This window comes from Electrophorus electricus, chromosome 11 (assembly GCF_013358815.1).
Source record: "Electrophorus electricus isolate fEleEle1 chromosome 11, fEleEle1.pri, whole genome shotgun sequence".
Lineage (NCBI taxonomy): Eukaryota > Metazoa > Chordata > Actinopteri > Gymnotiformes > Gymnotidae > Electrophorus > Electrophorus electricus.
The window spans coordinates 10,029,549-10,097,500 of NC_049545.1; the positions used below are offsets into that span (position 1 = coordinate 10,029,549).

The following is a 67,952-nucleotide window of genomic DNA, read 5'->3' on the forward strand; positions in this document are numbered from 1 at the left end:
CTGCAGAAATGGTTAATTTAAAAATGCAGTCTTAGGCTACATCGTGTCTATTTAGCATACATCCTAATTCTTTTTTCTTTAAAGAATGACATTTAGTTCTTCTGGTTGCATTTAACTGCAAAAACCACCATCCATCATGCACAACAGTGCAGCTCATGGAAAATCCCAGTTTCAAAAAAGCAGAAGTAATGTGATAACTGGATATAAACACATTCTTTGACATCACTAGAACAAAAAATATTTCAAATAAATGCAATATTTCAAATAAATGTTGTCTTAAATGTCTAACAATCAATCAATGTAAATCTTTAAATATTCTATTTGTTTTGTTTATGAATGGAATGTGAAAAAGCAAATTTCACTCCTTATAAACGTCATAAAATATATTTTCTTCAGCTTACAAAAAATTCACATGCAACACAAAAAAACCCCCAAAAAAACCAAAACAACAACAACTTATAAAAACTTTCAAAAGACAGTGAGCTCTAATGTTGACAATTGTAAGAGGTGTATGGCACACAGTAATGTGAAAGAATGTAAATTAACCATACACATGAGAACATCAGAGGAATGTATCCCTTCACAAATAAGTCTGATTTTATAGGATGCACAATTGACAATCATGTTTAAAGTGCTATACTGAAAATTAAATAAAACAAACCATTATTAATCTAAATAGCATTTCATGGTAGCTCTATAATCTACTAATCAAAGATTAATTTCTAGAAGTTAAACTTGATAAAGAAAAAGCTTTTATAAGGACATTTTTCCAGAATTTATAAATTACCAATGAACATTGTTAATACAGTATCTTCTAGTTTCTGTAAGTATGATAAATTTCTATACATGATTACACAAATGGAGAATTTTATAGGCTTAGTTTCCACCAAACACATTAAGGGGATCATCAAAAATACTGTGGCCTGATTCCTCTGTAGAGCTGGGTTCCTGGGGAGGCTTCTTAGACTTAGAAGAGGGAATCACTGGTTTCATTATTCCAGATGAGAAAATATCATCTGTAAGGAACAGATACAGAAGTGAACATCTATAAAGAGTGATTAATATGCACTAGTCTGCCCTGTAATAACTTACCCATGTCATCATCAAATATCGATTTAGTCTCCACTTTCTTTTTCACTTTCTTCTCTTTTGGCTTTGTTGTGGGAGTCAAATCAGCAAAAATGTCAACATCATCATTAAACAAGCTTGCATCCAAGGACCTTCCTTTAGTTGTTTTAAGAGCTTTGGAGGGTGTTTCCTTTGCATCCTATAAAGATATTTTTAGATTTGGTCAGTGATGTAGTCTTGGGCTTAGGATAGCACAAACTGCTGGCTGCAACATCAGCCTTAATTAAAAACATATTTGATTGCTACTCTTCGTAACCGGTTCAGCTTCAGAAGGACCCACTCAGCTGGACCAATTCTAAACATCAGTATTAAACCTTACAGAAACAGGATTAAAAAAAAAAAAAAAAGATACCTGAAAAATGTCTGGTTTGGTTTCTTTGGCTGGAGTCTTGGAGTCCTTTCTCTTTTCTATTCTGAAAATGTCGGCATCACCTTCATCTTCTTCATCATCAAGGAAAGGCACAGCCTTGGCTTTCTTGACTGTTTTTGACTTGACTGTGGCATGGTCGTTAAAGATGGAGAGGGCCGGGTCTTTCTTTGCGGCATCGCTGACGTCTTTCTTGGACGTGTGTTCGGAAGCCACCTCAGAGGGCTTTACTTTGGGTTGCAGCAGGGGAGAATGTTTAGGGAGGGAAGTGGAAACAAATAGTTCCTCAGAGGCAAAGAGGTCTTCCTCAGCTGTAATGGGCCTCTTTGGCCGGACCGCCACACCAGAGTGTCTATATGCAGGTACTGTGGCGATGGTGGTAACAGGCAGGGTGAGGGCAGAGGATCTGGCTGATACAGGATTAAAGGGAGGCAGTGGTGAAGCTGCATCAGCACCAGGAGGGACCTGGGGAGCAGCATCTTCTTCCAGGCTGGCCCCGAGCACCTCCTCTGAGCACCGAGCTGCCAGGTGCCTTGCTGCCCGTGTTTGGGGTCGCCGTCGTGTTGCGCCTTTAATGCGATCCTGCACATAAAAGGTCAAGGGGAAAGTTAGTGCCTTTAAAAAACACCTTCAGGCTACAAAAAAACCCAGAGTATTCCTCTCCAAGTCAGGAAAAAAGTCATATGAGTTTTGGACAGTGAAGCAGCCTAACCCTTTCATCAATGCAATAATTAATTAGATTATGCTAAAGGGGCCGTTAGCATATTTTCCCCATAGTTCTGTACAAATCACATAACATCACCTTCCCATCTTCACCTTGACCCACCTTGTTGGCATTCTGCAGTGTGGTGACTTGAGCTGGGCAATCAAAGCTCACTCCTCCTTCACTGGGGGGGGCCAGAGGATCAGGGGTGCCTGCAGAAGCAGACACCAACCATGCAGCTTTAGACGATCCGGGGACTACGACGCCTGTCCCCGGGACACGTGCCGCTGCCCCTGGCAAGAGGGTCGTGGGGTTGATGGACAAGCTGGCCTGAGGGCACAGACGGGAATCGAAAGCTCAGATATGAAATTCACACAACAAACTGAACACAAAAGTGGCCCATCAGGGCTTTTTGGCATTAGTTTAAAAGCACTACAGGAAACTGAACAGATACTCTGATGCCAAACACAGACTGGAGAAAAGTGTTTAGAACTGCAGACTATTGTGTAATGTAGACTGGTTTCATTCTTGTGCCTTACTGTATCTGAATACATATCATAGATATGAAAGAAGAGATCAAGTTGAATAAAAGCATCAGCAAGAAACCACTGAAGCAAGAATGCATGCAGAATTCAGGCATAATCAAGTGTTCAGTGAGACAACATCTGAAGAAAATGGAAATAACTTTTAAAAAGAAGTTGACTTAGCCAGGTGTGTAAAGGATTCAGCAGAAAAAAGGTATGTTGGAAATTATTCTTAAAGAGCAACAGAAATAGAGAATCATTAATTAAACTTTACTTGAATTTTTCCAATCCTTGAGGATGTTTCTTTAGATTTTACAGGGCTTGCAGGTTTCTGTGCAATTAATGACAATGATTACACTTCAGTTTAAAAAAAAACAAAACAAAAACTGAACAAGTTTCTGATCACTATAGGTCTTGTTATACTTCTCAAAAAGGTCCTCAGAATATGTGTAACAATTTTAAAAAAAAATTCACCTTCTTAACAGAGAAGTTGTACAAGTCACATATGAACTTTTTTAAAGGACAATGTTTATACATGTTCAAAAGCTGTTTAAACATGATTCACAAAAGCAAATGAAAAATGACTTGAGCACATTTCTAAACAGAAGGTAACTTTCCATTAGCCATACCGCATTGTCAGCTGAGGGTGCTGTACTTGAATCTTTGTCAGGTTCATTTTTTTAGGCTTACTAGGGCTTCACTAGTACTTTCTACATGTGGAAATCACATTTATATTGTGAAAGTCACATGCACTCCCGTTTTCCTCTTCTCTCGCTCTCTCAGGAGTGCCCCTCACCCTATCCACCCGCATGACCTCACACATCAGTGCCCCTCACCCTGCCCACCTGCATGACTAGATTTCCTGTGAATGATGAATGAGAAAAGTACCGGAGGAACTTTTGGCTTTGTAGAGCTGAACAAGTTGTCGTCATTGTCATCATCCCCAAACAATGTAGGACCAACTGGCTTCACTGAGCTAGTCAAAGGTGCCTGGAACCATAAGAGATTAATTTCAAATGAACTCTCATACAAACACATCATCATCATCATCACCACCACTAACTGCAAAAGGAGGACTGTTGTGAAACTACATGCATAATGTAACTGGGGCATAACAATGTACTTATTGCTTAAGCTCACAGAGAGATTAGCAGAGGTAGCAAAGAGGTCGACATCTGGATCGTTGTCTCTCTGCTGCGTCTGGCTAAAGAGCAGTTCCTCATCCTGAAACACACCTGTACTCTTCACACGTGATTTCTGCTCCTGAGCCTGAAACACAACCAACATAATCAACATTGTGCACGCGCACGCGCACGCGCACGCACGCACACGCGCACGCACGCACCTCTAGGTAATTGAGAGCCAACCTTTAATGTGTTTCTGTCTATTGGCTGGGTTGCAAGGGAAACAGTAGATGTGCCTTCGGGTTCCTTTTCCTCTTTGTCCTCATCATCAAAGAGGCTGAGCGTGGTTTTCTTGGCCTTTTTTTCTTTGTTCTCTATGGATGGCAGGGGTTCCTTCTGCCAGTCAAGACCACCAAAGTCTTCCAAAGGACTCTTGGGATGTTTTTGTGGCACACCAGAGAGCAGGCATGGATATCACCCAAAAATGTAGTTACATTTTCAGCTATTATATTAATCTGTGGTTATTCAGTTTCTAATGAGAAAAGGCTCCCTGATGTAACTTTTTAAAGTGTTTGAAATGTTCTACACCATAAACACACCTACTGGCAAATTTTATTTGAGAAAGAACACGAGATTCTGTTCTCACCTTTGTGGTTTCTTCTACATCTCCTAGCACATTAATTTCTCCAAACAGACCAACAGCTCCAGTGGGCTTCTTAGCCTTGTTATCCTCCTCAGGGGAAGGCATAGCCGATACAGGCATCTCATTAGAACGCCTCTCCTCAGCTACATTCACTGGAGATGATACTACTTCCTCTGTCTTCTCAGGACCAAACAAAGATGGAGCCAGAGAAGAATCAGCAGGCCTCTGAAACACACATAGATGGGTGCTTCTCAGTTGACCACTCTGTTCACAGTCTACCACACTTCTCACTGTTCTTGGATTCTAACCAAAAGCTCCTATGCACATTCCACACAGACAGGCTCATTTTTATGCCATTTTGAACAACAACAACAACAAAAATCCCATCTCTGAGATCAGAACTGAAATTGTCAAAACTACTTGTTCAGCCTCCACATCTGGTCACCAATGCACCAAAATGACTGACAGAAACTAATGATTTTGCACTTCTTTTGCTTCATCATACTTAAAAATGATTACCGTTTCAAACACTGTGAAACAAACACGTTTTTAACATGTATGATTTGCAGGTATTTGACATGACCTGTGTTATTACGTTATTTTTGAGAAAGAATGGGAATTTCCTTATATCATACTGGTTGTAATACCTAGCATACCTGCTCTTATTATAGTTTACATGTACAGCAACAACTAAGAAAGAATAGAAAGTTACATGCAAGTAACACTAAGACTAATTTTTGAACAAGTCATAAATCATGAATCACTAAGCCAATGCACAACCAATAAAACCCCCAGCATTAAAAGTAATGCTGACTTTTTACTCCGAAAACGTACTTTGTCTCCAGTTGCTGTTTTGTTTGGAGATGACTGGAAACCAAAGAGTGACCCTTTGTCTTCATCAGCTTCATCCTCAAACATGAGGGACACTCTCTGAGGCTTCTTCTGACTGCAAGGACAAACGACCAGCCACTGTGAAGGTGCAGGTACTTTCAAGCATTCTTCTTCATCATCATTACCCCAATGCCATGTCTCCTGAGCAAGGCCCTTAACTGCTCAAACTGTATTGTCATAACTAAATTGTTTTGGATAAAAAGTGTCATCTTAAATGTAAGTGTCGCCTTAAATGTAAGCATAAAAATGTCCCAATGCTACTGGTGTAATTTGAGAATAGTTAAGTTTACTCTTTGAAATTAGTTTCATGCCATTTTATGTGAATTTTATGGTTCTTGTTAAAAGAAATACTTTTTTCAAAGAAACCTTGACTCCTTTGTGGCTGCAAATAGATCATCGTCATCATTGTCTTCAAACAGAATGGATTTCTGTGGTAATGTGGCACTGGGCAGCCTGGAGGGGGCACTGGTGCTGGTCTTCATCCCACCACTCCTCACGTCCAGCTTGCCTGTACTGGGCTTGGAGCTCATCCATTGGTCCTGATACAAAAACACAAACCAAAAAACCCACAAAGGAAATAATGTATATTGAGTTGGAGTAAATTAAGTTACTAATCCTAATCATCTTATTCTGCATATACACAGTCTAACACACAATTCAGAATAGGTACTTTGACAAGATAAATACATTTCATCAAGCCGTTAACAGGTTTTTGGTTTCTTCATACCTCATCATCACTAAAAAGAGAAGTTGGCACAGTTGTCTTGGGTTGAAGTGCTGCTGTTTTGACCTTAACTGATTTGGATTTTGGCACAGAGGAAAACAGATCCTGCATGATGAAGGAATTAGGGTTTTAAAAAGAAGCTTCTATAATAATCTATCTGGGTACCTTTTCTCCACTAGTCAGTTCAAAAGTTTTAACCTGTTTAAGCTCACCTCTTCATCATCATCATCATCACCATCATCATTAAATATAGAGAGCAGAGTCTTTCTCCCTTTGCTCCGGGTGGGGGCTTCAGGCTTTGAATGACTTTTTGGTATTGTGGGGAATATCTTTAAAATGAAAAAACAGAAATGCAAAACACTAATTCTATGTCAAGCAATTCAGCATGATGAAGCATGATTCTAGGCTCAGTGACAAAGGGATACAAGCATACTTGTGAGTCTTCATCATCAGAGAACAGACTCCTGCTCTGGGATTTCTCTGCTGGTTTCATAGCTGCTGAAGGTTTGTCCACATCAGGCTTGGGTATACTCTTAAAAAATAATAAAAATAAATAAATAAATAAATAAATAAATAAATAAATAAAATCAATAAAAATAAAATGGCACAACAGCATATGAGGGAGAGAGATAAGAAAAGGAAAGAAGGATAAATGGGTTCATACTTCCTCAGATTTCTCTGACTCCTCATTTGTTGAAGGTCTGCGTTTCTTCAGCCCTTCCACCAGAATGTTCTTCGTACCAAGCCCAAACACTGAGGTGGCACCAGGTAACTGCATGCAAGCACACATGACTAGACAGTGTCCATCATGTCATAGTTGTTGTTGAAGGTAGTAAGTCATTTTTGTACTGAATAAATGACAATCGTGTGACAACTAATCAAAACAAAGGGAAATACGGCTTTTCTGTCAATCTTAGAGAAGGAAAACTACCTTCTTCTCAAGAGGCTGTACAGCCTCCTCTGTCTCCACATTTTTCTTGCTTTGTTGAGAAACACCAGCAAGAGAAGTTGCACTGAAAATGTCTCCATCATCACCTCCAAACAGGTCCACACTTTTCTTCGGTTTGATTTTTTCCTGTCCACCTAAGTATACAAAGTTATACCCTTTATGACAGCATATACAGTTTACTGCCAAGTAAACAGACACATTATTCCTGTGACAAGACTCAGAAACTCACAGTGCTAGAAATAACTCACAGTTGCAGGACTCCAGACTCACCGGGAGTGGGTGTTTTAAGGGTCTTCCCACTGAAAATATCATTGTCTTCATCGTTATCATCAAAGAGACCCCCTACTAGGGATGCCTGTTTTGGAGCTGCCTGCACTTTGGGTTTGACTGGACTGTCATTCTTTTTGTTCTCCAATGAATCTAAAGTGTTTTCAGAACCAAAGAGAGTGTTTTCTGACAAAAGAAAACAAATACTCCTCCAATTAAAAGCTGAAAAAACAATGAAATTATATGAAATGCTCTAAAAGTGATAAATGCATTTACCTGGAAAAATGGATACTGCACCTATAGGTATTTTCTTAGATTTGCCATGCTCTACAAAACAAAACCATGAGGACAATGATTGTTAACAGGTTAAATGTCCACACGCACACATGCAGCGCACACACATGCGCGCACGCACGCACCAAAAAACAGTCACCACCTGGATTTAACTAAGCAAATAGGCAAGAGCCTCCCATTGGATAATTACTAAGTTATTTAACCCTAACTGATGCAATGAGTAGTTTCTCATTTGTTAAACAACCATGTCAAAAGACACATCCTGTGGTCGTGGAAAAGATGTTAATCTGTTTCAGAAGGCTCAAATTATTGGCATGAATCAAGCAGAGAAAATATCTAAGGAAATTGCTGAAACTACTAAAATCGGGTTAAGAACTGTCCAACGCATTATTAAAAAGTGGATGGACAGTGGGGAAGCATCATCTTCGAGGAAGGAATGTGGTCGGAAAAAAAAATCTTAAATTATCGTGATCACTTAAACGTGTGCTGAAATCAAATCGTAGAAAAACAACAGTAGAATTCAGGGATATGTTGAATAGTGACAGTAAGAGCATTTCTACATGCACAATGCGAAGAGAACGCAAGGGATTGGGACTAAACAGCTGTGTAGCCATAAGAAAACCACTTGTCAGTGAGGCCAACCGGCAAAAACAGCTTAAATTTGCTAGGGAGCATAAAGATTAGACTCTGGAGCAATGGAAGAAGGTCATGTGGTCTGATGAGTCCAGATTTACCCTCTTCCAGAGTGATAGGTGCATCAGGGTAAGAAGAGAGGTGGCTGAAGTGATGCACCCATCATGCCTAGTGCCGTACAAGCCTGTGGGGGCAGTGCTATGATCTGGGGTTGCTGCAGTTGATCAGGTCTAGGTTCAGCAAAGTTATGTGCCCAAAGAATGAGGTCAGCTGACTAACTAAATATACTGAACGACCAGGTTATTCCATCAATGGATTTTTTTCTTCTCTAATGGCACGGGCATATTCCAAGATGACAATGCCAGGATCCATTGGGCTTGAATTGTGAAAGAGTGGTTCAGGGAGCATGAAACATCATTTTCACACATGGATTGGCCACCAGAGTCCAGACCTGAACCCCATTGAGAATCTTTGGGATGTGCTGGAGAAGACTCTGCGCAGTGGTCCAAATCTCCCATCATCAATAAAAGATCTTGGTGGAAAATTAATGCAACTCTGGACAGAAATAAATGTTGTGACACTGCAGAAGCTTGTGGAAACGATACCACAGCGAATGTGTTCCGTAATCAAAGCTAAAGGCCGTCCAACAAAAATATTAGAGTGTGTGACCTTTTTTCTGGCCAGGCTGTGTGTGTGTGTCTCACACACACACACACACACACACACACACACACACACACACACACACACACACACACACACACACACACACACACACACACACACACACACACACACACACACACACACACACACACACACACACACATTCAGGCTGTATGTGGTACCTGTCTTTTGTGGTAGTGTTGATACCTTCTCAATTTGCTCATTTTTAGATGCCTCAGAAAACAGATCACCCTTTGGAATATAAAACAACACAAAATCTAAATGCCTGTTCTGTTTTCATTTTCTTGCTGGCATAACTTAATTTTATTTGTATTAAATACTTTTAGCATAACTTTCTGTAGTCAGACCATTTTAAGTAGTCATTGCAACCAATGAAACACATAACTTATGACCACTTACCTCATCATCATCAAACAACCCTTTACCTCCACTGAAAAGGCCTCCCTTTCCCCCAAATGGAGAATATTCATCTTCCTCCATTTTTGGAGGATTGAACATATCATCATCATCATCATCATCATCATCATCAACTTCCTCCACTGAAAGAAATGCAGCAGATGTAAAACTCTGAACCCACAATATCTGAACAAGATCTTGATTCATCCATGCAACTAACAAGTTTTGAAGAAAGGCAGCAAGTCATGCATAATACATGTTTCTTCTCAGAAGCTGGTACAACTTAGCCACAAATGACAGTCACTGGCATTCATGTGCTTGTTTATGAAATAAACAACAGTAAGCAGTTGGGTATGGAGCATGGTAATCTCCACCATGCTGGATAAAGGCAGTTATTCGTACCCCTAGCCTTTGTAGGCTTCTTTGCTTTAATCTTCTTCTTGCTGCCAGATGGGCCAGATGACAATGCTGGAACAACAAAAGCAAAACATTCAAATTCAAGCTAAAAAATAAATGAAACTGAATAATATGCATGACATAGGTTGATGCAAAGTGCACTTGGTCTTATAGACAGAATGACAGGGAAACACCCATCATTCCTAGGGTCTTTAACAGAGAAAACAAGAGTGAACCTACATGTGCTGTCTGCCTCTGGCTTGACTGTTGTATCTCCTTTGATTCTGGCAGCCAGTTCATCAGCAAATGATGCTGGACCTACCTCATCCTGAAACAAAGACAAAGAGATGACATACCTTTGCTAGCAATATCATCATGAGCTTTATGGTTCACATAATTTTAATATACTATTTAACATACTATTTTTTTTAAATAGTTAACCTTTGACGACGAAGGGCCAATTTATTAAGCAAAGTCTTTCTAGCCAACATATTTCTGTCAAAGACATCTATATGTCATCGTTCAGTCAGTTTATGTCAAAAAATGAAGTGAGATCTCTTAACAGTAATTGTTTGCTCTGCTTCTTAGCAAACAAATTCACTGATAAGCATCCTAAATGTAAAAAAATCTTAATTCATCCAACACTTGATAGATGATTTGATAGACGGGCAGACTGTTCCAATTAATCCAATTAATCATCCTGAAGTGCCTGATACCAGTCACCTTTTTAGATATTCCACGACTCAAAATGTATTGTAAGAATAGAAAAGTACAAATTATTAACCCTTCTGAGCTCATCTTCATCCTTGTCAGATTCTCCAAATATATCTGAATCTTCATCCTCTTCCTCATCATCATAACTGACAAGGGATGGCTTCTGCTGAAAAAAAAAAAAGAATAAAAATAAAAATAAAACAGCTAATTCAGCAATGTGCAGATGCAGTCATTACCACTTCTTCTTAAAAGAAAACCAATGCACACATTTTCTCCAATATTTTTTCTTAACAGCCTTGAAACAAGACTGTATTAGAAGTGATGCACTGAATACATAAACCTTTTCTGCAATTTGGTATAAACTAATATGTTATTTTCATGGGTACTTACTTTCTTCAAGCTTCCCTGCCCTTCTTTCTCGTGGTCAAAGTCCTCATCCGAGTGCTATTGATTTAAAACCCAAGTAAGGATTACAAATATCACATTACATAATACAACTTAATTTGTATTGGCAGATATACAAATGCAAAAATTAGCAAAAAGTAAATATACCATACCACACTTGGCCAAGCTATGTTCAGCTAGAAATCTAAACAATATAAAAATACAAAAATACAAAATGGCTATTATATGCAATTTACCTCCCCATCTTTCCCCTCTTCACTCTCAATGACACTCTCCCTATCACTGTCAATGGACATTTCTGCAATGAAGAAAAGATAAATTAGACCAAATTTCAAGTAAGGATCAATTTAGAGAGCACTGTGTAGATGTATATGCAGGCAAAAATGGGTACTCCACCATCGCTGGAGAGATCCCCCAGGCCAACATCATCCTGCTCCATGAAAGCTTGGGACCCAATCAAGTATGGCAATGGTCTGTCTACATACAGATCCTATTAACAAAGTGGAAAAAAATACTAAAAGCCAACTCTAAAAGTATGAACAGCCAATCAATGTAATAAAATGTGCACCATCATACCACACCTTTGGTTCTAGGATGGGCTCCACTCTATCTGCTGCCTCTTCATCCTCAGAGTCAGAGTTCCCTGCTTTAATGTCCAGCTGTTCAAAGGCAGAGTCCAGAACCTTCAGACCATAGTTTACAGCCTCTTGCACTTTGGGTATAAGCTCCGCTTCTTTCTGTTCTTTTGTCTTTTCCTTTGGGTACACAGAAAATAGATAAAGTGTACAGTAATAGATAAAGTGAAAATGATTAATTCTAGGACAAAGCTCCAGTCTTGATTTACCAAAATCTGGCCGGTACAAGAGAAAATATTAAAAACACATCATTAAATATATATATTTTTTAAATAAAAATCAACAGACAGCACACCTGTTCAGGTTGTTTCTCCTGGGTATATGGCTTTGGAATAGGTTCCTCAACTTCATCATCATAAACTCTCTTTAAAAAAAAAATAAAATAAAAATATATATATATTTACCAATCCAAATCTCAATACTGTTACAATATAAACTTTAAGAATACCATTAACCAGGAAGGTGAGTGATGAAGGAGAAACTTGTGAGGTTTCAAAACAGTTGATACATTTTTAATACTAAAAATTAATTCAAACTGAACACTGATCTTTGCAGACGTACATTTTCTATGAACTGTGTATTAGAAAGCATAAGAAAGTCATTAAAGACTGTGTGTAAGCAGCTGTCAGTTGCTTTAGTATCACGAATGAGACCATCCAACTGCTTTTCAATCTCATGTGTCTTGGACAACATCCTCTGAGAGAAGTCTTGCAAGCAGAGAAAAAGCTGTGGGGAAAAGAAAAAAAAAAAGTTTTCAATAAGATTTCTCAAAGGTTCCCCATTCTGCCAGTCCCCCAATTCCAGTTCATATTTCTGGATGGGGCAGGCAAAATTAAGTGAACTGATACTCTGATGACAAGTAACTTCACACTAAAACCTCTTCTATTACTAACAGCGCACCCCAGAATCTGCTGCTAAAGACCAATTTGTGCTGGTTTTCCGCATCTCGTCCAAGGTCCATGGTCTCTCCCACATCTGCTCGGCACCACCATTGTAACTGCTGGGGCCATTCTCCATATGGTCAGCCATAATGGTTATCTGTTACAACAACACAGTACACATTACAAAGACAGCACAATTAGATAAACCGAAAATGACCCAGCAAATTAGTTAACTGGATTCAATATCTCTTGTTGCAAGCAACACAACTATTTAGATTTCTCTACGTGCAAACCAGTTTCGCACATTTTGCAAACAGCCAAAAAACTAGTTACAAAATATATGGCCTTTTTAAACATGTGAAATGCCCATCAAAACTGAAGATTAGACCATACAGATTACAGAATCAACATTATTGGTGACTGTGAAACTACGGTGAAAGTTGAACATGACATTCAACATGTAAATCTTCATGATACGTGTACCTGTGATCAGTTATCTTCATACCTCAAATGACCTGACAAAACCATATTCGACAACTAAACTAACGCTAGCTAAGATGGCTAGATGCATAATTTCTAGCCTGATGATTAATGAGTTTGGCTAATAAACGTTTTAGACACAGATAATGCAGCCTACCACTTGAGAGCTTCTCTACACATAAGATAGCATGCACTGCTACTATCAAATTGTCGATCTATTTGTTACTTAGCTAGCTAGATAGCTAGTTAGCCATGCAGCTTGTTGCTGATGTCTAAAACTCCTATTTCTATAACGTTAGCTGTCTAACTATATAACCATGTGACTTCATCCAAACCAGAGGTTTTGCGAAACTCTCCATTTGATAGCTAATGTAATGTTTTTGCTGTATTTAGATAGCTTACTAGTGATATTTAGCAGTATCGTGCTCTTAGATCAACTTGTTTTCGTGCGTGCCAGGCTAGACCAGGCTAGCTAGGTAGGTTACCACCTTTAGGTACTGCATAAAGGGTACTGTATCTCATTCTTTTGGATTCTAATTCTCCCTATATATATATATATATTAATTTGTAGATACCTTAAATAAATTCTTATGCCCACGTTGATCTTTTCACAGAAGTCATTAATCCAACAAGGTTTGGGCTGAAAGGCAGTTTGTGGTTCCCCGTCTCCTCATTAGTATTCCGTCTGTTCGGCCATGTCCCGTCTGCATGGAGTCAGCTGACTCCATGGTCACCTGACTGTCGTGTGCGTTAGCTATCTAGCTGGCTGGTTCATAGCCTCAATTTCTAATGATCGCCGGTAGAAGCAAAATCTCCGCAATTAATCAGTCCGCCAGAAGTGGTGGTGGGATCGTGCTTTAAATACAAACCACTGCCAGTCATCTTCTTTTTATAATTAAATAACCAAAGACGAGGTAGAAATAGAGGCTATTTATTGTATTCCTTCCGGTGTATGGTCAACCCCACAATAAAACGGTTCCGAATCCTGGTAGAAAATGGTGTGGCATTTCTGATGTTAATCTTAGATTTGAGAAACAGTTTCATAAATGCCGAGCACCCGCTCTTAAAATGTGCCAATAGCGCTCCGGGTGAGATCCAACTGGGTGCATATAATAATAATAATAATAATAATAATAATAATAATAATAATAATAATAATAATAATAATAATAAAGACTCAAATGATGTATTGGAATAGATATTGGGAAAAGTTTGGAGAGATTTTATTTACACGAATATTGAAAACTTGGCAACAGTAATCACATGTATTTGCAAAAAATGCAAAATACATTAAGGAAAATTAGAAATTAATATTTATTTGATATTTTCATCACAAAAGTGGAAAAGCAAAAATAACTAGACAACTTAAAACCAAAATAAATGTAAAAAAACAAGTTCTGTAGCTGCTCATATCAGATTTAAAGCACTGATGCTTGTTCACAAAGCGAAAATTGAAACTGCACCTTCCTACTTGATGGCATTGGTGAAAACACCATAAGCCCTTCAAGTTCAGCTTGACCAGCTTGACTCTTCTTGGTCCTGCCACCCAGGTGGTGGAATGAACTCCCAATGGCTGTCCTCCAGTGTGTTAAAAAGCAGACTGAAGTCTCATCTCTTTGCAAAACACTTGAATGTAACCTAATCATACACCTATTAAATGTACCTATATTTGCATTTGAAATGATGTTTTTGTACTGAAATGTATAGTAAATGCACTTGAATTGTCTTCATTTTAAAGTATCGTGTCATATTGCACCTCTTAATCTCACTTAAGATAGCATTCTGAGTAGACAATAAGAAACTTTTGTAAGTCTCTCTGGATAAGAGCATCTGCTGAGTACTATAAATGTACATTTAAAATGTAAGAAGAGTAACAACTACAGGATAACTAATAAAATACAAAATTCTATGCTACAAATTCTATTTCAGAGGAAAAATAGAACCACAAAAGAATGTAAAAAAGAATCCAAATCTTCTGATCTTGATCCAAATTATCTGAATTAATGAGAAAGTCAATTTCCACACTCAAACTGCCACACTGTTTGGAATTCTGTCTGGAGACAGATAGTAATAGGGTAATTTCTTCCCCTCATTGCGACTCTTGATTAATTTAGACACCTCTGACAATTTTTTCTGGAAAGTCTCCACTGCATTCTTAACTGATTTCTCAGTGAACTGTTCATCAGGATACATGCCTAAGAATAACTGTAAAGAAAACTTGTTTAGTAATGGTACCATCAATTAAATTTTTTTCCAACAATTTTTTAGTCTTCTCACATTTTTTCCAAAAATCAGTCTCAGTTGGAAGATTCCAGTTAGGCTGACCAATGAACTCACCTCATTCTCCTGGAACTGACTGAGGGCCCACACTGCTCCGAGGTGCCAGCAGGAGCGGCCGCGGTCAGGCAGACTTTCCACTATGAACTTTACATCCACCTGGCCCTTCTTAGTGGGAGGAGGCTTCCGCATGGTGGGTGGAGCATTTGGAATCCATGAACACCAGTCAAACTGGAACAGTTTGTAATTTTTGATCATGCATTTAGCTTTTAAGTACTGATGTTCAAAATTAGATATGGATTTTGAAAAAGAGGGAGTGTGTGAGTGTCCATCTTTACTTGTCCAAAGTTAATGGCAGCATGTTGTGCTGAGGCAGTAAAGATTACAACTGTCAGGTACTCCACCAGCTGCTCTCGAGTCTGCAGTGATTTAGGAAATGCTGCAAAAAATAATAGAGCAATTAAGTCATGTCATCATTCTATCCATAAGCCTATATTCTGAGTCTAAATTTTTTTTTTGTCAATTGGAAAAATGAATGGAGTTTAAAAAAATCACCTCTGTCATGCCTTCTAAACAAAAATGTTCTGACATGTTTTATCTTATGTAGCAAAATCTTTCTTCAAAATATTACTGGATTCTTTGTATTTACCCCTCTTGTATATCTTATATGCTTGTTTCAGTCGTGATAGTTTCTCACTCTGTTTTATGTTACATTTGATAGATTTACAACTAAGATTTATATTAAGTACATCTAAGTCTCTGTTTTCTATGCCTTGCGCCTCTCTGAAAGCAGGCACCAAGGTCAGGAGGTGATAACATGCTCTGAGTTGAGGCCTTCAAAGTCTCATCCAACCCCTCTCCCTATCTATCCTCCCTCTGTTCTTTCTTCCAGCTCCTCTCTCTCCTTCTTAAGTGTGAGTTCACTTCTGTGTTGTTAGACTGTTTGATGTTAGACTATAACCGTCATCCTCATGTTAAAGAAACAGATCAGAAGATAATCCACATGTGCAAATAAACCTCTACAAGATGAAGATCAGCACAGTACTGACTCTTCATTGCCAAATTTCTAACAGTTTGCTCTAAAACCTGGAATGGCATACTGACACTGCTTAGGTAAATAATGCCATTATTCTGAACCAAGAGGAATCGGCTGGGTTTTGTTCGTTGTAAGACAAAAAAGTCAGAGTCAGTCCAAGGGATACCCTCTCGGGGATTGAAGGAAGACCAATTGTTTTGGAATTTTGTTGCTGTTGCTGTGTGAGATCCTGTTACATCACTGTGACTACTGATGGGCAAGTGCCAGTGAATTTACTGAAAGATTCCTGGAAACCTGAGCCTGAACCTAATTTTAAAAGCAGCACTTTAGTTAAAGGAGGTATGGAGGTGTCTGAGTGGACTGAGTTGCAATTGAAAGAGGTAAAACCTCCATCAGCAAAAGAAAACAAAATATTTTTTTCTCCACACATTTTCCCACCGATAGACCATGGACTAGATGAGTGTAAATGGCTTAGTGGTATGCCATCAAGCATAATTCTTTTGAAGAATGCTTACTCATGATTAAGCTCTACTGGAAGTCTAACTCCTCTCAGCAAGAAGAGCAAATTGCTGGATTAGTCAGACAAAATGCCAGAGTAACCGAAGAATGTAAAAAACATGAAACATCTGCTTCAAATGCTTAGAAAACATGACAGAGGCTTGAGAGGTCATTAAATAAATGTGAACAGAAACTTAGTGACTGTGAGCAAGACAGAGACCACCTTAAGTCAGGGCAACAGACAGGACCTCAACCTGTAGTCCCTCTGTCAGGGAATCTATGTTACACCAAGGATGTGACTCCAATGGCCCAAATTGGAATGTAACCCTCTGATTATTGTATTCTTTCAGAGAAAGCTGGAAATGGTAGTAAATCAGAGGCTAATGATGCTAAGGCATCTACAATTGTGTGAGAACTAATGCACCCGCTGACTCTAGTAGCTACTGAGGTGGGAATAACAAAGATGAGATCAAGGAATTTAAGGTAGACGTGGGACATTTCCCAGGAATTCAACCATCCCAAAGAACTGAAGCTTGAATTCATTGATCTTATGCAAAGAATAAAACTGTATTCGCTACACCCTAAGGATGCATCACTATAGCAAGTCAAGTAATTAATGTGTCAGATGGCAAGAAGCTAGCTGCTACAGTATTTGAAGGTTTGGGTGCTGCTGGTACACACACTGATGATGGCAGGGAAGCTTTTAATAAGTGGATCATTCACAAATATCAGAGAGTTACTGACTAGAAGGTCACTAAATGTATAAATAAAAGGATGAGACAGTTGCTGATTTTTGTGATTGGTTTAAACAAAACCTTTTGCATCAATCTGGCTTTGGCAATCTCACTAGCGAAAACACTGATAACTCTGAATATGGGCTGCATTTTGTGCAGCTGATTGAGTCATTGAAACCAGATTTAATCAGGCCTTGTGAAACTTGTGAAAACTGGAGAAAAATTGGAGAAAATTTGGATTTGTGATTGATTTCTCCTAATATTGTTGCGATACTGATGCAGTTCGATTACAGGCATCATGCAACCAGATAATAAGAGAAAGGCATCCAGCAATATTAATGTCTTTGAGTGTTACTACTACTGTCACAAAATAGGTCACTGGGACAGAGAATATCATAAAAAGAAAGCTGACCAAGGCCACAAGGAAAAATCCAATGTCTCTAAAGAAGGTTCATAAGGGGAGTTTTTTGAGTAATAGATTTCTGCCATTTCCACAGCAGTGCAAGGAACATTTCCTTCCCCCTGTTAAACTAGTTTGCCTTGCCACTTCAGTAAATATGAAAATGATCTCTTTTTTTATTTGTAAAAAGGAGAACAGTATGTTTCTTTCTGATTGATACAGGAGCTCAAATCAATACTTTATCAGAGTAAAGTTGAGCAGCCTAAGGAGTGTCATTAACATAAATTTGTTATTGCTGAGGGGTGGGTAATGCCACTGTTTTTCTCATTCAAGCTGATCCACTTGATGTTTGCTTAGGATGTAAATTCTTTTTATATGAATTTTTGATGGGAAAACATCTTTGGAATTAATCTTTGAGCTCTCTGAACTGTTCACTGTCATTGCTGATTCCTGTGTTTGGAGTAATGTCTCTCTGAAGCAATCTGATTTTGCTGATCACCCAATCTGGTCTGCAAATAAAAATGACTGTGGTCTTCTAGACATAGAGCCAGTTCTTTTTACAGGTTGCCCCCCTTCACGAATGAAGTAATATCCAATCAATGGGGAGGAATTACAGGGTATTAAACCTGTTATAGACCAGCTTGAAAAAAGAGGCATTCTTGATAAAACACACAGTTTATCTAACAACCCACATTGGACAGTTCGCAAGACTAATGGCACGTGGTGACTCATGGTTCACTACCAAATTTCCAATCAGCATACTGACACCCCATTGACCCCATTGGCTGCTGACCCATCAACCATTTATAATGGCATACTCTCTACTCATAGCTATTTTTCTATCATTAACCTTTCTATCATTACTTTTCTATCATTAACAAGCATACTGACCCCAATCAGTTACTACCTAGGGAAAGCATGGATGACCCATCTGTTCCCATGGATGAAGCAACCACTAAATCCAGTTTGTACCTTTACTCTCGGTGTCATTGCCCTGTCATGACACAAAATTATGATCACGCAAATACAACTGGCTTTAGACTATATACTGTCCAGCTGAAGTGGAACCTTTCAATAATAGGCCCTGACTGATGCTCTACTGTTGATCCTAGCATTGAGCTTAAGGACATTTTTCAGGATTTGACTTCTCTTCATTACATTCACTCACTGGATCGGGCTCCAGGATGGTTGCGAGGACTTATGAGAGCCTATAAAAAGCCTAATTTAGTCTGTTAGGAACTTTTTTTTTTCTGGAATTCCTGCATTGTGGAACTCAGGTTTTGATTTCAATTATGAAACAATAATATGGTACAAGCAACTGGAGAGTCAGACCATGTATAAAATGCTGTCACTTTTCACAATTTATGTTTTGTGATATGAAATATTTCATAGCTGTCATGATTAGTCCCTCCCAGCTTACCCTGTCTTGTGTATTTTAGTTCCATGCCATAGTTTAGTTTTCTCCACCCCTCGCTTGATTTTCCACACCTGTCCCTCATTTAGTTCATGTATTCAAACCCTGTCTTGTGGCCTTGGTCTTGGCTGTTCATTGTTTACTTCATTGCGTTTATGTGAATGGTTGTGTTTTTTGTAGTTGTATTGAATGTTTGGATGTTAGAAAGCCCATCTGTTTTTCCTAGCCTTTGTTTTTGTTAGTCTCTGAGTTCTTCCTCATATCTGTTATAGCCTGCTTCCCCTGTTTGCTTTCATGTGTTTTGGTTGATCATGTATTCTTGTGAACTCCGTGTTGGCTCTATGACCCTGGACTACTACAACGACTCTGATTTTGGATTTGCCCATAATAAATCTTGCTCTCCTCCGTACATGCGTCCGCCTCCTCACCGCTCACTGTTACAATAGCATTGTTTTTCCTTAATCTGTATGTATTTGTCACTAAAGAAATAATAATGGCATGTAATTGATGGGGATCGTTTAATAGGCCTTTGAAGCCAATGTGTAGAAGCCAATGTGCTTTCACAGTGTCTTCAGTTAGGCCTATGACTGGTCAGAGACAGGGAAGTCTAATATAATCTGTTAGGAACATTTTTTTTTCTCTAGTTCTTGCATTGTGAAACTCAGGAAATTGTTGAGTCACCAAGATCTCTAACATTTTTGGCTTAGCTAAATTTACTTTCTGCATTGAGAAAGTAGACCTAGGGGCCATCTTTCTTTCATTATGCACCAAGCATATAGGAATAGGATAACACAGAGTATAGAAATAAACCAGGGTCATTCAGGGGCAGGGCTATTTAGACAATTTTTTGAAAAAGATGAGCTCCTTACTAACAGTGTAATATTTTTAACAATATTAACAATACTGTGACACATTTGTTCTCACCACAGTAGTCCAAATCCTGCATTCCAAAGCTGCAGACATCCTTGACGAATGCTTGTATCTCTTCATCTCTCTGCAACGTTTCATCACTGTCATAGTAGATGTTCACCACATCTGTCACAAAACTAGCAAGAAACATAAAGTATCCTAAGTGTAACAATAAATCAAATAACAGATATTTTGATCGATTTGCATTAGAGGACTTGTTATTTAATTTTCAGGTATACCCAGCAAACTTCTTTGGCTACCTTTTGACAATTTCCCATACTTTAATGCCATCATCTCTGTAGTAATAGTATGGCAGATCTTCCTGGCTGTCCATGCCACGATCCTTTATGGCCTCAGGAAAGCACAGCGACTTGTAAGTAAATGTCTTCATGGCCTTCTGGACCAGCTGTACATGTCCACCTCCACCTGTTCCATTAGCCTACACACACACACACACACACACACACACACACACACACACACACACACACACACAAACCCAAATAAACAAACAAACAAAAAACATAAATTAGGTACACTATAATTAACATTATAATTATAGTTTAAATAGTAAGGATTAGGTTTACTTTATTAAATAAGACTTCAATAAGTAAAAGCAGAGATTCAGCAAAAGCAGAGTTATACGCTACATTTTTAGTACAGTCTAAGAGAACACTAACAAGATTACTAAAGATTCTCATCTTACCTTGTCAAAGATGCCACATTCACAAATAAGCTGCTCTCGTGCTTTGGTGTTGATTGCAATTGTGAAACGAACATGTGGTACAAGCAACTGGAGGTTCAGACCATGTATAAAATGCTGTCACTCTTCACAAAATATATGCATTGTGATGTGAAACATTTTAAAGCACTTTTTTGTAATGTATGATGAAGAAAAAGAAATATACACACCTTGTACACTGGATGGACAGCAGGCAGCTGTCTGTACATGGCGATGGCAAATACCTCAGATATTAGATGGGTCTTGAGAAGGTGTGTCACAGTTTGGTGTACATGAAAGTCTGCAGACCTCACCCAGATCTTGGCTAGCAGCCAGTCATATTCATCATCACTGGGAAGAAAGATTGGGCTGTCTTCCCCTGGGGTTTGACTCAGCTTTTAAAACATTTTAAAACATATTATGCCAATATCATCAAACTCTGGAAATTAGAAGTAAAATACTACTATCCATTAAATTGAGCTATGGTATACATGTTACAATATTTGACCTTTAAAAAGTAACCCTACATGTAAATTAATATGCTAAAAGGAGGCACACCTGTATCCGTTTTTGGGGACAAGGTTTTCTCAGATTTTTTTAAATGTATGAATATTCCATTATGTTTATTATGTTGATTCTATTTACTTGGTTAAAATTGGACTTATAAATATCATTTGTAGTAGATTTGTAGTGGTGAATTACATTTGAATTACACTGTTGCATTAAATGAAATGATCTGATTCAGATGGAAATTCTAGGAGGAATGTTTTGAATATTGTACAAAGTATATAAGCTATATATACCTGTATGGCAATCGGAAGAATTTTATTCTGGCTGTTCTTGTACAGCAGGCAAATGGGTGAAGCCAAATATTGCATAGTACATGGATCTGTAGCATTAGGTGTTACATCCTCCATTATTGCATAGTCTGCTATGTACAAGTTTCCTTCCTGTAGACCACAAATCAAATGCTTGGGCTGTTAGAAACAGGTTATGGTGATAGTGTTTAGTCATGCATCATAGAGCTACATTAGAAGTTACCAAGTTACTTACCTTAAGTTCCTCCTCCAAGGTGAGGTCTCTTTCCAAGCAGTCGGCTACCATTTCATGTATGACTGGAAACTTACTGGGAATGTTTGTACACTTCTGGATTATTACAGGGTTACAGCCATTTAAGAACTGGTATCCAAACATAAAGTCTTCCTTCCAGTGCTGCATCACGTACTCTGCCCACAAGGAAAATGACCATAGCCATAAGTTACCTTTTGTTAGACATGCAGTTTATCTTCTTTTTTTAATGGTAATGACACACTCATGATTTTACCACTCCTTAACACTGACATGATGTGATAGTGAATCAGCTCTTGGCTTTCAGTATTAAGCAGTAGAGCCTTGTTAATCATTGTAGGCCACATTTTTGTAACCACTGAACAATTACTTCCGGGAATAAGAACTGAGTATTAGGGCTTTAGAGGAAGATTCAAACATTATACAGATGGAAGAGTCAACCTGTACCTGAGATTGTATTCTTGATTCTTACAAATATTCTCTCAAAATCTGCAAATTCTCCCCAGGAGGACTGAAACATGTGCATGAACTGGTTAATACACAGGTTCTCTATTCTGAAAGAAGAAGAAAGGCCACGTTAGTTCATTTGTTCATTCAAATGTAATTACTGTATAAATGAAAAACATCCCAATGAAAAGAATGATTTTAGTGGATTTACAAGTTATTTGAGCCTAATTGTTCAGAAACCATGGTTTATGAGCTACTTCCTGCATTTCCATTATATTGATTCTAACTGTATTCTAAATTATTAGACATAAGGCAAAGATATGTACTCAGACAGAAAACCACTCTGTGCACCACATAGACTATTTACTTTATATGGCCATTTTAGCCCTTCATCTTTCTCAAAGTCATGCTGCAGCTGCAAGATAGGATTCTCAATAATAAATAACTCATGCATACATTTACAGTGTAAAGTCAATGTGAAAGTAATCTCAAATCTGAAAATGAGGGGGATTAGCCCTGGTACTAATTCTAATTCAAGAAACAAAAACCAGGATTCAAATTATATATGGCAGCTATGGACACCCATTGCTAAGGTTATCAGAGATTACAGGAGCACTTTAACAACATAGGTTTATATGCTCCCTGCCTATCATTATAGTTGCACATTTTTTTAGAAACAGGGTCCAGAATGGGTTTGAACATGTCCATGGATTTTTAGGCAGTACATGCTTTTGGAAGCCAGCTCCTGTTTCTTAATGCCCCACCCCATTAGTTCTGGCAGTCTTTTCCTGATTTAGCCACCCCTGATTTCTCCTTAAATCTTAGATTCTTATGACATTTTAGTTTCTTAAATGTCACAGGCAGGAAACAAGGCATGAGTGACAACATAGTGACAGTATTTGTATTCAGCTTTAGAGTGAATTACATGCAAATGTGGCTAGAGCTAACAGTACAATAACTGTCCTGTTGGAAAGTCCAGGGGTGTGAGTTCTATGGCTGTAGATGTTAATCTGTAACTATGAAATGTATTCATGCCATCACACATTCATGTATCACTCACGCTTTAGTGTAGTTGAGAGCGAAATCCACTCCTTTCTCACTGTCAAACTGGATATCTCGAGGTAGATCTTTATGGCTTAGCGCATCGATGCTCATCGGGAAGCCTGGATGCCACTCCTTCCATCTTTAACAAGAAACATTAGATCCTAGTTGCTATTATCTGTGCTAAACTATTGACAAAATCATTGAAAGAATAGGCATAGCATAGCACCAAAAAAGGAGAATTGGAGTGCAAATTATCCAGTAATAAGATCACAGTATCTTAAATGCTGAACATATAAGATAATTTCATGTACTTCAAAAAATTGCTCAAATGTAACTGTTTAATCTGTTCTAATTTTATTATTTATTTTGCATAGTTCTGACTATAAATGAAGTTGGAATAAAGTGAATGATTTTGGACAAACACTGGAATAAAAGTAATATTTGGTGTTTAGTACATGTAATTTAAGCATGTAATTTAAGATTATTACTTTAGTTTATGGGTGTTATGTGTTTGGCACTTTTAGATCAGACCTGTAAGTCTTTTGACGTATTTCCAGCTCTTTGCGCCTGTGCTGTTTCGCCACCCTAGTTTTATCATCCTGTGGCAAGTGTGCTACAAAACACACAGAGGAAGCACACTGTCATGAAACTGTCATAAGAATACAAAACAGTTTAGCAAGTGGCATGAATCAGATAAAGCAAAAAGACTCTACCTCTACCATCTCGAAGGATCACTTCTTTATCATCGACTACCCAGCGAAAGCATGGAAACTCAATATAATCTCCAGAGGGGGTCTTCACTGCAATATATTTACAGTACCAGTCATCATGCACCCAGTATTTCATCTTTTCAATCTTCACCAATTCAATGTCACCCAGGTTCTCCTCCACACTGACAGCATATGAGTCCACCTTGGATTAGAAACGTTGAAAGGCATTAGCTAAATAATTCAAGGCAAGTTTAATTCTTTATACAATTATTAAAATTATTAACAAATTATTCTCCTTTTTGAGAAAATATACTACCTAATATGTGATGTATGAAAAAAAATAGTTTATTTGCTACTGTTAAATATATCATGCATATATAAACTAATGTTTTTTATTCATTTGTTTATTGCATATTTATCTCCCTTTTGCATTCACCTATTTTTACATTAAAAAAAAAAGATCTATTACTTATTCATTTATTTTTCCTGAAGTGAAAATCAATAACATAACTCAACATTTAGTGTGTTCTAAACTAAAGGACTATCTGTCCTTTCCAGGAGCATCAAGTGGTAATGGACAGAATATGATGAAGTAGATGAATGTAGATGAAGAGCAACATGTATTTTGCCAGCAGTATTTAGGAATCTCCTTCTGTCTTCATACCACCAAAGAAAAGTCCCTGCAACTCACAATTTTTAAGAGATCTTACCGCTCCTCTTTCAAAGTCGTTATACAGGGGTTTATCCAGCAGAGTTCTCTCACTGCTACCCTCTGTCCCCACGAGAGTCATGTAGATGTAATCATCAGTCCCTGCAAACCACTGGGTGCCTGTTGCGACGGTCACTGTGTAGCTAGGCATGGTGCTCGTATATGACAAAGAGATGTGCTTCCACTGTTAACCTCTGCTGCCTCTCAAAGAATGTATTTCCCCTTTCACATTTCAACCATACAGCCTTGATCTATCCAGATAGAACATGCAAACGCAACACACACTTTTAGAGACTAGGCTCCACCCATTACTTACTCACATGAAAATAATAGTGAATGTGTATCGTTACTTCCTTAAGGTCAGTCACAGGGAAGTATAGCTTCTAGATGACTTTTTGTTAAAGAAGGTTTTTAAAAATGTATTTTACAAATTTGTACAAATATCATATCATCTATTTGAGATCACTATGATTATCTGATCACTACTAGTTATCGAATCTATAACACAGTGTTAGCTGCTGAACCTCACTGATAAAAGATAAGACAGCTCAGGAAATGTGAGGAACGGAAATAAAACCAGCTACACTGCGGTTTTGTTTTTTATGAAGATAGATGATGTATTTTTAGAATGTAACAAAAAGTCTAGACTTTCTTTAAATTTGTTATTAATTTGCTACTCTTTTGGAGGAAGAAATGAGAAAAACTTTAATAATTTAATAATTGTAACAACTGTAATTGTATAAACAGCTTCTTAATGTGCAAATCACACATGTGCAAGTCTTGCTCATAACTTTATTTGCCATATAACTTGGAAAAATGTAAAATAGGAAAAAATGTGTAAAACAAGCTCAAAGAGGGTTTTGTATGCAACATATTTACTAGTCAAATAAGCCACCACCTCTTGATGCAAATGCAAATAAGTGGGAAGAAACCAGAATGCATTCTCTCACTACTATAAAGGGAAGCATGCATTGTGCCTGATATACCCACAGTATCATGTTGGAATCAGGACATGGGATGAGAACATATGCATTTGCATTTTCCAAACAAATATGAGAAGAAAAAAACAAACAAAACTTGGGGGGGGAGCCAAAAGTACATAAGTAAAAAAGGAGCTCTCAGTCCAGACACATCCTGGAGCATACATGACAACATGGAGGAAATAATTAATGCTACAGTCCAGCATGAAACAATAAAACAGTAAACAAATTGCAATGACTCATCTTGAAACATACGATACTCTCAAAACGTGTAATTGTGGAATATGTTGTGTTGTTTTGATATTACTGCTCTCTCACATGTACTCCTGTGATTTTAGACATTCAGCTGAACTCTGAAGACCTGCAGATGGGAAGTTACCATAAGACTTGAATACTGTTACGCATGACGGGGGGAAAACAGCTAGCATTCAAGTGGATTCCTGTATCATTTTCTAAACATCACGATTGAGAGCGTAAAATGTCACAGTGTCACACAAACTGCTCTCCGATTATAGGAACCTTCTTACTTTAGATGAAAGGCTTGCACATGATCAGCTACCCAAAAAGAGAACACCAGGATCTAAAACAACAGAAGTTCTGAAAACATCTAGAAAAATTTTTAGATTCACAAGAACACTAAATAAAAACGTATAAAAATTAACATTGGTTTCACTCCATTTGATTCTAAAAATAAATAAATAAATAACTTTGGGCCCAGACAAGGACTAATGGCTAAACATTGTCATCCTAGCATTCCATTTTGGAATGGGAAGCCATCAGATCTGAGACATGAAATGAGGGACTCAAAGAAAAGGACGATTAACAGCATGCACTATTCACAAATCTACACATATCACAATGTTTTATTCAAATAAAATGTACATTTAATTGATGTAAGCACAGGACAAAAGGCATGACATTATAAAGTAAAAAAGTCATTTTTACTGAGCAGTAGTTCAATACCAATGAAATTTATTTTCTGACAAAATTCAAACTTGACTCTGCCTTACAAATAAAATACATTCAAATGGCTAAAATTACTTTCTCAATCTTTGAAATATAATTACATCAGCACATTTTTCCAAAATATACCATGCAAAAATGATGCCACTGTGACCATTTGATTTAAATAATTTTAAAAAGTGAATCCCAGTACATCAAAACAGCGAGCACATTATCAATGATTGCACAAGCTCCCCCACATCAATGAGTCATGTTCCTGACTAAACAGTGGTGTATATGGCAAGTCTCAAATTAGTTACTTCCCTCCAGCCACAGACAACAAACAGAGGCACACATTATGCTAGAGAGAACAGCAGCTGTATGCTAAAGGCATGTGTAGTGCATCCAGGACAATACCCTGGGGTTTACAAGCAAATCACTGATAAAGTGCTGGTTCAGCTCAAGGGTAAATCTGAGTGACTCTTGAGACATATGCCTAAATATCTGAGAAGCTGAGAAGTCAAAACAGAGGTCTAAAAGTGTGATGTGTATAGTTGTTGGCCGTTTTGTTTCCCCATACTGAGGCTGAAATTAATAGCCCCACCCGCTTAAAATGGCTGTCCAAGTGGACTTCACTGGAGCCTCCAGGTGAGCTAAAAGATGAAAATGCTAAGACAAAGGATTTTTCAATCAAGGATCTGGAAAGATAAGCATCATGGGGCTTCCTGACAATCACCACTATAACAACTAACAGAAACAAAGCTAACAATGCAGTGGTGTTCCTTTATATAACTGATCCGATTACCTCTGTTGTTAGCAAGGGGGAGGGGGGGGGGGGAATTATATATAAACATCAGCTTTTTCAATAGGAATACACATCATTCCAATCAATCAACATAAAGGGAGATTTGGAATATCACGTAAGCAGAAGGCGGCAATCCAATGTCAATCTGAGACATGAGACTGACACATGACAAATACTACTATTACAGAGCTAGTTCTTATGTAGGCCATTTTCCTTATGGTGATTCCAGTGATATACGTTTGTGATCCTTATTCGCTTTCAGAATTTAGAGTGGAATATAGCTTTGACATGCTCACATATGCAGTACTTAGATATACACAGCAGACAGAAGAAAGACTTATTGTGTATTACTTGTTTTACTCACACAAGACATGTGAGATGGTGGAATACTGACTGGTTAAAGTAGATTGTTCAGTGCAACCATCATGTGATTAGATCACATACAGTTATGGCATTGACAAAACCACATAAAAACAGACTAATGCTTCAATTACTAAGTGAGAAACTGGCTGTTGCTCCAAGCTAAAGGTTGCCTGAGATGGAGTTGGTGGAATTGGTCACCAGATTGTACAAGAAGTGCTCCCAGAAGCTTGTTGAAACCTTGTTGCCACGGAGCTGAGGATCACTAACTGCTGCTCCTCTAGTTTAAGTGCAGGACTTGCTTCATGAACTCATATGTAGTGAAGGCAACAGCTTGGGATGGTACACAGCGGATATAGTTGAGGGAAAGGCCACGGTAGAGTCCTTTTGTAATCCCATACTGACTGTACACATGCTTAAGGGTGTTTGTCAGGGTACTGCATTTTAAAAGAGGGGGGAAAATGAGTTATAAACACATTAAGAACATTAGGATGAATCAGCATTTTCTGCATATTAGTCAGGCTTATTATGCATAGGCTTGTGGCATGCCAGTCATATCTTCTGTGCTGCTGACTGATTAAAATTGCAAGGCATCCTGGCTGTCTCCTTCATATTACACTAGAGGCTAGATAGAAAAAGTAAAATGTAACATTTTGCAAAAGCTGAGGTGGATCAATCAAGACAAGGAACTATTTTAAATCACAAAAGACACTTACAGACATCTATCAGAGTCAGGAAGCACTGCTCCTAACTGCATTCTCCGCCGGGCAACATCCAGAGGATACCTAGCTCAAATAAGACATTCAACAAAAAGAAAAAAGGTGTAACACTTTTCCATTTTTAGGATGGAGCATTACAATTACAAATGCTTGGTTTTTCGAACTCTCAAACATGCTGGTCTCCTCCATCATGTTAACCCACAAAAATGTGCTGTCAGAATGTAGGTCACAATCAAGGTCTTTGTAACTGTATTTTATACATTTTCATGAATTGTAAACTTTTGCAATGTCTCCCAGAGCACACAAATAACAGCATGAACACAGCACTTCCTCGCAGTTACAGTGCAGCAGAGATTTAGGGTGAAACAAATTCAAGAAACATGTTAAAGCTGTGTGCTTTTTAAAAGGACTTCTCTACCACAGTCCTCCCAGCCTGCCAGTTTTTTCTGCATACATGAAACAGAAGAATAAGCAAAGCCCTATACATGGGTGTCTTTATAGGGTGTAGCTTTGCTTCTACTGATTAATTCTATGGAACTTCAAAATAAACTTCCATTTAAAATTTACTCCTAAAGTGTTTGCAAAAAACAAAAATGGCAGATCACATAACAGTACATCAAGAAAGCTACTGTCCTTCAAATCCTACACATGAAATCACTATATAGCATATACACAATATGGTACAAATTTGTATATGTGCAATATAGTAAATGCCTGATATAGTATACGCACGATAAAGTTTGAGCGATAGCCCCAGCGATCCCTCCACAAAGCAAGTTGACATGAGTCTTCAGAACCAGGACATCAGGATTGTCGAGGGATGGTTTGCCCAAGAGCTCAGGGAAGTGATGGAGCCCCAGACTCTTCAGTGTCCCAAATGTGAAAAAGGAAAATCCTGAAAGAAATAGATCACAGCAATTTATTCTGTTATATAAAATAATACGCTAAACAGAAGAATTCTGTGCATGTGACACTCTTTGGAGTGGCGATCAATTTAAAAAGGTTAACCTGCATAGGGAGCCATGCCAATGATGGTTGGTGTTAATCCACGATAGAATCCAGAGATGCCACCCTCCTTGTTAGAGAAAGCACAGTTGGAAAAAGAAACACAGGCAGGAAACTCTCTATCAAACCCATTTCCTCGCTTATACCTTCAGGTAGATGGTGTAAAAGGCGTTTGCTATGCCAGTGTAGCGATGCTCGCCAGTCACCTGAAAGGCTAAACGAGCTCGGATCACATCGAGAGGATAAGTGCAAATGACTGCAGTCATTCCTGGAGAAGACATGCAAGCACAAAAAAGCGAAGCCAACGGCAGCTTTAAATATCCCCTTGGAGACCTAATTAACTTAATTACTAACTTAATTAACTGATGAACTTTCTCATTTATTTAGGTTGGTGGGGGAGATTGCACACCTGCCAAAGAACCAGCCATAAGTCGGTGAATGTGCCCAGATATACCAAGCTTTGTACTAAGGAACTAAGCATACAAATGAACACAATACATTATCTGCCCTTTTTCCATCTACATACATACATTATGTAAACTTTTTAAACAAATAAATGACATGAGTTACCTTCTTGTAGTTGTCAAAGGCCATAAACTGAATGGCTCCATATGGGAATATTCTCACCATCATTGCCCCATTCCCTTTGTACAAACCAAGGAAGCCCTCTTTTTTTGGCACAGCCCTGAGAGTAGCAAAAACCCCTAAAAAAAAAAAAAAAGGTACATAGGATTGGTTTTATATTCAAAAGCTTATAACAACAAAAACTACCTTCTTGATTTTCTTTGTTTTAGGCATGAACTAACTTACCCAAGTGTTTGTAATGAGGATTATGAGCTTGAAGTAAGATTTTCACTCTATCCAGAGGTGCAATGGTGGTCTTGGCACAACATCCTGCTACACCTACATACACACACAAAAAAAGTTACATCAATTACATCAAGGTCACCCAAACGATTCAGGCCCCTAAGCCAAAACAACAAAAGCAAAAGCAACAACTTTCATAATTATGCATGTGAGGTACATGCAAGTCATGACACTTTCAAAGCACAGGTCACCCTGCATGCCAAAAATTTTTTTTTTTTTAAATATATATATATATATATATATATATATATATATATATATATATATATATATATTTAATATTTTGGCTACTGTGAAGAAAATTTGTGACCAAAGATATTTTTCAGATCACATCAGGCAGACTCTACATACTGCCGAGCGAATTAATATACAAGCTTGCTTCCAGACTTCTGTTTGAACCATTTATTCAACTAGAAGCGAAACTGACTGACGTTACCTCCTGCTACAAATGAGCGGAGCCAGTAGTAGAGGTCGAACTGAGTAGGGCCTTGAATTTGAGGCTGACCAGCTGAGGCCACTGAAGCCTCTGTCGCCATGCTGTCAGTATCAGTACTCCAGTACAGCCATGTCTTCTGAGCACTCTGAAACATAAAAAAACCATTTAAGCTATAATGATAAACCGACCTCTTTAAAAATAATAATAATAATAATAATAATAATTAAAAAAAGTCCTATATATGAGGTGTGACAAATGAAAACAAAATGTAAATAAGAATCATTACAATTAGCTACAATATGCTTCTGATTCATGAGAAAGTTTTGTGCTTGATGCTCAAATAACATGTTGCAAGTACAAAATAGGGAACCAAATAAGAAACAGTCATCTACCTTAGGTCAATCCGTTGCTATTATTATAATTCATGAGAAAGTGACATGACTGCTGAAAGAACATTTTACATTTGTTTTTCTATGTTTAGCTAGGTTGGTGATTTTGTTCTCAAAAGGATAAATAGCTGATTAGAAGATTACAATTACAAGTTTTGGTCAATACAAGTCATTTAGGTGTAAAAATGATTAATTTCTCTAACTGATTCAGTTAAAAAAAAACAACTAAGATTCCGCTCAGGTCTGGGAACGTCTGCTTTGTAAACCAGTTATTTTAATATGCAAGATGATATTTTGCAACAATTCACCAAGTACTGCGCACACCAGAAAACGCAAACTGCAGTCCTACCCAAGAAGGTTAACTGACGTTTGATGTTGAGGCTAGTAGTTCTTCCTGGTACAAAGTAAATGGTGTATGTGTGTGTTTGAGTAACGTTAGCTAGCTAGGTAGCCTTTATTCCAATTGTGTATTTTCATTTTCGACACGAGCAACCCTTCCGGAACACAATAATTGAAGATTCGTAGCTAAATCTCCATACGTATGTGTGAAATCCATATTGTTACTTTTTTATACGGCATAGATAGCTAGCTATACTAGCTAGATAGCTAACTACATCGGTTTGGCGAGCTAGCAATTAAAATTACAGTATCGGTTCAATAGCTAAATGCAACCTAATGGGTTTAATTTTAATGTTTTCATTTTTACCACAATTACAAATCCTATATCATACAAATGAGTTTACTCACACAGGGAAATCAGGATATTAAGACCAAACTTGCCATGTGCCTCTTGAAATTTCATTGGTTATCCATCTCTAGTGTCCTTCATGGTTACCTTTCCTGTCGCAGAATGGTGACGTCATAAAAAAAAAAACTGCCGAATATCCACAGGAGTGAATGCGGCATGTGTATGACAGTTTATCTTAAATACTGCAGTAATTTCTTAAATGAGTCAAAGTAAATTGTCTCCCCCACCTCCGCATTCCCATTGAACTCTATTCAATTACAACAGTGTAAATACAGTCACTCAATACAACGGATAGAGCTATAACTGCAATTTGCCTAAAACCGAAGCGGACTGCCATAGCTAGAAATGTAGCCTACATAAAACAGGGCAGACAGTCACAATTGTTTTGCTGTTTTGTTTTTGTACGCAGTTATTAAATAACTGTATTGTAGATTCTTTACCAAAGCGGGGAATTCTATCGCTGCTGCTCTTCCCTCGACCTAGAGAAAATAACGACTGTTTATTTCCTTATTAATTTATTTTAATAACTAGTTTAGTAATTTCACAAAAGCACTTAATTATTATCACAATTTGTTCAGTGTGCCCCCGAGACTTCACTTTAGTGTATAAGACATTCGAATGTAAAGCTATTATAGACAAATTATTACATGCTGGGCTGAACTCTAGATAGCGCTAGATAGCACACTCAGAATGTTGGCTATTGTAAGTAACCCTCCACACCAGCTAATGGTATTTTTATATATATATATATATATATATATATATATATATATATATATATATATATATATATATATATATATATATATAATTTTTTTTTAATTTAAGCACCTTTAAAAGCAAGGTTACAAAAGATGCAGAGCAAAAAATTTAATAGAATAAATAAAAATAGCAAAACAAGATATATATATATTACAGCTACTTTATATGTAACAAAAATTTTTTATTTTATATGAATTTGTTATTTTTGTTTGTTTTAGGTAATTTGTGTTAATTAATTAGAGCATTATTTCTCTAAACTATTTTTTATTTGAAAGGAGATCCTATTGTTAAAACATTTTTTTCCAGAAAAGAAGGAAAAGTGGATGAAAGAATTCTGACTGCATTTAGGAGATGTGCAGAGGGAATCTTGACTGGTGCAGGAAGGAAAAACCTGGAGCTGAAGATCTGTCAGCAAAGTAGGCTACTATAACACAAATCCAGTGCATACTACTATAACAGAAATTCAGTGCATTCTGAAAACACTTGCACATTTTTGTGTTGCCAATGTGCTACATGATAAGCTTAGAAGACTATTGAGGTTCTTCTTATTTCCATACTGATTCATTTCTTCAGTCTATAGCAACCCTTTTTAAAAGATTAGTCTCAGAAAACCTAAGTTTATGGGGCTCCTTGAGAAACCATTAATATAATTATATACATGTTCAGATGTTCCTTGCATGTGCCAAGACATTAGGGATTTCATGGCATGCTCCACCACGCCAACAGTCACATGACAACATTATGAGTCATCCTCCAGCTAATCTGTGACCTCCTGAACTACAGCCTCTGAGTAGCTCTTTCAGCTATTTCTAATAACTCTTTTAGTTGTACTTATAGCTGTAAGGGTTGGCACGAGGCTGAGGACCCCTCTGGCCACCCGGGAGAGGCCTCGAGTCAGGCACACTACCAATCAGGTTTGATGCCAACAGCTGGGCTAAGTCTATATAAGCCTAGTGACCAGTCAGTCAGTGCTGGGTCTTTGCTGAAGTTTTGAGCCAAGCGCCTAGCTGGTAACTGTGTATTGAGGTCTGTGAGCTCTTGTGCTACACCTCTCTTCCACTCTTCGAGGGTGCCTGTGTTACATGTCCCTCCCTTCTCCAGTTTTCCCTCTGAAGTCTGTCTTTCTCCTGAGGCTTCCCTTAGTCACTAAAATTCCTCCCTGTTTTCTGGTTTTGTTTGGGAAGTCTTAGAGTTTTGTTTTCTGCAGTGCATTGGTGCTGCCATTCTTCCCGTGGCATCCTTCGTTTTCCCCTTTTTCCACGCTTGGCGTGGTGTTTAGTTTTTCCACCCGTTTTGTTATCCTCCCTTCCTTTGAAGCGCAATACACTCACAGGTCGTTTAATGGCTGCTGCAGTCTAGTGGGAGCTTGTTCGCGTCGTAACAAAGCGGCCGGGGTTTGACTTCCTACCTTTGTTTTTTTCCTTCTCTTATGTTAACGGTTCTAAGACCTAACTGTTTTGCACACAGGCCCACCATCATTGAAGTGTGGTGGCTCACCCAGCGGAAGGTCGGTGGCACCACCTATTGGACCTAGGTTTGAGCCCCATTACAGAAAGACCCAGCCATGGACCCAGCACAGCAGTTAGACTTAGAACAGGTAAAGGTGGCTCTGACTAATCAGGGGGTGGCAACCATTGGTCGACATGAGCAAACCTTGCAACAGATCGTTTCTCAGTTACAGGGCCTGGCAGACCTCCTGCCATGGACTAATCCTGATGCTATACAAACGCCAGTGCCTTTGGCTGCCGCTAGTCAGGAGGCAGCCGGTGCTGCTGCAGCAGCAGAGCCAGCCTGTTTCACGTTCAGAGCCATTGCTCCCTGCCCCTGAGCACTATGCTGGTGAGGCAGGAGGTGGTAGAGGGTTCCTCCTCCAATGATCACTGGCTTTTCTCAGCGAGGAGCTTAAAGATGAACTGGTCCACCAAGATACTCCCGCCTCTCTCAATGACCTGATTGGTTTGGTGTTGCGAATTCACAATCCCGTACGGGAGAGGTGCAGAGCACAGGGACCAGAGGTCTGTTGAGGCTCTTGCAGCGCTCCACAAACCCTTAGCCCTGTTCATGTGCCTAACAAGCAGGGGAAGCCTGGACCCCAGTCAATGCAGCTCGGACACACCCGCCTTTCCCGAAGTGAGCATGACGCTCAGGTGCGGGAAAGGAGGTGTCTGTACTGCAGAAGCTCGGGTCATCTTTGCCCAGCTTGTCCTGAGCTCCAGGGAAAAGACAACGTCCGTCAGGGGAGGGAGGACCCCTGATGGATTCAACCAGTCCTGCCCGAGTTCAAGGGTTGTTCCTCAGTACCACAATTGCTTAAGGAACGTCTGAAACACGTCTCCAGGCATTTGTGGACACAGGAGCGGAGGGCAACTTTCTTGACACTGGGTTAGCAAACCAGTTAGCCCTGCCACTGGTCCCACTGGACGAACCCTTACCCATTGCTGCCATCGATGTTCGGTCCCTTGAGCCAGAGGTTGTTATCCATCAGACTCATCCAGTCACGTTGCAAGTCGGCCCACACACCAAACAGATTGCGCTGTTTATTATCCATGCTCCTGACTTGCAACTGATTTTAGGGCACCCCTGGCTTCAGCAGCATAATTCTCACGTAGACTGGCTGAGCCGGTCAGTGCTGTCTTGAAGTTTGACATGTCAGACCTCCTGTTTGCAGCTACCCAAGCCTCTGTGGGTCTGGTCATAATCCCGATGGTCCGGACCTGTCTCGTGACCCCCAGGAATACTGGGACCTGAGGGAAGCATTTAGCAAACAGAAGGCCCAACTATTGCCTCCCCACCGGCCATATGACATGGCCATAAACCTCCTCCCAGGCTCCAGTCCCCCTAGACGGTGCTTATTCTCCCTTTTGAGGCCAGAACGTGAGGCAATGGATGAATATATCCAGGAAGCCTTAGCCCTAGGGTTCATTCGGCCATCTACTTCCCTGGCTGTTGTGGGGGGGGTTTTGTCGGCAAGAAAGACGGCAGGTGACGCCCCTGTATAGACTACCAAGGTCTTAACAAAATAACTGTCAAGGACCGCTATCCATTGCCCCTCATGACCTCAGCATTTGAGATGCTGCAGCAGGCCTGTTTTTAATAAACTGGACCTGTGCAGTGCCTACAACTTGGTGAGAATCCGAGAGGGAGACGAGTGGAAGATAGCGCTCATTACCCCCTCTGGGTACTACGAATACCTCGTTGTGTCTGGTTCAACGCTTTCTGGGTTTCACAAATTTTTACCACAGGTTCGTTATGAACTCTAGCACGGTTGCCGCCCCACTTACCGTGTTGACCAGGAAGGTGTCTGGTCAGTTCTGCTGGTCCACCGAGGCCCAGCATGCTTTTGAAGAACTAAAGCGCCATCTGATCGCGGCTCCTATTTTTCAGCTCCCTGACGTGGAGTTTCCATTTGTTGTTGAGGTAGATGCATCTGAGGTGGGCGATGATGCGGTCCTGTCCCAGCAATCAGGAAAGGACAAAAAACTGTATCCCTGTGCCTACTTCTCTCAGCGACTGTCCTCTGCAGAAAGGAATTATGATGTGGGCGACTGTGAATTACTGGAAGTCAAGCTTGCCCTTGAGGAGTGGAGGCACTGACTTGAGAGGGCAAAACACCCCTTCCCGGTCTGGATGGACCACAAGGACTTGGTGTACATACAGCAGGCCAAGCGAATTAATCCGTGCCAGGCCAGTTGGGGACTGTTCTTTGCCCGATTTGACTTCACTTTATCATACTGGCCGGGCACTAAGAACGCTAAACCAGATGCTCTCTCCCACCAGTGGGAATCCTGGCCGCCTTCTGCTCTGCCCTCAACCATTATCCCCAGGGCCTGCATCGTATAGCCAATCCAGTGGGGGGTTGAGAAGGCAGTACGTCAGGCCCTCCTTGCTGAACCAGACCCGGGTGGAGGCCCTCCGGGGTGGTTTGTATGTACCTAAGGTGGTTAGAGCTCAGGTCCTCGAATGGGGACATGCATCCCCCTTTTCAGTGCACCCAGGAGTCACACGGATGCTCGAGTATCTCCGTCGGCGGTTTTGGTGGCCCTGCATGGAACCCGACGTCCGAGCATTTGTGAACTCCTGTCGCACCTGCGCTCAGTGCAAGGACCCCAGGACAAGGCCCGCTGGTCTGTTGCACCCACTGGCTGTCCCTTTGCGCCCTTGGTTTCACCTGTCACTCGATTTTATCACAGGGCTGCCCCCATCAAGGGGCAATATGGTGATTTTGGTGGTCATCGACAGGTTCTCCAAGGCCGGCTGCTTCTTTGCACTGCCAAAACTGCCATCGGCGAAGGAGACGGCCAAATTATTGCTTACACAAGTTGTCCGTCTTCATGGGCTGCCTAGCGACATCGTGTCAGACCATGGGCCTCAATTCACTAGCCGGTTCTGGGGGGCCTTTTGTCGGTTGTTGGGGGCAGAGGCCAGCTTGTCCTCCAGCTCCCATCCCCAATCCAATGGCCAGACTGAGAGGGTCAACCAAGACTTGGAGCACACCCTCCGCTGTTTGGCCTCTTCCTGCCCATCCTCTTGGTCTGAGCATCTATTATGGGTGGAGTTCGCCCACAACACCCTGTGACACTCCTTCTTAGGCATGTCACCATTCGGGTGCCAGTTTGGGTATGCTCCACCTATGTTTCCCGACCAGGAGGCCGACATGGGTGTCCGGTCTGCTGAGCAGCCAATCAGGCGCTGCCGCTTAGCCTGGCGGAGGGCATGCAGGGCTCTTTTATCTGCTACAGCTGCTCAAAAGCGTTACACCGACAAGAGATGGTGACCAGCGCCGACTTATCGGCCGGGACAGCGGGTTTGGCTATCGGCCAAGGACCTGCCTTTGCATGGTTATACTTGCACCTCGCTACATCAGGCCATTCAAGGTTCTTCGCCACATAAACCCTGTTTCTTATCGCGTTGCCCTTACCCTGTCGTTGCAGGTCCACCCCACTTTCCACGTGTCTTGCCTTAAGCCCATATTGTTGTTCGGTGGGCCCCTCCGACCTGCCAGGTCCACGCATGGTGCACTGGCATACATGGTCAAGGATCTCTTGGACGTCTGGTGGGTTCATGTTGGAGTCCACTCTTTGGTAGACTGGGAGAGATACGGGCCTGAGGAGTGGTCCTGGGTCTCTTCCCGTCACAGCCTAGACTGTGAACTCATTTGCACTTTTCAGCGGGATTGTGCGGCTGGCCTTGGGATGTCAGGAGCCACCCCTTCCGGGGGGGTCCTGTAAGGGTTGGCACTAGGCCGAGGCCCCCTCTAGCCACCAGGGGGAGGCCTCGAGTCAGGCACACTACCAATCAGGTTTGATGCCCAACAGCTGGGCTAGGTCTATATAGTGACCCAGTGACCCAGTCATTCAGTGCTGGGTCTTTGCTAAAGTGTTGAGCCAAGCTCCTAGCTGGTAACTCTGGGTATTGAGGTCTGTGAGCCCTTGTGCTACACCTCTCTTCCACTCTTCGAGGGTGCCTGTGTTTTTACACATCCACTCCCTTCTCCAGTTTTCCCTCTCAATTCTGTCTCTCTCCCGAGGTAGATTGGACTGCCACAAAATATCTTTTAGCATTTGGAGTCATTTAAACTGGTTTACACTATTTATCTTTCCAGTGCTTTTACTGAAGGTGCAAAATATATATCTCATAGATATCCATGGAGCACAACTTCAAGACTACAAAATGCTTTCAGAAATTTTAATATGCAAAATGTAGAATCATATAAAAGGTGGGCTGTTCGTTACATTTTATGGTGAAACCTAGTGAAAGAACAGAACACTTACATTTTATAGTTTACCTGCGATTACTTTACTATTCCATGTTTGACTGAATGCGGTAAACCTAGTGCTCTGATTGCCAAGGAAACCACTGTTGCCTTCAACTTCCAGATCTTTTCTAGGTCTTCTTTCAGCCCGTATATACATGGAGCTTTTTGTATTCACACGTGTGGGTGTGTGTGTGTGTGTGTGTGTGTGTGTGTGTGTGTGTGTGTGTGTGTGTGTGTGTGTGTATATATATCCAGAAAAAAAAATGAGACCACTACAAAATTTCAGTTTCTCTGGTTTTACAATTGATGGGTCTGTGTTTGTCCAGGCTGAGCCATTTTATTTTATTCTATAAACTACTTGAAATATTTATTCCAAATTCCAAATAAAAATATTGTATTTTAGAGCTTTTTTTTTTTTTTTTTTTTTTTTTTTTATGAAAATGACTAATGGTCAAAATAAAAAAAATAGTTACAGAAATTTCAGACCACAAATAATGCAAAGAAAACAAGCTCATTTTCATTTATAAACAACACAGTACTAATATTTCATCTTAGGATGAATCAAAAAATCAATATTTGGTGGAATAACCCTGATTTTTAATCACAGCTTTTATGCATCTTTGCATGCTTTCCACCAGTCTTTCACATTGCTGTTGGGTAACTTTATGTCACTCCCGGCACAGAAATTCCAGGAGCTCGGCTTTGTTTGATGGCTTGTGATCATCCATCTTCCTCTTGATCACATTCCATAGGTTTTCAATGGGTTCAGCTGCTGCATGCCATTCTTTTTGTAGGTCACTTGATGTCATCTTATGGTTATTAAGTGACATTCAAATGAGGTGGCGATCATCATGGTTGGTAGAGAGTCGTTTTTGAGCTCTGCCAGTCTGTAGCTGTTGCTGTCCCATGTGTTTGCTGCTTGACCTTGTTCTTATGAACCGTAGTTTTTGAAATTTTCAAGATAGAAGTAATCTGATGCTCACTGTATCCCTCTGCCAGTAAAGCTACAACTGAACCCTTCTTGTCCTCATTAAGAACTTTTCTTTTCAACTCTTTTGGCATGGTCTGTAGCTGTAGTTTGACTACACCTACTTTTTGGGTAGTCCTAGCATTGCTTTTCCCATTCAGCTGGTTCTATAACAAGAGAATACAGTTTATACTGTTGCTCGATAGAAGAGGATTTTGTGAAGGTGATCACCTCTTCAGCATCTCATTAAGTAGAATGAGGTGTGTCTGTGAAGGAATTCAACAAACACTTGAATGGAATGGCTGCTGTACATGTCCAGATGCCGATTTAAGAAAAAATTGGAGTGGTCTCTTATTTCCCTCCAGAGCTCTCTCTCTCTCTGTGTGTGTGTGTGTGTGTGTGTGTGTGTGTGTGTGTGTGTGTGTGTGTGTGTGTGTATATATAGTAGTTCAGTCAAGGCCAGTCAGCTAGGTAGTGCCTCGAACTGCAGCGAAATATAGTGAGGCAGTTTTCACCTGCTGTGTTAACCACAGCTGGAACCAACTCTCAGCAAATGTCATAGGTGCCCAAACCCAATTTAAACAAAACATTTATGTGCTTTTGTGCCTTTACTTAAATTTGTTGGCTAAGCACTACACCTGTTTTTCTTTTACATTTTTTAAAACTTCTAAATCACTGATTCTGAATGAAGTATTTATCTTATATGCTTTAGAGTTATGTAAAGCACTTTGAATGACCTTTGTATATGAAATATGCTTTACAATTAAACTTGTCTTGCCTTGACTACTACGACTGTAGCTACTGCTGCTGCTATTACTACTAAACAGGCCCCATTTACCAAAAGCACAGTAGTGTTAAGATCACCTTAAATGAGAGAGTGTTCTCCATTTTTAAAAAAAAACTGTTATGATGCTTTTGGGAAACCTGACCCAGAGCTGTCTGCAAATCAAAATGAAACACAGTTCAGCTTTTTATGAGCTCCCGTATATTAGAAATGAAAAATGCAATGATAATTATGATCATAACCATCTACATATCTAAACATATCTAACCTGTATGTAGCCTGATGACTAATTGCATTTTTTCTTTTATATCACATTAATCCAAGAAGGTCTCCTTCTTGAAAGAAAGACATAGCAATTGTCAGGTGATGGACTTGCTCATCAAAGGCTCAGAATCAACTAATCTCGTAATATTGTAAGATTGTGATGTAGCTCGTCAATATCTTAATACAGCACAGTGTTGGATTATTAATATAGAAGAAAAGTGTAAAACTTTGGACAATAGGCTTTGTCCAATAGGCTTTAGACAAAATATTTAAAACTTTGGACAATAGGTTTCAACTCAACACACTGTAATGTTTCGTCTAAATACGTTAAAGCTTGGGGAACAGAAGTTAAGCACACAGAAGAATGAGGCTCTTTGGTGAACGGATCTAAGAACATTCTGAAGTGCACTCCGAGGTGGCTAACCGATGTTGACGTGAAGGTAAATTATTATTATTATTATTATTATTATTATTGTTGTTGTTGTTGTTGTTGTTGTTGTTGTTGTTGTTGTTGTTGTTGGATTAATGAGAATTATTAAATCCGTAGTTATTTGTCAATGTAATCCACTCCATATTTTCCGGTCACCCTCCGAACGTCCATTAAATAGCCGATTTGACTCGAGACCTTGGGTCGTGTTTGGCACGGGGCTTGCGCTGAATAGATTGACTTAAGAGGGATGTCCGTTTTATTAGGATGTTTTACTTTGTGGCAACATGTCATCGCTGGGAGTTAAATAGAGGTTGGGTATCGTTCTGCTTACTGTTCTAGTGTATTTATAAAGTTATGGTAGGTCGACCAACTTGACAAATTCGCTAAGGGAAAATGTTCAAGGATCACCCGTCTCTTACAGGCGTGGAGTATTATTAGCAGTTCATACAGTGCAACTGTCTCTCCGGTATGTAAAGTATTTGAACTGGTTTAAAAGTATACGCACTAATCTATCATTATCGCAAAATGCTTTTTTTAATTGGATAATTTGGATCTATCCTCGGGGTAACTTAGTTCTATAGAGTGTCGGTTTCGAATGATCCTGTTGCTAGACGCTGTTGCAAGCTTGAAGCAACGATAACGGATAAGCAAGCAGCTAGCAAATGCTAATTTCGGTCAGTTACAATATGAATACAAATGGTGTGCTTCAGTTTATTTCTGAACCTATTTCAGAACTTCTCAGCGTTAATCATGTAATAAAAACACACATGACCTTTACTCAGGCTACGTGTCGGATACATATCTTAATATTTAAATATATATTTCTAAGTTTTATGGTCTGTTTACAGATGTACTGTGTACTGTGAATTCCCCCATACTAGAGCGTTAAAGGACTATTGTTGATAAGCTGTTAGGTACAACCTTTCCTTATTTAGACAAAAGGTTTTTACCCTGGGCTATAATATAGAAAAATAACAGTAACTTGATTCTAACTTGGTTTACATTTTATTTAGCATGCTTCCTACTACTGTAGCTGTTTTTCTCTCTCTTTTTTTTCTTTTTTCCAAATCTGCAAAATACATTGCACCCTAATAATAATAACAAGCAGCTGCTCTAGACTCTCAGGCTATATAACTACATGGATGCAAAAATTATGTGCTGATTATAATACATTAATCTTTTTGCAGGCATTCCCCTGTAAACACCAGAGATGAAATACTAACTTCAGTTTGTTGGACCAGATGCTGAATAAGGAAGATCAAATGCCATATTTCCAAGACACTCAAATCCAGAACTATCATAATTCTGTTTCTCATGTCTGCTGTTCCATCTCTAAACAACAGTACTCTCATTAAACATAGTTATGCCTCATACTCCCAAACCACCAAAGAAGGTATGTCCCCCAATGAAACAAAATGTCAGGAAGTTGAAAACACTCACTGATAAAAGGCAAGCAGTAAATTCAAGCAAGCTCAAGAGAACAACCACCCACGCTAGGCAAGTGAAGACCAGAAAGTCCACAGCAAAAAAACGGGTAGCCAAGAGGGTCCAGGACAATTCTGTTAGCAAACCTGCCAATAAAGCCCTGCATGGCAGGGCAAGACAAATTAAGAATAAATGTAACATAATAGGATCTGTCAGTCTTAGACACACACGTAGCTGTGCGACCCAGCATGGCTTGTTTGCAGATCTTGGTGGCAACAAAAGTAGTCAGAGTGTCCCACAGGAAGTGGAGCTTCCCAGGAGGGAGGTCACAAACATAAGGAGAGACCAACAGGCTATGGAACAAGATACTCTGAACATCCCAGAACTTGGTGATCTTGAAAGTGATGACGAACAAAACAAGGCACTTGGCCCTAATGGAGAGATTCTACCCATTAACATAAGCTCTGAAGAAACAGTGGTGGAGGAACACAGGGAATTGCTTGCTCAAAAGGCCATTCAGCTCGAGAAGGAGAAAGTTGAGGTCTTGTCAGAAATGGTACAAAGTGAAAACTGCCCATTGACCACTGAGAGTTCTGAGAAGCAAAGTACAACCAAGTCAGATGGTGTGTTTGTGAAAGAATGTGAGCCAGCCACTAAAATCAATTTTGTTTGTAAGCCAAAGACCTCAGGACCAACAGAATCTATTCTTCCACAGTTGTGTGACATTGTTTCTCAAATCACTGTAGTGGGCTCTTCTGAACTAGATGTGTCTATGTTGTCTGTTGGATGTGAATTTCCCAAAGAATCATCAGAACTTGAATACATCTCAGATGCTAGACAGGTTGAGGACAAAGAACGCTGTAGCACCATGATCATGAAGACCAAAGATGCAGATGACAATGATAACATATACAAATATAGCAGCCATATGCCTGGTCTGGAAAGTGGGCCTCTGACAGGAGCATCTTTTGAAAGCAAACCTTCCAGCAGCACAGAGAGCACCCAGTCCTCATTTGATACTGAGTCAGAGGCTGGGAGTTCAGACCTTGCTCAGGAGAGCAGGGCAACACGTGCTTCTCCACTCCTAGAAGGCAACAAGCAACAGTGTTTAGGCAAAGCTCGGGAGAGAGGGGAGGGGCAAAAAAGGAGGAGGTGTGGACACTGTGAGCCTTGCCTCCGCAAGATCAACTGTGGCCAGTGCAGCTGCTGCTTGAACCGAAAGACTGGCCATCAGATCTGTAAGCTCAGGAAATGTGTGGAGCTGAAGAAAAGGCCCTCTCTGATCTCTGCTGACGGGGTAGGTCATGTGACTTCACTTGCACGCCATCTCTATTCCTCACTGCTCACCATAGCAAAACTGAAACATAACTCTACTGAATATGTTGCTGACTTTAGTAGTTGGTAGACATCACAAAGTAAATGTGAGCAATAGATTAGTCCATCCATAATTAGATGTTTGTAATGAACTTAGGCCCTCTGGGTTTCTAAAGAAGTAAGTGTAATAAGGATAAAAGCTTTTAATGTGAGAAATAAAGTTTGGCCCTTATTAGTAGTGCTTTTATGGGAACCACTTTGAGTATTGAACACTTTTACAGTGGTGCTATGGCTTCTCAGCTTTATTTAACAATTACAAGTGATGTGAGCTCAGTGGGAAAACCAAATCACATGAGCTGCCATTAGCTCCGTGTATGGTGTGAGTGTATCTGTGTGTACAAGTGAATGACAGCCTTCCATATGATAAAGCTCCATGGCACAGTGTCTCTTCCCTTTTCTCGTTTGTTATTGTGGAGAAAACCACAACTGGCAGTCATACCTCTTGAGCTGAATGCTGTGCTGAAACTCATTGCTATTCTGAGCATGCCATGTCATGCACCTTCTGTAAAACTTGTTACAAAGCAAATGTGAGAATTCTTCACCACCTGCCTGAGTCATTATGTGAGCTTGTCTTTGAATGTAAGAAACTGTGGGTGGTGGTGTATTGGTGTGTCTGTGTTTCATTTAAAAAATGGGAAGAGAGTAAGATTAGCGTACACTATGTAGAGGTCTTTAATTGGTGTCTAAAGTGAACGCGTGTTCATGTCTGTCACATCTGTTATATTATGTCATGTCACATCTGTTATATTCTGCTTTATAGTAATTTTTGTCAGTGTGTATGGATGTTACAAAATTCTGGTTCAACAGACTTTGTAGTATTGAGTATATGGTATATAAATATATGACCATATATTGTTATAACTGTAAGAGAGAATATTTCACATTTCCTAAGCAGGTCAACTGGTGAATCTAAAATCTACACTATGACAACTAATGACAGCTTACTCACAGGTTCTGGAAGATTTGACTTGCTGAATGTTTAGTAAAATAACATTTTTCAGTAAAATGACCAAACACACAAATGTGTTTATGCCAGTTGTTCTCTTATAAACATAAACATCTTGTAAACTTTAATTTCAGTAAATAATTCTTAATCCCACAACTTTTATGCATGTTTGACTGCATGTGGCAAAAGTTACACTGTTATAATAGAAATTATACTTTAAACACTCATATAACTCATATACCTAAGCTATCAAGGGGGATAACTCATATAGCTGTCAAGGGGTGGGATATGTTAGGCAGCAAGTGAACACTCAGTGCTTAGAGTTGTGGTGGAAGCAGGAAAAATGGGGAAGCATGTGGATCTGAGTGATTTTGACAAGGACTAAATTGTGATTGCTAAACAACTTGGTCTGGTCATCTCTAAAATGGCAGGTCTTTCAGGGTGTTCCTGGTATGCAGTAGTTATTGCCTACTAAAATTGGTTCAAGGAAGGACAATCAGTGAACCAGAAACAGGGTAATGGGTGCCCAAGGCTCATTGATGTGCAAAAGGAGCAAAGGCTAGCCTGTCTAGTCTGATCTGTCAGAAGAGCTTCAGTAGCACAAATTGCTGAAAATGTTAATACTGGTTATGATAGAAAGGTGTCAGAACACACAGTGCATTGTACTTTACTGCATATGGAACTTCAAAGAGCCCAAACAGTAATAGTGCCCATGCTGACATCTGTCCACTGCTGAGCATACCTACAATGTGCAAGTGAGCTTCAGAACTGGACCATGGCTCAGTGGAAGAAGGTGGCCTTTTCTGATGAGTCATGTTTTCTTTTACATCATGTGGATGGTGAGATGCATGTGCATAACTTACTGGAGACGAGATGCAGAGTGGGAAGAAGGCAAACTGGAGGAGGCAGTGTGATGCTCTGGGCAGTGTTCTGCTGGGGAACCTTGGGTCCTGGCATTCAGGTGGATGTTACTTTAACATGTGCCACCTACCTAAACATTGCTGCAGAGGAAATACACTCCTTCATGGCAATGATTTTGCTTAATGGTGGTGACCTCAGAATAGGAGATTTTAAATTAAACTAAATAGGAGACTTTAAATTAACCTGAAAACATGATAATCTGATGTCCACTGTGGGCTGTCGGCCAATGGGAGAGTGCAAATGAGCACAACGAAGACTCCCAGTAAGTAGTGTGCCATTCCGCAAACTTAAATGTAGTTGGTTTGTGCATATGTGTATGCATATGTGTATTAGTTTTGTTGTGTTCTTTTAGTTTATTACTGATCTTAGAATGGCTTGCTATCTTTGTAGTGTGTTGTTTAGTCTTTTGCTACTGTTTGGTATGCTTCTTTAATACAAGAGCATTTTCACTGGAAATGTCTTATGGGTCTTCTTCTATGCGCTACACTGGTGTCAAAAGTGGGATGTTGCCACTGAGCTTGAAGAAATTGAGTGGTGTATCAACAAACACAAAGGCAGAGCCCAGAGCAAAGGGGTACTGAGCATTATGCCTACCCCCCACACAAACAGAGTCCAGCCAGCCAAGAGTGAGGTGACAGCAAAGGAAACAGCGTGGCAAGTCATCCACCAACCATGCTACAATGGTGAGGGTGCCTGGGAGACGTACTCCACACAGCTGCCAGACAGAGGTGATGGAACAGTAGCTGTGGGAGCTGCTGTGCTGTTATGGTGACAGCTTCATGGCCACAGAGAAAGGCTGTACACAGACAGACTCAGTGCAGCACAGCATCAACACCGGCAATGCAGCACAAATATGACTCTGTTCTCACCAGCTTCTGTTGGCTAAGGAAGAGGCTGCAGAGCAATAAGTTAAAGAGACAGCGGCTGTGGGAATCATTGACCTATAAAGCCAATGGAGATTGCCAGAAGTTTTATGTGTACTGTTGCCAGTTAAACTCTGTTACAAAGCCTCATTCATAGCCACTTCCATGCATTTATAACTTGGATCAACTCACTGGCTGTGCATAGTTTGCTGGATTTGGAGAGTGGATATTAGCAAGTGGCACTTTCTCCAGATGTAAAAGAGAAGATGGCAACCATCCTGAGTACAGGACTGTGGCAGTACAAGTTCATGGCTTTCAGGCTATGTATTGCACTGGCCACATTTGATTTTTTGTTGAAGTAAGTGCTTGACAGTGTCTTCAAGTATTGGTTCATCATTTATTTAGATGACATGCTGGTTCATGACTCGCAAACCTGGAGCAGGTATTCCAGGCTATTAAGTCCTAGCGGTGTTTCGTGGATGGTTTTGCTGACATAGCTGCACTGTTACCCCGGCTCACAGTGAAGAGACCTGCGTTCCACTGGGATGAGGACATCGAGCATGCATTTGCTGCTCTCTGTGCTCAGCTATGTGAGGCACTGGTGCTAGCCTTTCCCAGGGTAAGCAGGAAGTTCATTGTGGACACTGTTGCCTGCAATAATTGCATCAACACTGTCCTCTTAAGTCTTCTTTTAGTTAATTTCTTTATTGAGAATATGTTTCCATCAATTGTGTGTTTTTGTTGGCTAGCCTCCTCTCATCTGCCCTGTTAGTTCAGTCCTTTTCTGTTGTCAGTTACATGTATTTAGTAAAATGGCATTCTTCATTCAGTATCTGCTATAACCTGTATATTACTAATTTTCTAGTAATGTCACAGTAACACCAGCTTGCATGTTTTGTTCATAAATGTGCACATTTTTAATCGTGTATTTTCTTTACTCAAAGTGACTTCTGTAGCTCATTTTCCAGGTAATGACAGGTTCTGGTCATTCAGGTCAACAGGATGCCAACTGGGCCAGTCCAGCTATACTCTCTCCTATAACTTTAGTGGTTAGTGTTTCAGTGAGTCACATCGACTGAGCTAGTGTAAGTTGCGCTGTAAAAGTAGCTGGGCTTCTCATGGGGGAAGGAGAGTGAGGATGGGGGCCAAGGGAGCTAATGGCTCAATCAGGTCTGGTTTCAGTCAGTCCTGACAGGATTCTGAGGCAATATTGTAGAACGTAATTTCAAACTGTGACCTAGAGACACTAGACATATATGAATGACTTATGACAAACCCTGGGATTTGACATCTGTGTCCTTTACTATTGTAGGCTTTTCTAGTTCAAGTAGTAAATGCATATTAACAAGAAAGGTTCTGTGGTACCTGGTACACATAACTGGTACATGTCGATTCTATGCTCGTAATCCTGTGTATAGAGACCCAGGTTTGGCCCCTCCCTTCACATCTGTTCCCAAATAAAACAAACTCTTCCTTGTTTAAAGCATCCACTGCACACTTTTAATACTGTATGCTCATGTTTAGGATAAACATGCTAAAACGGTTTTGTCATACTTTCCAAAAAACAAATGAAATGAAATAACCTATTGCCAATCTCTGTGATTATTATAAACATGCATTTAGAGATGGTGTGTTGTTCCTTGTTTATTTGTAAAGCTCTTTTGAAATATCTTGAGACATCCTCTGTATTCGTTTGCCTGCCTGACTCTCTTCTTTCCTGACACTGTCTGATTAACTGCACAACAGAACTGTCATGGTTGCCATGGTTTCATCCTCTTTCACCTTGACATCTAATACTGGAGCATGTGTCCACCCTCTCAGGTCTGAAATATGTGTGTTGGATATAATAAAGATGTGTCTTCACTATTATGTTATTCAACACATGATATGTCCTTTCACAAGTAGATTCTGAACAGCTGGTGTCTAGATCTAGAACCATGAAATGAATAAAGTGTAAATATCTTTTCTTATTCTCTGACCATGCTCATGCTAGATGAAGATCTTAATACAGAGTATGCTACGTCAGTACCGCTGCATTTTGCAAGTCAGTCAAAAGCATTTTGCGATGCTTTTGTTTCATAAGTTAGCTCCATTATGTCCACCTCCAAACACACAAACACATACACATGTCAGTTACATTGTCTCCTGTCTCCTTGACAGGCTTTAAATGGACCTTCAAGTTTCAGGTCTTTATCCTAGTGGCTACAGAAGTAGCCAAGTACAGTGACAATAACTAAAACACAAACATATACACACTGCTGGTGAACTCATTCCACCCTCTGAAGTTTTTCTGTGTTGTTTAGGCATGGAAGGAAGTCTTGGGGAAAAGAAACCCTTTGCGACCCTCCACCTCCATCCCAACATTGGCCATTAAAGCACAGGAAAATGCCTGACACTCAACACTGTGATATTGCACAAACAGTCTGCAATGCTAATCAAACACACCCAGGAACAATGTGAGGAGAATAAAGTGTACAGTACTGCCAGTGCAGATGTTTTTGTTATTACAAATGCTTATTCTGTTAGCTAGAGTGAGTGTTAGAGGCACTTGTTATGTTTAAAGTTAAACTTGTGTAGACAGGGTTTCCCAGAAATACAGAAAATGAAGACAGTAGTTATATGAAGTGTGTGGTTTTACACATGTCTGTGTATGAGTATGTGTGCCAGAAGAATGGGCATGGCTGCTAGGAGGCTGTGGTAGCTGAAGGGGCTCAATGGAATCGTGAAATGTCAGACACATTGTGAGTGTTTGTGCAGCACGATTCACTGCCACCAGGAAGATAGCATCTCTTACTCTCTCAACTGCATACCCTTGCCCACTCTCTGTGCAGAGGCTAACCGCAAATGAAAACACAAGCCACATCACAGGTAATGAGTCTTTTTGGACATCACAGCTCTTTGAATTACTTCAACCATGCAAAGTATAAGAGCTATGACCTTTTGTTAAACATGGCCAAAGTTTGAGATCAAAAGACATTCAGAGGCTTTTACTTGAGTTACCTGGAGGAGGGAATAACCCACAACTTTGCATAGACAGAAACTTGTTAATAAATGCAACAGCTGGCACCCATATCTTCTGCCTACAGATGGAACAGTAGGAGCAGCTCTTTGTCTGGATTGTGTGCATGCTGATGTTGTAAGAAAGCAGTATGACATTTGTAAAAACCTTTTGTAATGTGGTGTGTGTGGAAACATGTATACTATATCATATGTCATCATGTGTGCCTGGAAGCACGGGTTAAGGTGAAAACCTAGTTTAACCTAAAGAAACAATTGCATTTTCTATGAGTAAATCAACCCTTTCATATGTAAGAATGTAAATATGTAAGAATGTCTGAGTCTGCAGTGTGATACAGTAATATCCAATTTAATATGTATCATTTTAACACAGTCTTTGGCTACAACTCTAATGGTGAAATGATCATGTCAGGCTTCTTTCAGTATATTTTGTACTTTCCCATGTGTATTGAGGTTTTATGGTGTATTATACCAATTATATGGTATCCAGAGTGCTGTAAAATGATAGATAACTCAGCAGGCACTAATGCTGATTAGCCATTAATCTGAAGTACACACCATTTTTTGTTTTAATTTCTTCATGCTTATATCTACTCCCTTTTCTGCTTTCCCTTTGTCCTGTTATCCCTCCTGTGTTGTTCGTTTGAACACATACCACTCCGAAGGCAGAGAGAGTGTCTGACCCACTGCTTATCAGGCTTCACTCTGGCCTCCTAAATGATGCAGACCATGCCTGCTGATGTCTTTAATGTGAGTGGCAAGCGGATCTACTAATTATGCATCTATTTGGGCTGACAGTAGTAATACTTTAAAAAGAACTGGATATAATATGAAGAAGTATGTAATAGCCTCTGAAGTTAAACAAGGAACAAGTCACATTTAAATTTCAAACTTTTTTTTTAAATTAGTTTTTCCAAATTTTATGAACAACAGTAATTTACTGCTTTCCAAAGCTCAAACTCACAATCATCTGCTTTTATGCACATTAGAAGGCTCTTAGGCCTATTAAATCATATAAATTAATCATATTCACTTGGCTAATGCAATGGTACTCACTGCCTTTTAGGGAGCCGTGAGGTTCTCTGCCTCTTCTATAGGTTCACTCTTCTTGTTGGCTCATTTTGTGAGTTGGATGCTGGTCTGGGTATTAACTCATGCCTTCTGAAGTTTGCAGCTATTTGGTCGTGCAAGTATCATGAGAACCAGCTTGAACTTTTCCTCCATTTAAACACCTTTCATCAATCTGAAAATGGTGGGATATACACCATGGGTGGTATATATAGGTTTGGGGATAGAGAAACCCTCCAACCCCCTTACACATAAAGGTATCACTAGATTGTGTGCTTGAAAGACATCACCAGTAGTTGAGGGATGGAATTACCTTGGTTTGTTTGCAGTACATGTGCAGGAATATTTTTAGAAGAGCCTTTCTAAGCTATCCAAGGGAACTGAGAGTAATGACTTTCAGATCCATAAAAAAACTCTTTCTAAAACTTGTAAAGGACCCAGTGCATCGACATATTCCTTTAGAGTTTTTATAAGATGCAGAGATAATCTTTGTTTGACCATCTGCTCTTTTATGCTGAAAAAGGATCATCTTACATACCCAAATCCTACTCACAATCACATTTAAATCTGTAAAACTCTCAGATCAGGTTCAAAGAATAAGTGCCACATAGACTTTACAAGAAAACATGAACATTCCAAGCACCTGTTCAGCCAAAACTGTGCAAAATTGTGCAGAACATAATTTTCTCACATGTCTCACAGGATGTCCAGATTGGAGATTATTTAGCAAACCTCCATGTACTGATTAAAGAAACATCAGTGTTCATTTTCAACAAAGTGAATAAGAACCATGGTATTCCATATGCCTGGGCACACGCAACACCATGTTCAAAGCCCATATGTTATAAAATGCTGGTAATGACATCCAGGCTACATTATATTTAACTTTATCATTACTCATGTCAGCTTCCAGTGTGAGACAGTCAGAGAACTCCTCCCCAGATTCACTGAGTCTTGCGCCTGTTTCAGGAAGCAACTCACGAGCTCTATTATTCATCAGCTGCAGCATGAAGAAGGCTCCTGATTCACCACACGACCCAAACTCAGCTGTGTCACTAAATAATGTCGTCATCGCAGAGCATGCAGCAACAGTAGCCACATATCGGGGAGGGTGGGGGTGGCAGACACATTCACAGGGACACACTCAGAGACATAACAGAAAGGTTCTCTTAAGGAAATGACAGAAAACGCAGAAGTAAGCTTTAGATGCAACATTTTACGTTTCATGTTTTCATATGTTCATTTCTCTTTTTTTTTTTTTTCATAGATGAATTATCTCGTGCAGTTAATATGTAGAACTGAAAACACTGAAAATGCAAAAGTTAAACTTCCAGGGTTTATTTTTAAATAAATGTGGATTCATTATGTGAATATGGCAAATTTAACTAGTTTTCCATTTAGATATTGTGTTAGAATTCTATGACGCTCACTACCTTTATCCAGCCTTTAATCCTTGCCTGACAAGTTTAGCAATAAAGTGCTGTTGAGTAAAGGGTAAAACCTGTCACTCCAGCTTCATTCAAGGTCATTTCACAACTGCTGAACAATGGTGAAACAAAAGAGCAAACCTAACAACCTTCCCTTAAGATCACATCACCAGGGGGATAAGGTAAATTTCTTAATGAAAACTTGCATTTAAATGAGTATTCTTTTCTTGCTTTGAAGCAACACAGATTGTGTATGGCAAGCTGTTGTATTTAGTGTATAGTTGCTATCTAGTAATACCTGTGTGCAGCATAGTGCTTAAGGTAAGATTGCAATAATTAACTTGACAACAGTGGCATTCATAGTGTGTAGACCATATAGTAACATTGGTATCATGTTTCCATTGCACGTTTTCAAGGGTTGGTATAATGGATAAAAGTGCCGGTGGTGGTCCTTTGTCCTCAGCTGACCTCCTCTGCCACAGGGATGTGTGCAGATTTTAATGTGCGCCGACTAGCTTAAACATCAGCATGTAGAGGGTACTAAGAGAGGGCTCTCATAGCTGCTCTAAACACATGTCCCAAGGGAAAGAGCACAGCTGTGAAATCTAAGGTGTCATATCTCTGTTGTGAGAGTAAGAGTGGGACGCCTTGATTTAGAAACATAAGTTTGGGAATATTTGTCATATTTTAGAATTTTGTATTTATTTATATGAACATGTAAGACTAATAAGAACTTAATCATATGTCAAATGGTAAGGTGCAAAGTATTAGATTACATATATGATATCTATGTTTAAAGGAAGGTGAATGTGCATGTGTGATCATGTGTACATATCTGTATGTGCCAGTGCATGTACAATTGTATGTGAGATTCTTGACTATGTTTTTGCCTGGAGAATAAGTTTTTCTGATAGTCATATTTCTCTCACCATGGTGCTTTGAACTCCATTCCGGTACTGCAAATGTCCATTCCACAGTTTGACTCTCTCCCTCATGCGTACTTGTGGAGTAAGAGCCTACATAGGGGATCCTTTGTTTAGGAGGGTCTAGGCATGGACAATAATTTACAAGCCGCTAAAGTCTCCACGTGATTGGCTGCCGGGGCTGTGTGCGCGTCTGTAAGAGGCATGCGTCGAGCGTCTGCTGCAGCACCAGTCTGTAGCTGCTTCGCTCCACACTGATCATGAGAACCTGCTCTGCTCGCCCCTTGTCTGCCACTATAGCCTCTTATTCTTTTAAAGTCAAGGGAGGCAATATGGCTACCTTTTAGGATTATGCTGCCTAAAATTGAGGGTCTGCCTCTGAGGATTGAGAAGGTACAGTATCTTTTAATGGCCATTGTCTCAGACCAGACATTCAGAACAGTGTGTTGTGGCTATGGGTCTGTTGGCTTGCATTGTGTGTCTGACTGTTTTGTAGTCATCATTGCATCAGTAATGTGATGTGTCCTGTGTTTTGGTTCTCCTTTTAGGTGAGGTGCAAGAATCTCTCTAAACTTCGGAAAAAGGACGTTCCCAAGGTAACAGACACCCACCTTTTGTGTTTTAACCACATTGGTGCATGCAGCATTTGGGTCTTTTCCTCTTTCGCTTTTCCCCCCCGTCTCTAGTACATTTGTGGCACCTGCTGCTGTTGGGATGAAGGCATGCACCGTTTGGAATCAGCAGGAGTGGGGGTTTTGTCTGCGCTCTGTTTAGTCTGCTTTCTGTTGAGTTACGTGAAGTTCAGAGACAGGAAAGGAGTGCTGTATGAATGAAGCCACTACGAGTAGCTTCAGAAACACTCACCAGGAAGGAAGCATACTTTTTTTAGAAGTCACATTAGAGTAAAATCTCAATGCCGTGAAATTGTGCATGCAAAGCAGTATGAGCACATTGCTCTTTGATGTGTTTAGAGAGGACTATGGGATCCTCCATACACTCTTTGTCATGTAAAGTTAAGAAATATAAAAAAGAAGGGAAAAGTATTTTTCTTTGAATTTCAAAATAAATGGTAATTAAAAACTCTAAATACTAAATTGTAAATCTGCATGTTATCGCGTTGTTGCTAATAAGGTTCATTGTGAATCTGTCTAGTGAATAAGAGAAAAATATAGGAATTAAAGGTTAGATTTCTTTTTTATTCTATAATGGAATATTACCTTGAGCAGTCTTCTGTCTTTTGTAAATGAGAGAATTCCTCAGTGTTTGTAGATAGTAAGATCTAGATGTTAGGTCTCTCCTCTCTGTTTGGGTTGGATACTCCCCCTCTGTTCTAACTTTCCCTGGTAACGCTTCCTAAGGGAGGCTTCTTAGGATTCTGTCGGCAATACGTGGTCTGTTGCTAGGGATGTGTGAGTGTGTGTGAGTGTGTGTGAGTGGGGGTGGGGGGAGTTGCTGTGTGGACAGTGTGCCTGCATGTGCATGCCTCTGTGAATGAGGGGATTCTAAACACTTGTTACTACACTGAAAGGGAATCAACTTCAAGCGTGACTTTGGGATTTTTTGGGCTTTAGACACAACTAATAAAGGCCAAAGAAGCAGAGCCAGTGCTGCCTGAGACTGATGGCTGATGTGCTGAGCACGAGCAACTCATTTCCTTTATGTCAGACGATCAAAGCGAGCTCGGATAATGGCTAATGATATCAGAATAAACCAGAAAACTTGATAAAGTGAAATGTCATGATAATAAGGTTGCAATTTGTTTTTATGATAATGTTGTTTCCTCGCATCAAGTGTTTGATATATTTGAAATATTTCTGTCATTTCTTAGTGTTCTCGATTTGAGGGATTTCAGGGAATACACCCACCACATTGGTACCAATAAGAATTGTAATTATATTTTTATTTAGTACATTGTAGGCTTGTGTAGACACTATTTATTCTAAGTCTGTATCTGATTTTTAATTTTACCAGACATCAGCATTGTCATTTCATGAGCAGTAGTGTTTCTCTCCTAAACATCCTGGCTTGCTTTAATTTATAAGTGATCTGAGTAAGCAGTTCATCTTTGTCCCCACACCCTTTACACTCACTCACTCATAGGACTTTCTCCATGGTTTAGTCTTTAAGATTTCAGTCTAGCATCCTTATTGTTGTTTTTGGGAAGTTTTGTTATTGATGTAAGAATCCTATAAAATATACAACATAACCCAACTTAATTCAGGACTTCAGGTCAGCAGAGGTTGTTGATCCTGCCTAGTGATTGCCATCACAGGTTGTGGTACAGAATCTGCATTACTCTCAGTTTGGAGTAGCATTATGTTTTATAATGTCATTTCATATGTTTACTCTTTCATTTAAAAAAATTACCAGAACACATTCTTAAGCTGTAGAATCTATTCATGTATGGAGCAAAATCAAGTAGCGAAATCTACATATTTACACCAACTGCCTGTGGAGACACTACATATGTTCCAGCATACATGAGTAAAAACTACACAGGCGCAGATGGCATCTGCTTTCATTGTTTCACTTCTGGGTGAAACATCAGAGAAACTGATTACCATTCTCTTCCTTTTTTGTCCAGCAGTAACAGTTGCAGAAGCTGCCAGCGTGTTGCCTCACTCTCATTTTTGTCGCTCTGGTCTGTTGCATCACCCCCTGCACGAGGGCTGATCAGAAGAGAGTTCTTTGAATAGAATAGTTTAGGAAACACTAAGTTTATATTGAAAGCTGCATTTCACTTTCAATGGTACATTAAAAGGCTAATGTAGTGTGTAATTCAAATCTTTAGTAAATTATAAAATCACATTCTCCCTCTAAACCATGGAATGTTATATGTCATTATTTGACTTTCTTAAGTGTTTTGTTTTTCTGGCACTTTTTGTGAGCCATAAAATTATTTTCTTTATGAAAGGTGCTTAAGTTACTGCGTGAGGTGAAGGGACCTTGTTGCCTGAGCATTGTGTTAGACACCTATAATAAAAATGTATCTTCAAATGTAGCTGCTGCTTATCATGCTCTCTGCTGTGGAAATACCAGTTAGGTCCTATATCATATAGAACTTATATTATTGATGTAGATAACGTTATAACGCACCAAGAAAAACCTTGTTTTTATTTAAAAGTGAAATCCACATTCGCATGTAAAATCAGCTGATAATCAATCAAGATTTGTTTAGAGCTACAAAGATTAAGCTGTACATGATTCATAATGTTTGTCAGTGTTGGGCAAAGTAAAATATAAGGTATTACAGTTATTTCTGATTGTATTAATATATTCACCTTGAATTCCGGCTGTAGTCCTTCTGTGGCACAGACTGTTTACTGAGGAGTCACAAAGCCGATCACAATATGTGATGCATCATTCCTATGCCAAAACCTTCTTAATCATCTTTCTATTTTTCTCTTTCCCAGGCTGAGTCAGAGGGCATCTCAGTAAATGGCACTAGTTCAGAGCAGATGGAAGGGACATTTGTGGCGCCAGAGGAAGAGGCGTGTGACTTATCTGGAGTATATCCAGCTCCGCCCGACCCATCTACACCTCTCCACCCTGCACCAGCGCAGAGTGAGCAAGTGCTCTGGCCTGCTGTCAGCAAACATGCATTTCTTGCTGACCACAACTCTTTAAGCTCTCACAGTGGTGCTAAACAATTGAAACCAAACATGGAGAGACACACAGATCCCTCTGACTTACAGCCAGAGGCTCAAGGGGCTGTGTACATGCTCGCCAAAAGCCTGCCCCCCAAGGAACTTCCTGAAAAGATGGTTCCTCTGAAAAAGATCAGACTGGAAGAGCCATGCGTGGCAACAGATAAACAAAACTCATTGCACTTAGATGACAGTGACTACTGTGAAGATGCTCTATCTACACTAGCTGTAGTATGTTCCTCCATCACTCGTAGGAACATTTTAGAGGCGGAGTCGTTTGGTCCTCAGGACTCAGATATCTGTTCTTTTAAGAATGAAAGAGTAGAACAACCACATCAGAGGCTTTTACACCAGGAATTGACTTCTAACAGTCCAGCATGTGCTGAGAACCCTACTCAGAAAACCTCAGTTGCACTGGCTTGTCCTAATGTCCAGGCTCTGTTTGAGCATAGGAGCATAAGCATCGATCAGGCCATAGCTATCGAGGCCTTGACCCAGTTGGCAGTTACCCCAGAAACATTGCCCTTCAAAACAAAAAATTATTGTCAACAAGAAAACATTCCACTGTTAGACTTTGCATCAAGCAGGCATGTACCTCTTCAGGATGCTAAATGTGTATTGGAAGTTCCCTCACAAAGGGTCTCAGTAATCAGTTCATCATTGCATCAGACTTCTGTTATTTGTAGTCCTTTGAACAAACAGGACAATTTCACCCATCACAGCACATCCACCCCACACAGGCCCTCTTTGCAAGATCTCTGGAAGGCTGGTTCAGAATGTGAAAAGGTCTTGCATACCCCAGAGGATGAAAGATTCAGTCAAGCACTTTGTAAACCAGATAGGTTAGATGGCACTTTTAAAAGGTTTAAGCATATTGAAAAAACACAGAGCACAAGGAGGAGGGATGAAGAGGAGGTTGCTGTCCAGCTATTGCAACTTGCCTTCATGATTGAATCACGACAGAATCCAGTGTCCTCTGAAAACTGTCCCCCCATAGGGATGCCAGTTCAGGCCATAAAATACAATCATAATGTGATTGGACAGCACATAAAAAAGCAAAAAAGAACAAAAACCACACCTGCAAATCCCAGGACATCAAAGAAGAGAGCCGCTGAGAATGTGGGAAGTAATCATAGGATACCACTAGCTAAGAGGACCCCGAATGGCAAAGCCCCTCTCAAGACAAAGGGTCAAAGGACAGCCTTGCAGCAAAAGGCAAACCTGCACCCCAGGAAGAGTCTGTTTCTCCCACAGGCTCAAATCGACCTAAAACAATGCCTAGGACATGCTCATTATGAGAAAAGGCAGCTTTCCCATTTCACTAACTCTTATAAAACAGAGCACTTAGACCAGCAGGGTCTCATGAGCTCTAACATCCAGAAAGCTGTACATTTCAAAACAGAAATTGCAGCACTGAGTCATATTCATGGTAACCAAGCCCAACCAAACGGACACTGTCATAGTCTCACAAATGGTCACCTTGGTGCTACCCATGGCCAGAGGCATGAATGTGAAGAACATTTGACTTCTCAGGTATCAAAAACCTACAGTGTGCTAAATCATGGTGCTAGGTCACAAGACCTGTCTGCTATGTCTAACCTTCCCAATGCGAACACAACACAGAATCCAGGGAGGTACCATAATGTAAACAGTCTGAGCTGTGAGGCACAGCAGGCCAATCAGAATGAATATTACAAGGTGGAGACGTCTGGCTCTGTCACCATTTTGTCTACATCAGCTGAAAATATGAAAAATGGTGACGTGGAATCCCCTGAAAAATACACTCCTACCAAGCACACACTCAACAGTTTTTTAGAATCTCCTTTGAAGTTCTTGGACACACCAACCAAGAATTTAATCAACACTCCATCAAAAAAAACCTTAGACCTCCCCTCTTGTGACTGCATGGGTAGGTGGTTGCATGTGATGATCTTCACGATAGTGTTTTAAAAGATTAAAACAAAATTAGCTATACTAGAAGAATCTCACCAGTTACAGACAGTTTTTAATCTTATAAGCCTCGACTTTATGAACTTGTCTTCAGTTTGGATGAATATGTGTGTATAATATGCATAATAATGGAAATGAATCAAAGCCAAACAGTGCTACCATCAGTTGCATCTTTTCTTTATATTCTTAGATCAAATAACTGAGAAAGAGGAAGGTCCATTTTACACACACCTTGGATCTGGGCCAACTGTAGCATCAATACGAGAAATGATGGAGGACAGGTGAGGGAACAAATCTATTGTAACACATTCACACACGGAAAAAAAAAAGCCAAGCAGACACTCATGGAGGCCGGTTCATGCTCTCCTATACTCTCAAAGTTACAACAGGAAGCCACTTTTTGGGCTGAAGGGGCCTAATAGGGTGACTCACTGCATTATGCAGGCTTACAGCTGAGCTGCTGCAGCCAGGGTAAACTCATGGCTACAATATACTTGGATGTGTTGTGTTGTCAATGCTTTTTCAGTCCCCAAAACCACTGTTTTGTTTCATTTTTGCAGTTATGAGCTAAATGACAATTCTCTGGTGTGTTCTATATTTAAGGTATGGGGAGAAGGGCAAAGCAGTGCGCGTGGAAGTAGTAGTATATACTGGGAGAGAGGGGCGGAGCTCCCAGGGTTGTCCAATAGCTAAGTGGGTAAGTGATCTATGGTAAACCCTTTCATCCCTGCCCACTTCCCCTGAAAGTTTTATTAAGTACTCGCTGATGGGCTTGAGAGTATTATCAGAGATTTCTGCCTCTCAGGTAATTCGTCGGGGCAGTGAGGAGGAGAAGCTGCTGTGTCTGGTGCGCCAGCGTGCAGGTCATTGCTGTCAGAATGCGGTGGTTGTCATCCTCATCCTGGCCTGGGAGGGTATCCCTCGCAACATGGCTGACAGGCTTTACGAGGAGCTCACCCAGACCCTCTGCAAATACGGGTCACCGACCAGCCGTCGCTGTGGCCTTAATGAGGAGTGAGTCAGGAGCAGCATGCAGCACAGAGAGTGGCCATGATTCATACACTCACTCACAAGACACACACATGTATGCACACACACAAATACACGCATGTCATTTTTGTCCATGTGATGATAGCTGAGGCCTGACAGTTGTTGTTCAACATCGAGCACTGCTGTGCAATTAATGTGCTTCCTTTTGGCCATCATTTTTTGTCTCCTCAGTCGTACGTGTGCTTGTCAGGGTCTAAACCCGGAAACCTGTGGCGCCTCCTTCTCATTTGGCTGCTCATGGAGTATGTACTTTAATGGCTGCAAGTTTGCCCGCAGCAAGGTCCCACGAAAGTTCCGGCTGCTGGGAGACTTCCCTGAGGAGGTGAGCTGGATGCTAAGTGAACATCAGAGTTTGAGAGAAACTTTTTTCTGATGGTATCAACCACTGGTAGTGTGTGTGTGTGTGTGTGTGTGTGTGTGTGTGTGTGTGTGTGTGTGTGTGTGTGTGTGTGTGTGTGTGTGTGTATATATATATATATATATATATATATATATATATATATATATATATATATACTCATACATGGTTTGGTCTCTAAAAACTATAAAAAGAAGGATTACTGGTTATAGCCTTGAATAAAATGATATATGATAATAATTTTTTTCTCCTTCATAATCTAGCTATTTAAACTAAAAAATTCACTAAAAATGTTCATGTATAAATATAACTTAAATATTGCCTCCCAGTGGCCATAAATAGAACAAACTCAGGCAGCAGTAAATTGATGGTAGAGACATCCCAAGGAATGTTGCTAATAGTCTTTATTACATATATCAAACTGAAACTAAATCGTAATGTTTTGGAATTTTTCTGATTTCACCAGGAGCAGAATTTAGAAAGCAATCTACAGAATCTGGCAACAGATTTGGCTCCTATATATAAGAGACTTGCCCCTCAGGCCTATCAAAACCAGGTAAGAATTACCTATGCAGAATAAGGAGATTAAATTACAGCAAAATGTACTAGAAATGTTTTATGCAAAAAAAAAATGTGATATGGACAGCTATTGAAAACGAATGCTTTTCGACCAAGTCTTCCAATTCTTTGGGTAACCTGAACTACTTTCAGAATGACCAGAATGTATCTTAAATGTCTATTACCCTCTGCTCACTGCATGTAAAATGGAACCCTTGAGTACACCTTTGACCTTTCAGGTGGACGATGAGGAATCAGGCCGGGACTGTCGACTGGGTAGGAGAGATGGGCGTCCATTCTCTGGTGTGACTGCATGTCTGGACTTCTGTGCTCATGCCCATAGGGACACACACAACATGAGTAATGGGAGTACTGTGGTAAGCATTACATCACACTTTCCCTTATACTGGTTCTTACCAATGCAGTACTTCTTTCATTTATATTACATTGTGAGTATGTTCTCTTTAAAATTCAATACTTTGAAAAAGTTAATTACAATAATGATAAGTAAAAAGAAAATGATTATTTTCAGATATGAAAAAAATCTCAGTATTATAGGACCAGTCATGCAGTATCATAGAAATGCTGCTGTCCCTCTCTGGCCTGCAGGTATGCACTTTAACGAAGGAGGATAACCGTGCAGTAAGAAACATTCCGGAGGACGAGCAGCTGCACGTCCTCCCTCTCTATAAGATCTCAGAGACTGATGAGTTTGGTCGCGTGGAAGGCCAGTGGGCCAAGATAGAGAGTGGAGCACTGCAGGTGCTCTCATCCTTCCCGAGAGAGGTACGTTTACTGGCTGAGCCTGTCAAGTCTGCCCGGAAGAGGAGGCTGGAAGCCAAGAAGGAGCGCAAGAAGCAGAGCAGCCAGGACAAGAAGCAGAGCAACCAGGACAAGAAGCAGGTCACGCCGAGGAAAGTGAAGAATGAGCACCTGAAAGGTATCACCAGTGATATCTGCCCTAGTGAACTGGGCTGTCTCTGATTTATTGAGATGGTTATGTTTATGGCTCTTTGAGGCTCTCAAGAGCTCTTATAAATCTCTTGTATGGGCAATTACTAAAATGAAATTTGTAATATCTTATCCTTTGGTATCAAATTTGTTTCACTGCTCAGTTATTATTTATGTTTTTTGTACTGTTTTCTTTACTTTATAGGTTTCAAAAGCATTTCCTCTGAGCATTCACCATGTTTCAAAATGGAACTGCAGAATTACATTTCACCTATGCCGGTGACTCCAGATGTGGGGAGACACTTAACAGACTTACTGGCCCCATGCAGCCCTTATAACAGAACATACTGTATTCCTCAAGTGAGCTCTAGTCAAGATACAGCAGCACTTTCTCCAGCCCTTCATCCCAATCCGACTACCCCTGATTATGGTTATGCAGGAAAGCTAGCCAGGAGCGACAGACCTCCTCTCCTCCAGCATGGCCAAGGACTTGATATGGTGACATACTGCTCTCCAGAGCTCTCACAACAGAAACCATGCAGAAAACAGCAGGGCTTAGATGGTCCCATGGGAATGAAGTCACAGGGTTTCCATGACTACTGTTCTGCAGTGAAGGCTGAGTCTGAGGAGATACGTTGCCTCCAGGGTGGAGCTGCACCTAGACCAATCTCACCACCCCGGGCTGAAGGTCTCCAGAGCCGGCTGAACTTCCACCAAGCATATCTGGGCCTGGACGACCACCATGGGCCTATGGTGACCCCACGGCCCCTGACCCCTGAAGAAGTTAAAGCTGAGCAGGTGTGGTCAGATAGTGAGCACAACTTCCTGGATGGGGACATAGGTGGCGTAGCGGTGGCCCCATCTCACGGTTCTGTTCTTATCGAGTGTGCTCGGCGAGAGCTGCATGCTACCACTCCCATCCTGCAGCCCAATCGCAGTCACCCCACCCGCATCTCCCTGGTCTTCTACCAACACAAGAGTCTTAATGCACCTGGCCACGGCCTGCTCCAGTGGGAGGCTAAGATGGCAGAGAAGGCCCGGGAGAGAGAGTTGGCCGAGCATTTGAGACTGGAGCCTGGAGCTGTGGCAGCCCTCCACACCACCAAGGCCAAGAGGTCAAAGGTAGCAGAGAATGTCACGGAAAACAAAGAGGAAGATGCCTGGCAGGACAAGCAGGAGGAGCTGCAGGTCCCTACTCGCCAGTCACTAACAGTTACCTGCAACGGCATTATCACTTCTGCCCCCTATGTCCTTACCCACGTCACTGGGCCTTATAACCGCTGGACATGACAGTGGCCATGCCACTTTTAGATAATGCCTTACCTCAGTCAGCTCGCTGTCTCTGTGAGACCTGTCTGTACATTGTGCTATTTTTCATTTTGCTTTTCATCTCAGCTTTTAAAATGATATTGACCCGTTTGTCAGATTTTAAATGTGAGTTTTGGTGTGTATACATGTCTTTTTTCATCGTAAGAGATGGTGCTCAAAACAGATGTTAATAATCTGGTTTTATACAAGAAAATGGAATTAGTGCATAAAAGATATGACTATTTATTCTGAACATTTTCACAACTCTTTGTATTTAATTTCTGGTCCAAGAGTGTTTACTGCAATATGACTGTGTCAAGCTGTGTGTAGTAAACACTCAGAATTGACATTGTACAATGTGAATTCTGTTGTTTTTTATTTCTCAACCTTAGGTGCTGTCATTTCAAATCTTCAGCAGTTGCTGTTTTATTGTGCCATTGTATCAGTAACATGGTTTGAATAACCACAAGAGATATAATTACTCTTTTAAAGTATGTGTCAGACAGTAGTTTGTTAGATTTGAATAAACATGTAGCATTGGTTTTATCACACAGTGATACAAGTAATGAAGGTACATAAATTCTGGATAATGAAAAATTATTCCCATTACACATGACATTGTTTGAAAAAAGCACTTTTAAACAACTTGACTTTTGAAATGTCCTGTATGCACAGTTTTTATTATTATTATTATTATTATTATTATTATTATTATTATTTTATATATTTATATGTGAGCAACCTCCTTCATCCAATGTCTGTATGCTTTGCATGTGTGTTTGGAACTCATCCATGATTTTTAGACCATGTTTATCAAAGCAATAATCATGGAAGATTATATGCTGCATTTTGATAATGTGTCACATCTAAACCATTTATTTATTGGATCTTACATGAAAGATAATATTACTGGTTTCCCCATGTTTGAGTTTTTTCAACTCCCAAAGAGTTCGATACATGACTTGAAAACAGCTTTTTAAACATAATCAGATATATAATATTTTATCATTCAAGTGTGCTAAAATATGTTTGAACAGTTTTACTGTATGTTTCTCACTGGTGCTTTTTGAAGACCTATTATACATTCTCATCAAATTAGATTTCATTTTTTATTGCTGGAGTGTTTTTTTAATTTTCAAATAAATCATCACGTCTTGCCATTTGTATCTTCGGAAAATGGCTGCATATGATTAATTTCTAAATCAGCATAACTCTTTTTTTGTTTCGTTTTGCTCAATTGAGTGGCAAGTCCAATTTCACATCTATGTTCATTTTCTCTGCTGTATAGAACTGTCTGTGTGTCTGCCATGCTCTAGTTAAGGACACAAGCCCACTGATGGTCTTCTAAGAGATTTATATTAGACATGCATTGCGTAAATTTAGAAAATGCTTGGATTTTAGGGTCTTTTTACCTTCTGAAGGTGCTAAAGGTGTACTGTGTAAATCTTCCATATTGTGAGCTCACAAAGCGCTTCGTATTCTAAAAGCACTTCATGTCAGCTGTGTACAATCTAATTTCTTCTTAGTTTCTTTGAGCTCTACGCTGCATTTTGATCTTACTGTAAAGGCAGAGAAAGGTCCCGTGAAAACCAATGTGAGTCAACATTTTGAGGAAACATAATGGATATATTCACTATAATGTGTTTTTTTAATTAGAACTAGTTTTGACTAACAATGAAAAAAGCACAAATAAATGAGGAGCATCCATAGTAACATAAAGCAGTTATGTCACTCTTTGTGAAGAAGGAACTTCATGCTGATATAAAGAATTCAGATCCCTTCATTAACTAATTACTTTAAGTTATTGCTTTGCTGAGTATAAATTATTATAAGATGTTCTTTTCACAACATTGTTTCTTGATATTATAAAGCTCAATGATGTGACTTCAGATTAAACATTTAATTACAATAATACATTATTGCAACTAATACAGCAATTTTTTCCAGACTTCAACACTCTTATTAATAATTAAGTTTAATATTTAATATTATTAAATAAGATTTAATAATTAAATCAATCATTTTAGAAATATACAAATATATATATATATATATATATATATATATATATATATATATATATATATATATATATATATATATATAAAATTAAGATTAAATACTAAGGTTAATTTACATAAATGTACATTTTGCAGACTTTAGAGATTTTTAAGTGCAATTATTTCATTCTGTGATTTCCTCTTCTGCCAACTACCAACCTCAAAAGATAAGAAACACAAAATGAACAGGTTATTCATTGGGATTATACATTAACATTTAAGGAAGACTGCTGTTGTTGACTAGTGAAAAATGAAATATTTTTGCCAAAAATTATACTACTCTTAAAACTTATAACTTAATTATTGCTTAGTGAAATGTGCCATTTTGTTTTAGCTGTAACCTTTCTCTTTTAATCTTCCTTGCTCAGGTAGTCGTGCCCAAACATTTTTAGAATTTTAAGTAGTAGTAGTAGGTTTTTTTTATATTAACACATTTTTTGACAGCATGCATAATATTATTACTATTATTACTTTTCAATTTAAAACTTTAATGGCTGAAAACATAGACATAAACATGTATAATATGTAATTTATACCTTCTATCAGCTGTTGGTGCATATATGCTTTTTAAAACAAACAAACAACACACACACACACACACACACACACACACAAAAGCTCCACAGCACCAGCTTTTTAGTCTGAGGTTTTTCTTCAAATATATAAAATGCAAACGTATTTTATGTGAACTCTTTGTTAGTCTATTTTTGCCTTTAAATGTGCACTATGTACTAAAGTTTGATCTATTTTGTCTATAAATTTACACTGTATGATCATACTCCTGAGTATTTCTTTACTACTTTTGACTCTGCAGTCACACTAATTAATAAGCAATACATGTGGAACTGTAGCAGGCTAGTGAAGATGCTTTACAATGAAGCAAGCTACTTCAATGCTAGGCTAAATACAAAGAACAGCAGATTGATTAGAACCTACAAGGTAGTGATAGTAGGATTTATGATTAGGTAGGGTTTTTTTAAATAAGCAAGAAAATTTTAATGATGTAGCTCAGTTTTTGGTAGGAGTTGAAGCGTAGAGTCTAAATATGAGTCATTCATTTTCTGTGACGCCTAACGTCTACGTCAAATGAGTTCTGTAAGTGTGAGCTAAGCGAGCCGCCGTAGATCTCGAGTGGCTGTGTGACGCATCACAGCCGAACGGACAGAAGAATTTAACAGGCAAGATGGCGACTTCGGAGCCGGTAAGAGGGAAAGGGGTGCATTGACTTAGGGCGTTCTTGTGATCTAAAATGGTAATTGTGGTGTTTCCTCTTATTTGTGTGGTCATTTATGTCAATATGTGCAATTGTACGTGTCGATTTGTAACAATGGTGGACAATGGACTATAATGTAATTTGAGTAACACGGGGTGTACGGTCTCAACTTGCACCTGGGTGGGCATTGGTGCTAGCGTGCTAACGTTAACTAGCTAGCTAGCTAGCTAACTAACTAGCTCGCTATCGTCCAAGTAGACTTCGTGGGGTTTTTGATGGCGACTTTGTTAGCAATGAGAGAATGGTTATAACATTTATTGTTTGCGTCTTACTCACATCTACCAGCATTGATCGTCATATTCGATTATTTAAGTATGTTTGGTAAACGGCTTGATGTTTTTCCAGCGTCGTCGGCATGTAACCCGTGATATCCAAGCAGCTGACACGTGTGTGCCGCTACCTGCTAGGTTTACAGGCTAATACCGACTATGCCAACCTTGGCTCCCGTATCGATGTTGGGCTGCCCTGTCTGGCTTTACCTTTTCATTCCGATTTGTAACTAGCTAGCAATCTGGCATAGACAAATAGGTAAAATTAGTTATCATTTGCTTCAGAGTGCTACTAGCTATCTAGCTAGCTTGTTGACTAGCTAATGTAACGTTAGATGTGTTTTTTACCATTAAAAGACGACAGGGTGGTGGTGCCTAAACTCTGGTTAGGAATTGACTAATATTAACCTAGCTTGCTTGCTGGCCAACGTCAGTTATGTTAGCCAGATTCATTAGAGTGCTTTTTGTTTTATTTTAGTTTTGATTTCGGCAGCGAAAGGTTGGTTGCTCCAAAATGACTTTGGTTTTGCAGCTATGTACTCAATGTGTTCCCCCGCGTTCCAAGAGGAGCTGGCTGGAACTGCTAGCCTATTTAACACTTGCATCTCAACATTAAATGCTTGGCGAAATGCTTCTTGGTGTCTTCGCAGTTTCCAGTGATCTCAACCGGGGGGGGCTACCTAGAAAGGAGGAATTGCATTTGCGATTGATGACAACACTATATTGTTTAGATACTAGTTATCTAGCTAATAATATTGAATTACATGTTTTCAGTTAGTCAGCTAACGCTACCCAACGTCGTTTATTCAAGCATATCCGGGATGGGTGGTTGGCTAGTTAGTTATTTTTTTCTTTCTGTTGGATTTGTCATTCTAGATTTTGTCGTGCTGTACGTTTTATTGGAGTGGCTTTTGAATAGTGCATTGTACTAACACCAAATTATATAATTTTACTGTGAATTACATGTAATTTAAAGCCATATCTGAGACAAGATCTTCTATTTCAGAAATATTAATGTTTGTATTTTGTACATAATCCATAAATTTTGTTTTATCATCCAGCGAGGAACTGAAAGTGAAGAAGCCTCAAATGACAGTCCTACTCTAGCTGTGGCAAGTCCTGAACAGTACATTAAACACCCTTTGCAAAACAGGTAACAAAAATGTACTTTTTTATGTTGCTCCACCACCTTTTTCTACCTTACAAATGGTGTTTAAGTCTTCAGACACAGACCTTGTAGTCTCATTTAACCTTATAATGCATTCAGATAGAGAACACCATCTTTAATTTAGGTTGGGAGTGCTGGAAACCTAGATAAGAGCAAATGTTACACGTCCCCCTAGTTTCTATCAAGGATTTGAAGTTTACTTCATTACAAAGTTGATACAGCAGCTATCAATTTGGCTACAATAGTGACATACTGTCACCTCAATCGTATTTGAGCAAAACAGCAGCAGTCTGTCGCTGTGATGCAGGCCGGTAGGAAGTGCTGACCACACATGTTGAGTTGTCACTTTGCAGGCGCATCGGCCTTGTTGCACA

General features: G+C 39.7%; 5 protein-coding genes across 12 annotated transcripts in view; 2 read left to right on the forward strand and 3 right to left on the reverse strand.

The window, feature by feature from the left end:
- Positions 1-359: 359 nt before the first annotated feature.
- On the reverse strand, positions 360-13,554 carry washc2c (WASH complex subunit 2C). Of its 4 annotated transcripts, none has more exons than XM_035531752.1 (31): positions 13,417-13,554; positions 12,381-12,518; positions 12,042-12,206; positions 11,776-11,844; positions 11,427-11,600; positions 11,242-11,335; positions 11,082-11,143; positions 10,831-10,884; positions 10,511-10,603; positions 9,967-10,054; positions 9,733-9,798; positions 9,334-9,473; positions 9,096-9,165; positions 7,597-7,647; positions 7,324-7,506; positions 7,036-7,187; positions 6,769-6,876; positions 6,538-6,636; positions 6,317-6,433; positions 6,108-6,209; positions 5,747-5,919; positions 5,324-5,435; positions 4,493-4,714; positions 4,090-4,278; positions 3,863-3,991; positions 3,611-3,712; positions 2,997-3,053; positions 2,322-2,528; positions 1,481-2,077; positions 1,093-1,267; positions 360-1,016 (listed from the first exon to the last, which is right to left on the reverse strand). In XM_035531752.1, exons 2-31 carry the CDS (start codon positions 12,507-12,509, stop codon positions 877-879), a joined length of 4,119 nt encoding a protein of 1,372 aa, XP_035387645.1. In that variant the 5' UTR covers positions 12,510-12,518; positions 13,417-13,554; the 3' UTR covers positions 360-876. The 4 variants fall into 4 exon arrangements, with proteins under 4 accessions (XP_035387645.1, XP_035387646.1, XP_035387644.1 ...); XM_035531753.1 differs by having other exon boundaries at positions 7,324-7,473; positions 10,511-10,606; XM_035531751.1 differs by having other exon boundaries at positions 10,511-10,606.
- Positions 13,555-14,063: 509 nt separating this feature from the next.
- alox5a (arachidonate 5-lipoxygenase a) lies at positions 14,064-25,005 on the reverse strand. Its single transcript, XM_027026971.2, has 14 exons — positions 24,810-25,005; positions 24,103-24,301; positions 23,921-24,002; positions 23,406-23,528; positions 22,346-22,452; positions 21,884-22,056; positions 21,634-21,780; positions 21,022-21,225; positions 20,816-20,902; positions 20,370-20,548; positions 20,125-20,246; positions 15,457-15,557; positions 15,179-15,349; positions 14,064-15,046 (listed from the first exon to the last, which is right to left on the reverse strand). The coding sequence occupies exons 1-14, from the start codon at positions 24,957-24,959 to the stop codon at positions 14,867-14,869; spliced, it is 2,025 nt and encodes a 674-aa protein (XP_026882772.1). The 5' UTR covers positions 24,960-25,005; the 3' UTR covers positions 14,064-14,866.
- A 577-nt stretch (positions 25,006-25,582) lies between these two features.
- Positions 25,583-32,168, reverse strand: slc25a16 (solute carrier family 25 member 16). Of its 3 annotated transcripts, none has more exons than XM_035531827.1 (10): positions 32,059-32,168; positions 30,923-31,067; positions 30,430-30,522; positions 30,190-30,323; positions 30,029-30,092; positions 29,766-29,887; positions 29,623-29,689; positions 29,347-29,509; positions 28,612-28,680; positions 25,583-28,332 (listed from the first exon to the last, which is right to left on the reverse strand). In XM_035531827.1, the coding sequence occupies exons 2-10, from the start codon at positions 31,020-31,022 to the stop codon at positions 28,176-28,178; spliced, it is 969 nt and encodes a 322-aa protein (XP_035387720.1). In that variant the 5' UTR covers positions 31,023-31,067; positions 32,059-32,168; the 3' UTR covers positions 25,583-28,175. The 3 variants fall into 3 exon arrangements, with proteins under 3 accessions (XP_035387720.1, XP_035387721.1, XP_035387719.1); XM_035531828.1 differs by having other exon boundaries at positions 29,826-29,887; positions 32,092-32,157; XM_035531826.1 differs by having other exon boundaries at positions 32,092-32,157.
- Positions 32,169-40,982: 8,814 nt separating this feature from the next.
- Positions 40,983-64,742, forward strand: tet1 (tet methylcytosine dioxygenase 1). Of its 3 annotated transcripts, none has more exons than XM_027026459.2 (12): positions 40,983-41,031; positions 42,209-43,743; positions 53,535-53,582; positions 56,400-58,542; positions 58,774-58,864; positions 59,187-59,280; positions 59,389-59,597; positions 59,805-59,955; positions 60,458-60,547; positions 60,789-60,926; positions 61,159-61,489; positions 61,706-64,742. In XM_027026459.2, exons 2-12 carry the CDS (start codon positions 42,385-42,387, stop codon positions 62,788-62,790), a joined length of 5,739 nt encoding a protein of 1,912 aa, XP_026882260.2. In that variant the 5' UTR covers positions 40,983-41,031; positions 42,209-42,384; the 3' UTR covers positions 62,791-64,742. The 3 variants fall into 3 exon arrangements, with proteins under 3 accessions (XP_026882260.2, XP_026882184.2, XP_026882421.2); XM_027026383.2 differs by lacking the exon at positions 40,983-41,031 and adding an exon at positions 41,241-41,487; XM_027026620.2 differs by lacking the exon at positions 40,983-41,031 and adding an exon at positions 41,241-41,487 and having other exon boundaries at positions 56,400-56,550.
- Positions 64,743-66,004: 1,262 nt separating this feature from the next.
- Positions 66,005-67,952, forward strand: part of eif4e1c (eukaryotic translation initiation factor 4E family member 1c) — a 7,756-nt gene continuing 5,808 nt past the window's right edge. Inside the window, exons 1-2 of the mRNA XM_035531644.1 lie at positions 66,005-66,069; positions 67,472-67,563. Of these exons, the coding sequence (XP_035387537.1) occupies positions 66,052-66,069; positions 67,472-67,563 (110 nt within the window). The 5' untranslated portion in view covers positions 66,005-66,051. The remainder of the gene's footprint in view (positions 66,070-67,471; positions 67,564-67,952) is intronic.

Bases quoted from the DNA above. Each gene is read 5' to 3' on its own strand.
- washc2c (XM_035531751.1), bottom strand. From the start codon at position 12,509: ATGGCTGACCATATGGAGAATGGCCCCAGCAGTTACAATGGTGGTGCC. The intron at 9,799-9,966 runs GTAGGTTCACTC...TTGTTGTTCCAG, and splicing joins GCCAGAGGCAGACAGCACAT to CATTGTCATCTGGCCCATCT. The intron at 3,992-4,089 runs GTTGGCTCTCAA...GTTGTGTTTCAG, and splicing joins TAGACAGAAACACATTAAAG to GCTCAGGAGCAGAAATCACG.
- alox5a (XM_027026971.2), bottom strand. From the start codon at position 24,959: ATGCCTAGCTACACAGTGACCGTCGCAACAGGCACCCAGTGGTTTGCA. The intron at 22,057-22,345 runs GTACAGGTTGAC...CCTTGTGGGCAG, and splicing joins AATCAAGAATACAATCTCAG to AGTACGTGATGCAGCACTGG. The intron at 15,047-15,178 runs GTGAGTTCATTG...TTTTCTTTACAG, and splicing joins GTCAGTTCCAGGAGAATGAG to TTATTCTTAGGCATGTATCC.
- slc25a16 (XM_035531826.1), bottom strand. The intron at 29,690-29,765 runs GTATAAGCGAGG...TTCTCTAACAAG, and splicing joins TTTACACCATCTACCTGAAG to GAGGGTGGCATCTCTGGATT. The intron at 28,681-29,346 runs GTGCGTATACTA...TATTTGAGCTAG, and splicing joins GCTATCGCTCAAACTTTATC to GTATCCTCTGGATGTTGCCC.
- tet1 (XM_027026459.2), top strand. From the start codon at position 42,385: ATGCCTCATACTCCCAAACCACCAAAGAAGGTATGTCCCCCAATGAAA. The intron at 58,543-58,773 runs GTAGGTGGTTGC...TTATATTCTTAG, and splicing joins CCCCTCTTGTGACTGCATGG to ATCAAATAACTGAGAAAGAG. The intron at 59,956-60,457 runs GTGAGCTGGATG...TGATTTCACCAG, and splicing joins TGGGAGACTTCCCTGAGGAG to GAGCAGAATTTAGAAAGCAA.